Source organism: Saccopteryx bilineata, chromosome 8 (assembly GCF_036850765.1).
Source record: "Saccopteryx bilineata isolate mSacBil1 chromosome 8, mSacBil1_pri_phased_curated, whole genome shotgun sequence".
NCBI lineage: Eukaryota > Metazoa > Chordata > Mammalia > Chiroptera > Emballonuridae > Saccopteryx > Saccopteryx bilineata.
The window spans coordinates 67,100,193-67,164,809 of record NC_089497.1 but is presented as its reverse complement, the minus strand read 5'-3'; the positions used below and the strand labels follow the sequence as shown (position 1 = coordinate 67,164,809).

The following is a 64,617-nucleotide window of genomic DNA, read 5'->3' as shown; positions in this document are numbered from 1 at the left end:
AGATTTCTGTTGTTTAAACCCCAGTTTGTGGTACTTTGTTATGGCAGCCAGAGCAAGCTAATACCGCAGGGAATCTGCGGATATAATGGTTGTCCTCTGCCCGGCAGCTGCTTCTTAGAGTGGAACATGGGCCTTGGCATCTTTTGTTTATGAGCCGTAGGTAAATTCACACTCAGTTACTCTTATCTACCTCCTATAAGAAAAAAAATGATTAATTGGGGTGTTATGTGGAGTTTTAGACCTGTTTCAATCAGGGTCTGGCAAGGAACACAATTTGACTCAGTTCAACTGAAAAGATTTGAACAAAGTGAATGAAGCCTTGTGGGCCAAACTAAAGGAACAAGCAGGGAAGCTGAGGCACCTGGAGAAGAGCCACCATGAGAGTGACTGCTCCAGGCCTGAGAAGGCTGGAGGACGACTGGCCTTACCCAAGCCCAAGGGGAGCAGGAGCTGCTGGCGGAGAGGCCACCTGGCAAGAGCAGCCCCGAAGAGGGATGCAGTCACTGCCGAAACCTAGTGCTGAAGTGGGAAGAGGAGGAGATAAACCTCCTGACCTCTTTTTCCCTCCCTCTGATATCCTCCTCCCATTGGCTCTTTGAACCCAACAGTAAAGAAGCCTGCAGGGAAGCCTGGGTCACTCAATCCACAGGAGTCTGCCTCCCTGGACAGAACCAGACACAGAAAGACAAAGAACGAATCTGGGGGCAAACAGAGGAAAACCAACGCCAGTCCCATTCAGGGAGTTTCTCAAAGGTGTTCTATAATACCTTGTATACCTTTATGTTTTAGTAAAAGAAGCTGTGACCTGACCTGTGGTGATGCAGTGGATAAAGCGACCTGGAAATGCTAAGGTCGCTGGTTCGAAACCCTGGGTTTGCCTGGTCAAGGCACATATGGGAGTTGATGCTTCCAGCTCCTCCCCCCTTCTCTCTCTCTGTCTCTCTTCTCTCTCTCTCCCTCTCTCTCTCCTCTCTAAAAATGAATAAATAAATTTTTAAAAAGCCTTAAAAAAAAAAAGCTGTGGAAGGACCCTGGATTTTGTGTTCCTTATTGGATAGAGAAGGGCACCATCAACAGAGAGGAAGCAGGTGGAAAAGTAAGTTTACTGGAAAGTTGATGAGTTGACTTTTTTTTTTCTGGTGAGAGGAGGGGAGATAGTGAGGCAGACTTCTACATATGACCAATCTGGATTCACCCAGCAACCATATCTGGGGCAGATGCTCAAGCACCAAGCTATTTTTAGTGCCTGAGGCTGATACCATCAGAGCCGTCCTTAGTGCCCAGGTCTACACTCGAAGCAATTGAACTGCAGGAAGGGAACAGAGAGAGAGAAGGGGGAGAGGGAAGGAGGAGAAGCAGATGGTCAATGGTCGCTTCTCCTGTGTGCCCTGGCTGGGAATCAAAACTGGGACATCCATACGCTAGGCTTATGCTTATCTACTGAGCTACCAGCCAGGGGCAGTTAACTTTCTCAAATTCAAAGAAGCATTGTTGCTTACAATTACTTATCCTCTTTCAAGCATCTGACAATGCTGACTTTTGTTCTGTCCTTAAATTTTTTGAAGTAGACTTTGTCCTACATCCTCCAAGTCTTTATCCTAACTTTCTGACAACTTCTTCTAAGGCATTTATGTTCCTCTTTGGCTCATCTCTTTTTTTTTTTTTTTTTTTTTTTTTTGTATTTTTCTGAAGTTGGAAACAAGGAGGCAGTCAGACAGACTCCCGCATGCACCCGACCGGGATCCATCTGGCACGCCCACCAGGGGGCGATGCTCTGCCCATCTGGGGCATTGCTCCGTTGCAACCAGAGCCATTCTAGCACCTGAAGCAGAGGCCACAGAGCCATCCTCAGCACCCAGGCCAACTTTGCTCCAATGGAGCCTTGACTTCGGGAGGGGAAGAGAGAGACAGAGAGGAAGGAGAGGGGGAGGGGTGGAGAAGTAGATGGGTGCTTCTCCTGTGTGCCCTGGCCGGGAATCAAACCCAGGACTCCTGCATGCCAGGCTGACACTCTACCACTGAGCCAACCAGCCAGGGCCTTTTTGGCTTGTCTTTTAAATGACAGTTTCCCTAACCTTTGAATCCTGATCTTTATTATTTTTCCTTACTCTGCAAACTTCATGTAGGTATGCTAACCCAATAGACTTGTCAATAGTCTCCAAATGCAATCATTAAGCATTTGAGGACCTTGTATTCCAATAATCAGTGCTTTGCAAATTGCTAATGTTAATCTTCTATGATGGAACTTCAAGACTGGCATTTCTAGTAATGTGGTAATAAGAGTTTCCTTTGATGAATCTTTAAGAGTAACTTCTTTAACAATAAAAAAAATGAATGAGCCAAATATAAATGAACAAAAGATTTAAACAGTTACCTCACTGAAAAAGAAAAAATGCATAATGACAAATAAATATATAAAAAGATGCTCCAAATCATATGTCATTAGGGAGGCAAAAATTAAAACCATGATGACAGCACCAAATGCTGGCAAGAAACTAAACATACTCTTACCATACTATCTAGAAACTGTGCTCCTTAATATTTATTTACCCAAATGAGTTTAAAACTTACGTACACATAAAAATTTGCACATGAATATTTATAGCAGCTCTACTCATAATTGGCCAAAATTTGGAAGCAATCTGACTACCTTTAAGTAATTGAATGGATAAACTGTGGTACATACAGACAACGGAATATTATTCAGTGCTAAAAAGGAATGAAAAGTTAAGCCATAGCAAGACATGAAGGAAACCTAAAGGCATACCACTAAGTGAAAATTAAATCTGAAAGGGTGACTGACATGTCTTATGATTTCAACTCCATGATATTCTGGAAAAGGCAAAACTACAGAACAGTAAAAAGATTAGTGGGTTGGGGTATGGAGGGGTAAATAGGCAGAGCACAGGATATTTTAGGGCAGTGATATTGTATATAATACTAAAATGGTGGATAAAAGATGTTGCACATTTGTCTGAACCCATAGAATGTATGATACCAAAAGTGAAGCCTAATATTAACTCTGGACTTTGGGTAATAATGATATTTCAATGTAGGTTAATAATAACAAATGTACCACTCTATTGAGAATACTGATAGTGGAGGAGGCTTTCTGGGGAGAGTGATCAGAGTATATGGAAATCTTTTTCTTTTATTACAAAAAATCAGATGTTATAAAATTATGTCAAGTGATCCCCAAATAAATCAGAAACTTATAAGGATGTCCATATTAGTATTAGTTAAAAGAAAAAATAATTGGAAACTACATACATAGCCCAAAATAGGACAATATTAATATATTAGAAGCATGTACAACATATAATATCACATGATCTCTGAAAGTAATCTTTCTTAATAATATTTAATCTGAAATTAACCTGAAGAGAAAACGCAATGTTTAAACTGTATATAACAAGAACTTGTTAAAAGCATTTCTCTTGGAAAAGGATTTGAAGAATAAGGAATGAGAGAGAAAGATTTAATTTTTAAGTCTTTTTTTTTCTTAAGTGAGAAGAGGGGAGGCAGAGAGACAGATTCTTGCATGCACCCCTACCAGATCTACCTGGCAAGCCCCCTACCTGGTGATGCTCTGCCCATCAGGGGCTGTTGCTCTGTTGCTCAGCAACTGAGCTATTTTAGCACCTGAGGCAAGGCCATGGAGCCATCTTCAGTGCCAGGGGACAACTTGTTCCAACTGAGCCATGGCTGCAGGAGAGGTAGAGAGCGAGAGAGAGACAGAAAGAGAAGGGAGAGGGGGAGGTGGAGAAGTGGATGATAACTTCTCCTGTGTGCCCTGACCAGGAATCAAACCCAGGACATTCATATGCCAAGCCAACATCTACCACTGAGCCAAACAGCCAGGGCCAGAAGATTTAACTTTTATTTTACACATTCTGTATCCAAAATCAACTTTTATAAAGCTTATATGGCTTTTAGTAATATCCCTCAAAAATAGAGGTTGTGGGTAAACATTCAACAACAATTCAGATCTTACTCTAAAGCAACAGCCTCTTAATTATTCTATTCTACCTGAACTCAGTTCCTTTGTGGTGTTAACTGTTTAACACCTCCCTTAAGTAATACAGGTGCTTTCTACTAAAGACTTCTAGTGCTATCATCCAAAGATGGGACTGATAGTGGCAATTTCTGTCTGAGACAGGCAGGCAATGGGGGAAAATGACTTCTATCCCTAACCTCCACACCAAAGAGAAAGCACTTATGTTGAAAAACACACTTTGGGTCTGGTACTTACTAGAAATATCCAGATTTGTGCTGATCACAATTTTACCCACTCACCAGAGGCATGTCTCAACTTTCTGTCCCCGGGACCCATTAATCATTTACAGCATGTTGACAGACATTTCAACTAGAGGTCAAGGTGAACATCTCCAATCAGTTACATAACAAAAATGTATAAAAAACTGTTTAATCAATAGTCTGTGTGTGTGTGCATGTGAGTGTGTGTTTAAAAGTCTGTAGAAAATCCTCTGCTGTGGTACACCATAGCAAGGGCTGGTTTTCACATTTTAACACAATGAAGGCATTCGCTGCAGCTCTGCTTCCCATCCTTGTGACCACGCTGCAGTATTCCTGTGCTGTGAGCCCCATAGGCTGCAATGCTACCGAGCCCCTGGCAGGGAAAGCGCTAGACCTGATCAATAAAGGACGTCTGAACGGCTACCTTTTCCAGTTGCTGCGGGTCGTTGATGCCCACTTGGACAAAGCGGTGAGGAACTACCAATGGCAGAGCTGAGTTGGAAAATGGTGCATCGTGGGCGAATGTGACTCTAGCCCCTAAGCCTACTGCTTTGCACAATGGAATGGCTTTGGTCAGGGTTTACTGTTAAATTTCTGCTGCTGCTCTAGATTATTCTTACTCTTTTCAAACTAACGTTTGTTATTTGTACATCCTTACCTATGAATCAGTCTGTGAACACTTATAAGCACTGCTGCTGAGTCCAGTAAAATGCTAAGTACTATAAAAGAAAAGTTAGAATGAACTGAGGGCCTTGCCCTCAAGGAAATAATAATCAGCTCACACACACACATAGACAAATTGTGTAAGGTATATTTAAGTGACCAAGTGAGTGGTATAGATGCTAGAGCAATCTAGTGAAAGAAGATCTATTGTGATTTAATGAAAGAAGGCTCCCCCCCAAATAAGCAGGATTTTAACAGGAAGATGGCCTGGATTAAAATTATTCCAGGAAAATTCCAGGACTGTTGCCTCTATGTGGGTAAGAAATCAGGAATGAGGGTGACAGGGAGTAATTAAACATAAGCAGGGGTATTCCAGAAGTGCTGAGTAAGATTTGGCACAGCCAGCCAGACTGGAAGAGAGAATGTAGGTTTATCTTGATGCAATGCAAGCCTACTGCCTTCACTTAGATCTATGCTTACTTGGAGTAGATTTGAGGACTTGATAGAGATTATGAAGGGAGGCCTCCCTCTCTGACTCCTCTCCCCAGAATAACCTACCCTTTGGGAGAACCACTAAAATCAGGGAGGTCAGATAATGGACACAGGACAAGCAGATAACTTTATACATGTTAAAACATTAGGTGTGGAGGCACTATAAGGTTGCAGAGAACGAGTGCAAGGATTTAGGATTCAACCAACAAGTCTATGACTACTAGTCCCACTCCAGGCTTTCTGCCACATTATAGGACACAGGACAAATTGGCCCAGTGCTACCTCTGAATGGTAGTGTAAAGGTTAGGTAGGGGGTAGGAGGCAGAGTGTGTCTGGGGAGATGGTTGCAGATAATGTGTACATGAACGAGAAAGCTATTTTACATGCTCAGGAATGAGGAAATGAAGATCAGACCCAGATAGTGGGATTTAGGGCAATGAACCATTTCAAAGAAAAGACCATGGGAAGCCTGATGACTGGACAGCAAAAGCATAGGAAAAAAATCAAAGTTGATATCATATTTTTTAAGCCCAAAACTAAGGCAATAAAAAATTAACAGTGTCACTGACAAAAGACAAGATAAGGTGAGAAGGACAGCTGGTTTGTAGAAGAGAGTGGTTAGGTCTGTGGAAGTTGAAATTAAAGCAAGAAGTCTAAGTTCAGAAATAGAGCTGGGTGAGAGGACACAATTGCATAGATCAGAGTTCGTGAAGTTGCTGTCATCACTTATAATTCTAGATTTACCCTTCCACACCTTCACCCAAGCCAATACTGCTGTCTAGTAATTGTTTTTTAAAGCTCATGGGCAGAAGCAATAACATGGCCAATAAAAAGAACATCTGGAAGTAATTTTTTCAAGCTATTTATTTAAATAAATAGATGAAGTGACACAAAGGTAGACATCTGCAATAATTTGGAAAGGAGCAGGAATTCTGTTTAAGAAATCAAGAGATGGCTTCTACTGAAAGCATGGGTTCCCACATGCTACTCACCTGTTGCTTTCTTGGAATTTCTCAGGAATCCACAGCTGTGTATTATTTAGTCTTAGATGTGAAAGAATCTGACTGTCCAGTTCAATCAAGGAAACACTGGGATGATTGTGAGCCAGTTATTTCTAGACGCCCATCTGATATAGTAAGTATACAAGGCACCATTCTCTTCATACCATTCCTGACTTCTGTCTTCTCTGCTTACTCGGGATAGCTATGTGCCTAGGCTACTACAGCAGAAGAGGAACATCAGTTTCTACCTTTTGACTCATGAAGATTATGTTGATCTTGAATAGTATTCTCTGGAGAGCTATACTTAGGAACCCAGTTCAAGATAAGTCAGCAGGGCTTCTGGTCCATTGGGGTAGCATGACCAGCTATGAGACCTTGGGCAAATCACCTTATGTTGCTAGACTTCCATTTCCTCAGCTACAAAGTAACAGGAGTTTGGAGTAGATAGATTCTAAGATCCTTTCTGGCCCTGACAGTCTATGTGTCTAGGAACCTATGAACTTGTATTGTATTCTATGAAGAATAGAATAGACCATGCAATTAGTAAAGGGATTCAAATTCAAGCAAATCTGACCATAGAGCCCATGTTCTCTACAATGATAGAGAACATGGCCTTGTGTAGATTTCTGTTGAATTTCTTCTTAAAAGAAAAGTTCAGCAATAACAGAGGAAAACCCTCTTCTCTTCTCAAGTGGAGAGAAGTCTCATAACCAGAAATGGTCAAGTGGATTAGCTGCAATTACCATGAGGAATGGGGTCTTGTTCAGCACATTGCACATGGGTACTCAGATCCCAGGCTCTCTGCCACAGGAGAAAAACATAGAGATGAAAAAGCACAGATCTAAGATGTCAGTTCCAGAAAATAAGACATTTACATATCTAGAAATTTTAGCATTTTTACCCCTGGAAAGTGTTTGCAATATGGCCATGATCTGTTTAAACAGTTCCTCTCATGATCTGGTTCTCATGGGGGTTTTGGATGTCTATAGAGCATCTAACACAGAGAATCAGAGTAAGAAAATATAGGTTTTGAAAGAGGATTTCTTGAGAGAAATCACACATAAATTTTAAAGTGATAATAGGGTATGTTGTAGCAATTTTTTGTTTCTCCATATTCAACCTGAAAGAAGCAGTAGCAATGACAAACTCCTCTTTCTTACAGGTGATTGGACAGTGTAAGGTAATAGCTACAACATGTTTGAGTGAATTTCAGGATCTCAGAATAAATTACTTCAACTGCACCACCAGCTCTGGTATGGTAATCTGTTAATATGCTACTTAATTCTAGATTAATATAAAATGCAATCATACAGTACTATTTAACATATAACACTATGATGTACATATCAAAAATGGTCCCTACCCTCATGAACTTGATTATTTCTCTCTTGAGAAGAGAAGCAAGAGGGGTTTCCTCTGTTATTTCTGTGCTTTTATTTTAAGAAATTCAATATATAAAAACAGAAATCTACACAAGGCAATATAGTATCATTGTAGAGAACATGGGCTCTAGGGTCAGATTTGCTTGAATTTGAATCCCTTTACTAGTTACATGGTCTTGAGGGCAAGTTACTTAATCTCTTTAAGCATTCTTCATTTGTAAAATAAAGTTAATAATAGTATTAGCTCTTTGGGTCTTTGTTAGAATTACATAAGATGCTCTATGTAGTACACTTCCAAAGTACTTAGCACTCAGTAAGTATTGACTTCAATATCTAAAAGTTATGTGACAATAATACAGTTTACACCTAACTAGGCAATGTTGTGCAGTGAATAGAGCATTGTATTGGATGTTGAAGACCCAGATTCAAAACCCTGAGGTCGCCGACTTGAGCGCGGGCTCATCGGCTTGAGCGTGGGGTTGCTGTCTTGAGCGTGGAATCATAGACATGACCCCAAGGTTGCTGGCTTGAGCCCAAAGTCACTGGCTTGAGCAAGGGGTCACTTGCTCTGCTGTAGCCCCCCCCCCCAGTCAAGGCACATATGAGAAGAGCAATCAATGAACAACTAAGATGCAGCAATGAAGATTTTTTTTTTTTAACAGAGACAGAGAGAGGGATAGATAGGGACAGACAGGAATGGAGAGATGAGAAGCATCAATCATCAGTTTTTCATTGCGACACCTTAGTTGTTCATTGATTGCCTTCTCGTATGTGCCTTGACCACGGGCCTTCAACAAACCAAGTAACCCCTTGGCTTTCAGGGACCTTGGGTCCAAGCTGGTGAGCTTTTGCTCAAACCAGATAAACCCGCGCTCAAGCTGGCGACCTCGAGGTCTTGAACCTGGGTCCTTCCGTATCCCAGTCTGATGCTCTATCCACTGCGCCACTACCTGGTCAGGCAGCAATGAAGAATTGATGCTTCTTGTCTCTCTCCTTTCCTGTCTGTCTGTCCCTATCAGTCTCTCTCTCTCTAACTCTCTCTGTCTTTGTCAAAAAAATAATAACAATACAGTTTATAAAGCAGTTATACAAATGTCATCTTATTTAATCCCAGAACAAAACTATGAAAAGTATGATACTTTCTATTTTAGAGTTAGAATAACTGAGGTTCAATGACTTGGCCTCAGGAACTCAACCACAATGTGGTGAACATAATCCTACTCTACCAGTGTTGACTCTAAATTCCACGTTCTTTTTATTTACTTCTTCAAAAAGAATTGTCACAGAATCCTTTTAAAAATAGCAAATCTTAACATGACTCAATATATAAAAATTCAACAGCCAGGCCACTCCTTCAGGAGGTTGCCTTAAAGAAGATTGAGCTGTATCTTCTCTCTCTGAGCAAAACTTAACCTCAGTGATGTTCTCCATCCTGGCAGAACTAGGAAGAGTTCATTAAAATATTAGCAGTTGATGAATGACGTGAGTGGAGCATCATGAATAAGGTCACAACAGAGACTTGAGCATCAGAAGGATCTAGGTTTAAGTTTAGCTCTGCTGCTGAGTGGCTAATTTGCTGAAAGCAATCTCTTAGCCTCGTCAATTCTCAATTTTCCCATCTGTAAAATAGGAGCTACTGTTATTCTTGCCGCTATGCTTATATGTATTAAGCCCCAGCATTGACACTGCTGTCTTCAACCCAGTAACCATAAAGCCGCCATCTTCTTTCTCCAGTCTTTTCTGCACTGGCCAACATTAAGGACAGCCCCGTACTCTCCGATTTCTTTGAGGATACTGAGCTCTACAGAAAAGAAGCAGAGAAAGCCCTTGAGAAATACAAAGAGAAGAATGATACTTTTGCTTCTTTCAGAGTGGACCAAGTGGAGAGAGTTGCAAGAGTGGTGAGTTCACATATGTCCAGTTAGAGTCTGAGGGCCTAAGTTCCAACCTTGCAGGTACAAATGTACTAGGACTGACTCATTCTACTGGCCTCACTCAGCCAGCCGCTTTCTATTACTATAATTTAAATTTTTTCAGTTATAGTTAACTAAATTCAATATTATATTAGTTGCAGTTGTACACAAATTTAAAAGGATATCTGCATCCTTAAGTTTGTTGCAGCATTATTTATAATAGTCAAGATATGGAAACAACCTAAGTGTCTGACAGAAGATTATAGAAAAAGAAGATGATGTGGTGCATATATACAATGCAATATTACTCACCCTTAAAAAAATAATTAAATCTTATTGTAAGGTCAGCTGAAGGAGGACACCTGAGTTCAGGTTAAGAAAAGTTTATTAGGAGGTCATCTGCTGGGCTGACTCTTAAGGCGGAGGCCAGCAACAGGTTCTCTAACAGGTCGGGTTAAATAGGGAATTCGAGGGTGGGGCTGGTAGTCATTAAGGAAAAATGTAGTTTTCAGTGATTTATGTAAGATGCCAGGGAAAAGGTGATCTGGAATGTCTAGTTTGTCAATGTCCCTTCATCTACTTAAAGGAGGAAGGTGACATGGCCCCTGCCTGCAACTCTATCACTTATCATTTGCAACAACATGAATGGGCCTAACAGGGGTCCCTAAACTTTTTACACAGAGGGCCAGTTCACTGTCCTTCAGACCATTGGAGGGCTGCCACATACAGTGCTCCTCTCACTGACTACCAGTGAAAGAGGTGCCCCTTCCGGAAGTGCGGCGGGAGCCAGATAAATGGCCTCAGGGTGGACGCATGCGGCCAGTGGGCCATAGTTTGGGGACACCTGGAAGGTATTATGCTTAGTGAAATAAGCCAGAGTAAGATAAATACCAACCACTTTTTTGAGGCCCTTGCTACAGCCAAAAGAGACAGGCAGCAGATACCACAGAACTGCCCAACTGCAGTTTCTTATTTTTTAGAGTTGTGAAGAGTGTGATATCTACCAGAAAGGAGGGGAAACCCAAACAAAAAAGAGCAAAAGATAGAAGAGCATATTAGGGCTGTGTGAGTCATGAAAAGCATCTGGTTCTAACCTCCTTGTATTCTGATGGAAAACAGGCTCAGAGCAACTACCTCACCACACCCAGTGGTCTGACTGGAGTTAGACAATTCTTCCTTCCGGTTCAGGGACCCAAGTGCTTCCCACCCAGAGTGGTCTTGTAGAGTGTCTCATTGATATTGTCTTGTATTTTGAAAACACAATGTAAAATAGATTATGGTACATATAAGCAACGGAATGGATACAATGCAATTACGAAAAGGAATGTTTTGGATCTATGTGCATTGGAAAGAATTTCAAGATATATTGCTAAGAGAAAAAGCAAGTTATAGAACAATACTTAGACTATGAGCCACTTTTTATTAAATGATTAGATATTTGTGTGTATTCACAACATATTTAGGAGAAGACTAGAAGGTAAAACACATCAAAGGATGATAGTACCTCTGAGAAGAGGCTAGAGTACAGGAAGGATGACTTTTCATACTATACTTGATTATGTCTATATTGTCTGAACCTTTTCAATGAAATAGTATGCACCTTATCACTTATGTGATAAATTTTTAAAAGGCAGAGACAGTAAGAAAAATGGCACATACAGATGGTCGTGAATCCTCATAGTGCCTTTACGGTATATTAGATAGTAGGTATCTACTGACCTTTTCTTAATGTTCCTGAAACTGCTTTGATCCTATTTGTCTAGAGAGGAGGGGAAAGAACCAACTACTATGTGGACTTCTCTGTGAGGAATTGCTCCAGTAACCATTTTCCCAGGCACCATAATGTGAGTATAATAGATGTCTGTGAAATACTAGGTAATGTTCAGAGACTGCTTACTATGTGCCAGATGCCCTTCTAAAGGCTTTACATATATGTTAACCTATTACCCCCCACCACTACCATATGAACTAGATAACTATTTTTATCCCTGATTTATATATGGGGAAACTGAGGCACAGAGAATTAAGTGAATCGTGAAAATATCATTTTATGAATATACATGATATATACCTAAACTTAAACTGTTTTTTTAAAATACTCATAAGGATTAAAAGCTTAAGCTAAAAATAATAACTAGAATTTATTAAGAATCTACAGTCACGGGCACTTTCATTCACTTCATCTTCTTTACTCCTCATAGTGACCCCATCTGACAAATGGGAGGTAATGGGTTCAGCAAAGTAAGGGTCTTGCCCAATGTTCACAACCAAGCTGAGGTTAGAATCTGTTTTGGTGCTCAGTCCAGTCGGATTTTCCCCTTAATTGCTTATAAATTGATATGCATGTATCTGCAGGAAGATACTATGAATGATACATGGCATTTGCATAGTAACTTTACAAAATAAGTATTTACAAAACACTTCCACATATATTATTGCCTTGTTGGAGCCCTGTGATGATCCCATTGAGGAGAAACAAGTGTCTGTTTCCATTTCCCTGGGAAAGAAGGGCCTAGAAGTTTAAATACTCACCCAATAACACTTGGCTAGAAAGTGTTAGGACACAGGATTTTAATGGTCATCTTCTGATATTCTCTGGGGCCAGAAGAGAGGGAATATTCATTATTTCCTGGCTGCTCAACTTTTCAATCTGAAATAGGTTGAGAATTCTGCTTAGTGGCCACCAGAAAAGACACCCACCTCCCCCACTCCCATCCCCAACAGACCCTTAACTGTCTTGGTGTGGGTAATCCAAACCCAGTGCAAAACCATGGAGGCCGGAGAAGAGGAGCTCAGTGCCAAGTGGGTTTTTTCAGAATTACCTCATTTAATTAAGCCCTCTCATAGCCTGTGGGCAAATAATATTGTACCCATTTTACAAACAAAGTCTGAGTTTCAGAAATTTTACAACTTACCTGAACCTCACACAACTAGTAAATGACGAAGCCAAGATTAACATAGATCTCTCTGACTTCAAAACTGGACTCAGAATTTCAATGATTAACAGTCTCTTTGAAAAAAAAAAAAGAGTTTTCATCTTGGAACTTTGACAGCTGGGTTCAGGGATCTTTGAGGCAGAGGGGTTCCAGTCGGTTGTAGCCTCTGAACTTAGAGTAGGGCCAGCATACGGTCACTTTGACAGGGTTTGTGCAAACCCATTTTATAACTGGCTTCTTCCTATCCAATGCTTTCCACCAAAGAACCCATTCAAGTTGTACAAATCTCTTATCTTCACCACTTTTTATTCTTTCTAGGCACAGGCAATTTAGGTCTTCCATGCAGAAGGGCTGGCCTAAAGTCAAGGCATCAAAGACATAATATTCCTTACAACTCCCATTGGGAAAGCCCCAATGCTAGTGACTAGTCATGGAAGAGAAGTACAGCAATTTGTAATGAAAACCTTTGGAATCTGTACTTTTCCCAGTGTTGACTGGGAGATATTGTTAAATAACTGATGGAGATAATTGATAATATTACCCTGATTCTTCTAGGGCTCTCCTTCCTTTCCAGAATGTCTGAAAGTTCACAATTATAGCTGGGCACCTTCACACCACCTACACACCTAACACACAAATACACACACTAACAGGCTTCTCTCTTATTTATAGGTTTTTGGATTCTGCAGATTAGATTTGTCTTATGATGTAGGAAACTCTGACATGGAAACTCCAAAAGACGTTGTCGTAAACTGTGAAGTCTTCAACCTTAAGGTGGGTTCCCTAAGCAGTCTTTGTTGTGAGCAGTGCCAGAATAAGGTGTAAGATTTGTCATAAAAATAAATTCATGACCAATTTAATCAACCTTTAATTAATTAGGGAATGGCCCTTGTATTTAGGACTCCAGTGCTGAGATTTAGTAATCCAAGTTTTATTATTAGGCACAGAATCTAAGGAGAATAAATTTGCTTCAAATTTATTATATAAAATAAGATACAAAATATATAGTATTTTATGAGACTATCTGCGTGTAGAAACATTTGCTCTACACACAAATAGCCTTCACAATATTTTTTATATCAGCAAAAAATCTTGAAAATAATGAAAATATCCAGGTGCCAAACCTAAAAAGGTGAGCAGGTTTGTCACCATGAACATGGTCGCATAGATTTTTTTTTTGAATCTGAGTAAGAAGGGTGAAGAAGTGCTCATCCATCCTTTACGAGTAAGAGATGTTTATATCATAGAGTCTCAGAACTCTGTTGAGTGCCTAAGTTATAAAGCACTAGGTTTTCAAATGTTGGACTACAGATGAGTATCATTCTATAATATAATTCTACCACTTATGTTGAAATAAGAAAAATAAAGATAAGTTTTTCATGATATAATATTTTATTTAAAGAATCATCCTTTACTTTGAGAATATCTTTCTGAATGTTATCAAAATATTATTCTTATTGTGAAATGATGGTGGTAGATTACAGTTTTAGTTTGTATTTCTTTTTAAGTGAGAGGTGGGGAGATAAACTCCTGTATGTGCCCCGATAGAATCCATCCTGCAATCTCCATTGGGGCCTGAAGCTGACACACTCAGACCAACTGAGTTATCCTCAGTGCCTGGGGCCAACACTCCATCAAGCCACTGGCTGCAGGAGGAGAAGAGTGAGAGAAGGGGGAGAGGGCGAGGGAGATGGAGAGGGAGAAGGAGAGGAAGAAAGAGAGAAACAGATGGTCACCTCTCATGTGTGCCCTGACTAGGGATCAAATCCAGGACATCCATACACTGGGCCAATGCTCTATCCACTGAGCCACTGACCAGGACCTGTTTGTATTTTAAATGCCAACCTGGCTAGATAAAAATTTGAGAACCCTTTTCTAGTATACTACTTTTTTTTTTTTTTTTTTTTGCCAGAGGAGAGAGAGAGAGAGAGACAGGAAGGGCAAGAGATGAGAAGCATCAACTCGTAGTTGCAGCACTTTAGTTGTTCATTGATTGCTTCTCATACATGCCTTGACCAAGGGGCTCTTGCCGAGCCAGTGACCCCTTGCTCAAGCCAGCGACCATGGACTAATGCCAATGATCTCACTCTCAAGCCAGTGACCCTGTGCTCAAGCTGGTGACTTTGGGGTTTTGAACCTGGAACCTCAGCATCCTAGGTTGATGCTCTATCCACTGTGCCACCGTCAGTCAGGCTCCACACATGAATTTTAAAAGTAGGATACCAAGGGCTGGCCAATAGTGGCACAGTGGATGGAGCATCGACCTGAGATGCTGAGGTCCCAGTTTGAAAACCCCAAGGGTGCTGGCTTGAGTGCAGGATCACCAGCTTGAGTGTGAGATCATCAGCATAATCCCACGGTCCCTTACTTGAGCCCAAAGGTCACTGGCTTGTAGCTCAAGGTCACTGGCGTTAGCCAAAGGTTGCTGGCTTGAGCAAGGGGTCACTAGCTTAGCTGAAAGCCCCAGTCAAGGCACATATGAGAAGCCATAGTGAATATCTAAAGTGCCACAACTCTGAGTTGATTCTTCTCCTCTCTTTTTCTTCCTGTCTGTCTCTCTCTCACTCACTAAAAATAAATAAATAAAATTTATTTGTAGAATTCAAAATATGGGAGCCATTCATCTAAATTAAGTTAAACATTTAATTTATTTTTTATTTTATATGATATACTTTTTTGTGTTCTTTACCAGGAACATGAACACATCAATGATGTACAACGCCATCTGGGCCACCTTCTCCACCCTGGTGGGCATGAGCATTCTCCTGCTGGCAAGCCTCCATTTAAGCACAATAGGTCCAGAGATTACCACCATTCCCACAAGCCACATAAACTTGGATGCCCACTTGCTCTAGAAGACAAAAATCACTCAGACCAACCACCACTTCAGGCAGAAGCTCCTCCACTATTACCTTCTTTAAAACGACATCACCTCAGTATTGGCACCAATGAAACCCATTCACCCCCTCATAATCATAGTTCCAGTGAACACCATCACTATGGACAACATCCTCATGGGCACCGTCCTCATAGACACCATCCCCATAGGCACCATCTTCATGGGCACCATTCCCATGGGCACCATCTTCATGGGCACCATTCCCGCGGGCACCATCAACATGGGCATCATCCTCATAGACACCTCCCCCATGGCCATAATTTTTATGACCATGGACCCTGTGACCCACCACCCTATAGCCAAGGTCCCCAAGATCAACATCATTGGGGCCATGGCTCACCACCTAGGCATTCAGAAGATAGAGGTCTAAGTAAAGGACCCTTCAAATGGAAACAAATTGGGCATGTGTACCGATTTCCTCCATTAAAGAAAGGTGAAGTTCTTCCTCTTCCTGAAGCCAATTTCCCAAGCTTCTCATTACCAAATCACAATCCTCAAAAGCCCAAAATTCAGCCCTTCCCTCAAATAGCCTCTGGATCATGTCCAGGGATAATCAAGATTGAGTTTTCACAACTATCAAAGTTTCTTACATATATATTTCCAAAAGAAAATCTGAATTCCTTGAAAAATGAGTAATGTTTTGAATTAAAAGTCTAAATAAAATGTAACCAGTAATAAATGCAAATTTTCAAGTTATTTTAAATGTACTTTCATATTCAGGATAGGACAACGTGAGTGGGGAGGAGATGGCATGATTTGTGTGAGACAAATGGAGAGAAGAGGAAAAATCTGGGTCACAAGTCAGAAGTTAGTTCTCTCGCTGGCTACTATACCACTTAAGACAAATCCTCAGAATTTCTTTATTTCCTGAACCTCACTTTTTTTAATTCTAGCATCATTTCTCCATTAGTACTTATGCTGTAGCTGGTTGTACCAGGAAGTTATGTTTTATCATATAAAGGATTCCTCTTATAAAAGTGATCCGCCCTGGCCAGTTGGCTCAGCGGTAGAGCATCGGCCTAGCGTGCGGAGGACCCGGGTTCGATTCCCGGCCAGGGCACACAGGAGAAGCGCCCATTTGCTTCTCCACCCTCCGCCGCGCTTTCCTCTCTGTCTCTCTCTTCCCCTCCTGCAGCCAAGGCTCCATTGGAGCAAAGATGGCCCGGGCGCTGGGGATGGCTCTGTGGCCTCTGCCTCAGGCGCTAGAGTGGCTCTGGTCGCAACATGGCGACGCCCAGGAGGGGCAGGGCATCGCCCCCTGGTGGGCAGAGCGTGCCCCTGGTGGGCGTGCCGGGTGGATCCCGGTCGGGCGCATGCGGGAGTCTGTCTGACTGTCTCTCCCTGTTTCCAGCTTCAGAAAAATGAAAAAGAAAAAAAAAAAAAAAGTGATCCAAATTCTCTCCTACTTCTTACTTCTAGTCTTCTAAATTTTCTTTTGGAGAAATAAGTTCTAATTTAATTATAAAGCAAACAAAGCTCAGGCTATAATTTGCAAAAAACAAAAAGTTTACAGGTGTGAATCATGAGCATAATAAATTCCTTGATTTTTTTTAAAGTTTATTTATTCATTTTTAGAGAGGAGAGAGAGAGAGGGAGAGAGAGAAACAGAGAGAGAGGAGGGAGGAGGAGCTGGAAGCATCAACTCCCATATGTGCCTTGACCAGGCAAGCCCAGGGTTTCGAACCGGCGACCTCAGCATTTCCAGGTCGATGCTTTATCCACTGCGCCACTACAGGTCAGGCCGAGCATAATAAATTCAAGTGCACCAGAAATATCACTTTATTTTCAGAATATATTAATTTCTATTTTAAGTTGCCATCCTACTGGGCTAGTAGAAAACCTCAGTCTTTCTTGGAGTTCCCTCACTCTGCTGCTCCCCACACAAAGTTTGTGCCACAGTTCAAGACTCACATAGTCCAAGGTAATTGGGTGTTGGACATGAGAAGGTGGTCTGATTCTTCATCATTGGTCCACCAGTGTCCCCTGCTGAGGGATGCTTACTACCCTGTTCACATAACTCTTTGGTCTAGTTTAACTTTTACTTCAGTATCAAACTGGAATTACCAGAGTCTCTGTACCAATGAATAGGACTGCCAAGAGATTCCATGTGTGTCTTCTCTCCCTGAGATCTTGCTGTCCTCAGACTACACATTCAGAAAGCAGGGCAGAGGTGTCCTCTGCTTCCAGACCCCAAGATGCTTCTGTTCTTCTCACACCTTCCACCCAGGCGAGGAGCTTTCTAGTCTCAGAAAGTTTTCTTTATTCATTTCTGGTGCCAAGGGGCTCTTTTTCCACACTTGAATTCTCTTTCTTTTCCCTTCCTCCCAAATCAGGTTCAAACATTTAGACATAAGCTAATAAGACTTTCAGGGGTCGTCAAACTTCTTATAAAAACCGCCCACTTTTGCAGTGCTGGTAGACCTGGTCCCTACCGCCCACTAGTGGGCGTTCCAGCTTTCATGATGGGCCAATCGCGGCGCTGTTTGGTTGCACGGTAGGGACCAGGTTGACCAGCACTGCAAAAGTGGGCGGTTTTTATAAAAAGTTTGACGACCCCTGCTAGTGTTAGGTGTGCGGTGATGGCAGAAAGTAGATTCTAATCGGGGAAGGGAGAGAAAGGAAAGAAAGGAAGGGTGAGACAGACCTGAGTCAGCTCCCAGGCTGGGAGGGAGAGCAACAAGACGGAGAAGCTGAGGCGGGGGCGGAGCGGGAGTGGGTGGCTGACAGCTGGTCCTGCTAGGTCCCAGGACGGGTGGAGAGGAGCACAAGGCTGATTATGGTGCGAGTTTCAAGTGAAGACTCAGACTCGGAAACAAGAGTTGGGGGAGGGTGGTCAAAAGATACAAACTTCCAGCCTTAAGATAAGTCAGGACTAGGAACCTAATTTACAGCATGGTAACTATAGCGCCACTGTAAGGTATACAAGAAAGTGTTGAGTAGATCCTGAGAGTTATCATTACGAGGAGAAACTTTTTTTCTTTTTATTGTATTTATATGAGACAATTAATGTCAACTAACCCTATTGTGGTAATCATTTCAAAATATACCTAAATCAAAGCATCTTGCTGTATACCTCAAACTTACATAATAATGTATGTCAATTATTTCTTAATAAAACTGGAAAGAAAATAGAACTTGGCAGTGTATTCAGGCAGAATGTAACTTTGGAGAAGGACCATCTGGGTTCTAGTCCCAGTCTTACAATTTATTGCCTATAAGATCCTAAGGAAGTTATTAAACCTCTTTGGACCTCCTCTTTCTTCTCTAAACAAACAAACAAACAAAAAACACGATGTTTCCCTTTCCTTCCTAGAGTACAGCTAGACTTCATTTCCTGGAGCCATAGGATGATACCAAAAAATATTGCTCACGAAAATTAGAGGATATTTTCAAAATGAATATGAAGCGATAAAATATCCCTTGATTTTTGTGAACTATATATTTAGTAACCAACATGACATCAGCACTGACCAGCAGCAGATACAACACCAGTTTGTTTTATCAGTATTGTTGTATCTGACCAAATAGCAGTTACGACAACCAGTCAGAACAGCCACCAGCCACCAGCAGCTACGGTGGCACCAGCTGGATGTCTGCTCTGCAGACTCACAGAGGTGGCTGCTTGGAGAGGGAGTAAAGAAAGGTGAAAGCCAGGGAGACCGAAAAATACATCGCTTAATAACTCACAGAAGCATTTGAGTCGTGTTTTATAATTTATAAAGTACTTTCACAAATATTGCTTGTGTTACTGAAAATATAACCTGGAAAACATAGGATTGAGTGTTCTCATTCACTTCAACGAAATGCATCGTAATATGCAAACCCACTTGCTGCAGGTGAATAATGGATTAAGCAACAAACCCTATTCTAGGGAGCTTACATTGTGCTAGAGGTTTTAGACAATATAGTGTTTATTGCTCTTCTTCTAGATTTTTTTGTTGTTGTTACATGGTAACTAAAAAGTATATAAATGTTTAATGCTTGTTATAGTCTGTAAATTGTGGGACTGGGATTAGAACCAAGATCAGCCTCTTCCAAAGTCACATGCTTTCCCATTTATTTTACTGCCTGTATACACTGTCAAGTTCTGTTTCTGAGTCTTCACTTGAAACACTCACCCTGATCAGCCTTGTGCTCCTCTCCAACTCTTCCTGGACCACGCACATCAGTCATCTCCTTACTCCCCCACTTCAGCTTTGCAGGTCCCTCTTTTTTCCCATTACAGGAACTTACCTAAGTCTGTTTCATCTTTAGTTTTATTTCCTACATCCTCTCTGACACACCCCCTTCCTGTCACACACACTAGAATCTACCTTCTGACATCACCACATACCTGAAATTGCTTCAGTAAGTCAGGAATTCTTAACCATCCCACCCTAATCCACCCTAATATTAGAATAATTTATAAGAACTAATTAGAGCCCTGGCTGGTTTGCTCAGTGGTAGAGCATCAGCCCAGTATGTGAATGTCTTAGGTTTGATTCCAATGGTGGCACACAGGAGAAGTGACCACCTGCTTCTCCACCCCTCTTCTCTCTTTCTTTTTTGCTCTCTATCTCTCTCTCCGTCTCCCACAGTCATGGCTCAACTGGCTCGAGTTGGCCTTGAGTGCTGAAGGTGGCTCTGTGGCCTTGGCCTCAGGCATTAAAAATAGCCCAGTTGCAGAGCAATGGAGCAATGGCCCCAGATGGGCAGAGCATCACCTCATAAGGGGCTTGCCAGGTGGATCCCACTCAGGGTGCATGTGGGAGTCTGTCTCTCTGCTTCCCTTGCTCTCAATTTAAAAAAAAAAAAAAAAGCTTGGCTCAGCGGTAGAGCGTTGGCCTAGCGTGCGGAGGACCCAAGTTCAATTCCCGGCCAGGGCACACAGGAGAAGCGCCCATTTGCTTCTCCACCCCTCCGCCACGCTTTCCTCTCTGTCTTTCTCTTCCCCTCCCGCAGCCAAGGCTCCATTGGAGCAAAGATGGCCCGGGCGCTGGGGATGGCTCTGTGGCCTCTGCCTCAGGCGCTAGAGTGGCTCTGGTCGCAACATGGCGACACCCAGGATGGGCAGAGCTTCGCCCCTGGTGGGCGTGCCGGGTGGATCCCGGTCGGGCGCATGCGGGAGTCTGTCTGACTGTCTCTCCCTGTTTCCAGCTTCAGAAAAATGAAAAAAAAAAAAAAAAAAAAAAAAAAAGCCCTGACCCATGGTGTGAAAGTGTCTACCTAGAATGCTGAGGTCACCAGTTTGAAAACCTAGGCTTGCCCAGTCAAGGCACATATGAGAGTTGATGCTTCCTGCTCCTCCCCCTCTTTCTCTCTCTCTCTCTCTCTCTCCCTATTAAAAACAAAAACAAAAAAAACTAATAACCAGGCCCTGCACATATATTATCTCATTTACTCAAGAAACCTTATTAAGATACTGAGATTTTTCACTTTTCCAGATGAGGGAATTGAGTCTCAGAAAGGCTATATGACCCTAACTTCCTCGGGATCACGTAGCAATTAAGTAGAAGAGCTGGAGTGGAATCAAGATTAGACTTACTTTTATTTTATTTTATTTCTATTTCTATTTTATTTAGTGAGAAGAAGGGAGGCAGAGACAGACTCTTGCATGCACCCCAACCAATCCACTGGGAAAGCCCACTAGGGGGTGATGCTCTGCCCATCTGGGTCCCTTGTTCCATTGCAACTGGAGCCATTTTTTAGCACCTAAGTTGGAGGACATGGAGCCATCCTCAGAGCCTAGGGCCAACTCACTCTAATCGAGCCATGGCTGCAGGAGGGAGAGGGAGAGGGAGAGGGAGAGGGAGAGGGAGAGGGAGAGGGAGAGGGAGAGAGAGAGAGAGAGAGAGAGAGAGAGAGAGAGAGAGAGAGAGAAGTAGAGAGGAAGGGGTGAAGAAGCATATTGGTACTTTTCCTATGTGCTCTGACCAGGAATCAAACCTGGGACTTCCACACGCCAGGCTGATGCTCTCTCATTGAGCCAACTGGCCAGGGCCAAGGGTTAAACTTACTGACAAGCTCATGTTCCTGCCACTCAGCTACAAAGCCATCATCCAGCCGCCATTGACCCCTCTTTACCAGGGGCTCTCAGGGAGACTGAATTGCCAACTTAGAGACCATATCAACAACAACAAAAAACTCAAACATTATTTTGGGGAAAAAGAGTGTAAGAATTGAAAGCAAGCATGACCAGACAGTGGCACAGTGGATAGAACACTGGACTGGGACGCAGAGGACCCAGGTTCAAAACCCCGAGGTTGCCGGATTGAGTGTGGGCTCATCCACCTTGAGCGCAGGGTTACTTGCTACAGCATGAGATCATAGACATGACCCATGGTCGTTGGCTTGAGCCCAAAAGGTTGCTGGCTTGAGCGAGGGGATACTCGATCTGCTGTAGCCCCTCTGGTCAAGGCACATATGAGAAAACAATCAACAAACAACTAAGATGCCACAACAAAAAATTGATGTTTCTCATCTCTCTCCCTTCCTGTCTATCTGTCCCTATCTGTTCCTCTGTCTGTCTGTCTCTGTCACAAACATACACACACACACACAAAAGACTTGAAAGCAAATATTTAGGAAGGGCAAGCCCACATCTTATCATACCCTTAGACCTCCCTTCTTTGAATAGTCTAACTTTATCAGAAAGATCACCTAGGCTTGGTGAATGAAAGACTCCCATAATGTCCACCAAACCAGAAACAAGGACTGGGTAAGCAAGCTTCACTCAACCCATCTCTCCTTAGTCTTCTCCCCTGTCTCCTCTGCCCTTTCTACAACTAATCCAAGTGAGTGGAGAGAGGCTGGCTGGGCCAGAGATCAGATAGGATGCTCATTTCTTATTTTTAGTTGTGCCAATGTTCTGGTGTGGGATTCCCTGTATTCACTATGTCCCTGTGCATGGATGGGCTCCTCAGGTGTGCAAAGAAATTTGATTGAAAGGTGTCTGCACATGGTTGCATTATTATCACCTGTAGTGACTTTCATGAATGACTTTGGGAAAGTCATCTGGGGAAGGGAATAACAAGTTGTTGGTGTTTTTTTTCTCCTCCTTTATTAGATACTACTTTGATTTACTGCACAATGTTGTGCAATTTCCTGGAAATGTGCTCTGTGCTCCCACATGCTTCCCAAATGCAAACAAGCAGGTCAACGGCCCCAATGTTGTACCAACCTGAGATGTGCTTGAATAACCCAGCAGACCCTCTGTCCTTTTATAATAAGGCAAATAGAGGATGGCAGCAGGAATCCAAGCAGGGCCCTGAAGTGCTAAAGCAGAGAGAGAAGAGATAGAGAAGATAAGAGGCTGAAGAGAGTTAACATCAGCCTCCACCTTAGCTCCCAATTCTGGGTGAAACTCCCAGAAAGAGACTGTTTAATCATGAAGTTAATTGCCATCCTTCTCCTTTGCTCCAGGCTGCTACCAAGTTTAACCCAGGAGCTCTACTCGCAACAAATCGACTGCAATGATGAGGATGTATTTAAGGCTGTGGACATAGGACTGAAGAGATTTAACAGTAGACTCACAAGTGGCAACCAGTTTGTTTTGTATCGCATAACTGAAGTCAACAAGACGGTGAGTGAGCTGTGTTTAACCTTGAGGTCATTTGGGGTTTGTACTGTAACTCAGAATCTGGGACACACACACACACACACACGCACGCACACACACTAATCACCAAAGAACAAATTATGAAAGGTAGAAGCTTACAACTCTTAGAAAAGACCAACCCCACTCACTGGGCTGGGGGTGTAGGGCAGGGTATGCCTTGTCCTTACTTAGGCCACCAAGGTTGGCTTCCTGGGTGATCTGAGGAGAGGTGTGCTACCGGGAAATGAAAGAAAGGTAGATGGAGTCATTTAAAAGGGATTATGCGGAGTGGGAGAATCCAGAAACTCACTCAGGCTGTAGCAAGAAAATTTACTGGATGAACGGCCCTAAACTAAACTATAAAGACCTCCAGATGTCAAATGGGAGGGCGTGCTTAAGGCACTATATCTAACAAATACTGTGTAATCTCAGTTATATGTGGGATCTAAACTAGTCAAGCTCAATAGAAGCAGGAAGTAGAATGGTGGCTGCCAGGGCCTGCGGGGTGGAGGAAACGGAGGTGCTGGAAGGCTACAGGGCTGCGGGGTGGAGGAAACGGAGGTGCTGGAAGGCTATATACTTTCAGTGACAAGATGAAGAGGTCGTGACGATCTAATGAACAGCGTGGTGATTGGAGCTAATAATACTGTATTGTATATTTGAATGCTAAAAAGTGTTACCACACACACAAAACAGGTAATTATGTGAGGTGATAATGTGTTAATTAGCATATTTGTAGAAACCATTTCACAATGTGTATATATATATATCAAATCACCTTATGGTATATCTTATATACACAATTTGTCAATTATACCTCAATAAAGCTAAGGTGAGTGAATGGCAGTGGGGTGTGTCTAAGAGGAGTCAGAAATGAGATTAACATGGTTCTACTGCATTAGACAAAATATCTGCCATGAAGTCCCTATGGCTAAATGCATCAAGGGGTAACAGCAATGTTCTGGTTGGTTTTGAATACTTTTATCACTGATTAATACTCTCAGGTTGAAATCCTGATAGGATGTGCAAATCCAAGAAATACAAACTTTCAGACCCCAAAGGGGTGGCGTCTATGGGTGGAGTCTGGAAGGACTCTCCGGAGGGGGCCTTGGCAGCGGTCCCTGCAGCCCTCTCCCTGGGGCCCCAGGACCAGTCTCTCCCGGGGTGGCTCCGGGCCGGAGGGGGCCTTGGCAGCGGTCCCTGCAGCCCCCTCCCTGGGGCCCCAGGACCAGTCTCTCCCGGTGTGGCTCCGGGCCGGAGGGGGCCTTGGCAGCGGTCCCTGCAGCCCTCTCCCTGGGGCCCCAGGGCAAGTCTCTCCCGGTGTGGCTCCAGCCGCTCTGGGCTGCCTTCCCTCCGCTGGAGCCCAGATCTGTAGAACTCAGTCCTGCCAGTTCCAGCTCCAGTTCCAGCTCCAGCTTCACACAGTCCCAGACAGGCAACAGGTCCTTTGAGATCTGTAATGAAAGATCTGCATTCAGATGATAATGAGGAGGAATCAGGTAGGGCAGAACATAAAAAGGTGACTCTGAAATGGAGAGGCCTGTAAAGAGCCGGAAGTGGCAGCATTAGCTTAACTGGTAACAATGACAGTGACAGCGGTTCAGCTTCTTCCCCCTAGGAACCCTCGTTACCCTAATTAAAAACCAACAACAGAGAACCCGGGTTCGATTCCCGGCCAGGGCACACAGGAGAAGCGCACATTTACTTCTCCACCCCTCCGCCGCGCCTTCCTCTCTGTCTCTCTCTTCCCCTCCTGCAGCCAAGGCTCCATTGGAGCAAAGATGGCCCGGGCGCTGGGGATGGCTCTGTGGCCTCTGCCTCAGGCGCTACAGTGGCTCTGGTCGCAACATGGCGACGCCCTGGAGGGGCAGAGCATCGCCCCCTGGTGGGCAGAGCGTAGCCCCATGGTGGGCGTGCCGGGTGGATCCCAGTCGGGCGCATGCGGGAGTCTGTCTGACTGTCTCTCCCTGTTTCCAGCTTCAGAAAAATGCAAAAAAAAAAACAAAAAAACCCAACAACAAACAGATTCGTGAAATGAAAAGTCCAACAAATCAGATAAGCACATAAAGAATGGTGACTATGGGCCCTGGCTATTTGGCTCAGGGGCAGAGCATTGGCACAGCATGTGAATGTCCAGGTTCGATCCTGGTCAGGGCACACAGGAGAGGTGATCATCTGATTCTTTCTACCCTTCCCTTCCCCTCCCACTCTTCTCTCTCTTCCCCTCTCCCACAACCATAGCTCTACTGCAGGGGTCGGGAACCTATGGCTCACGAGCCAGATGTGGCTCTTTTGATGACTGCATCTGGCTCACAGACAAATCTTTAATAAAAAAATAATAACGTTAAAAATATAAAACATTCTCATGTATTACAATTCATTCATTTCCTACCGCTCATGTTCATGGTTGCTGGTGGCTAGAGCCAATCACAGCTGTCCTCTGGGACAACACCAAATTTTTATTGGATAATGCATAACGTACATGGGTCGGGTCGTTACATGGCTCTCATGGAATTACATTTTAAAATATGTGGCGTTCATGGCTCTCTCAGCCAAAAAGGTTCCTGACCCCTGCTCTACTGGTTCCAGCAAGTTGGTGCATCCTCAGTGAGGATGGCTCTGTGGCCTCAACCTCAGGAGCTAAAGTTGGAGCAATGCCCCAAATGGGCAGATAATCCCCTTCCTTAGGGGACTTGTGGGTGGATCCCGGTGGGGGCGCATGCAAGAGTAGGACTTTCTGCCACTCCTCTTCTCACTTAATTAAAAAAAAAGAACCAAAGTAAAAAATAAAGAGATAGACTTTCAATAGTTTATTTAAATGAATTTCAATTCTCTGTGATTGTTTACTTTGATAAAAGAAAAAAAATCCCTGGCCTTGGCCGGTTGGCTCAGTGGTAGAGCGTCAGCCTGGTGTGCAGAAGTCCTGGGTTTGATTTCCAGCCAGGGCACACAGGAGAAGCGCCCATCTGCTTCTCCACCCCTCCCCCTCTCCTTCCTCTTTATCTCTCTCTTCCCCTCCCGCAGCCAAGGCTCCACTGGAGCAAAGTTGGCCCGGGCACCGAGGATGGCTATGGCCTCTGCCTCAGGTGCTAGAACGGCTCTGGTTGCAACAGAGTAACACCCCAGATGGGCAGAGCATCTCCCCTTGGTGGGCATGCCGGGTGGATCCCGGTCAGGCGCATGCGGGAGTCTGTCTGACTGCCTCCCTGTTTCCAACTTTGGAAAAATACAAAAAAAAAAATTAAAAAAAAAAAAATCCAGTTATTTGACATGATGAGATTAAAGGAAAAAGACCAGTGAACATTTTTTTTCTTTTTTCCTGAAAGAAAAATTAAGCCATTCTGTTTTACAAACTAGTGAAGTCATGTGAGTTCTAGTGCCCTCAGCAATGTTTTATTGCTGTTGTCTTCACTGGCTAACTTCTGTGGCAAATGTGGGGTTTTTGTCCTAAAATGTCCATACAGGTCTTGGCCAGTGGTGTCAGCCTGGTGTATGTACATCCTAGGTTTGATTCCCAGTCAGGGCTCACAGGAAAACAGATCATCTGCTTCTTTCCCCCTCCCTTTCTCTCTTCTCTCTCTTTTCCACTCCTGCAGCTGGTGGCTCAATGGTTCAAGTGTGGCCCTGGGCATTGAGGATAGCTTGATTAGTCTGAGCATGTCAGCCTCAGGTGCTAAAAATAGCTTGGTACTCGAGCATTGGTCCTAGATGGGGTTGCTGGGTGATCCCTGCCTGGGTGTATGTGGGAGTCTGTCTCTCTACCTCCCCTCCTCTCACTTAAATAAATAAATAAATAAATAATAAAATAAAATGTCTATATTATTACCCTTTGCTTTGCTATGCATATCACCACCACCTACTGCTTTATTAAAAGCTGAGACTTCCCAGATGCAAATATTCTGACACATGCAAGCCATGAGAGAGCTCTGGCCCCAACTCAGGAGACCTGGGACCTGGGCTGGCTTTGCCTTTCCAAAGTGGGAGGCTGCCTGAGCTCTGCTCTATTTACTTGAGCCTCTCTACTCTCACCTGCAAAGCAAGGGACTGGACAATCTCACCTCTCAGGTCCCTTGCTGCTCCAACATGCCAGAATTTTGCATCTGAAAGCTCATCTAACTCAGAACCTTTTAACTTTAAAAGTTTTATTTATTATTTTATGCCACACTAGAAAAAATAGAAAACAAAACAAATAAAAATATTAAAATTACCCATAACTAATCTCACCATCTAAAGATAATTGTTAACATTTTGTCCTCTTGTTTGTTTGCTTTGTAATTGTAAAAGTAATATATGTTAGGTCCTGGCTGGTTGGCTCAGTGGTAGAGCACCAGCCTGGTGTGTGGTAGTTCCAGGGTCGATTCCCGGCCAGAGCACACGGGAGAAGCGCCCATCTGCTTCTCCACCCTTTCCCCTCTCCTTCCTCTCTGTCTCTCTCTTCCCCTCCTGCAGTCAAGGCTCCATTGGAGCAAAGTTGGCCTGGGTGCTGAGGATGGCTCCATGGCCTTCACCTCAGGTGCTAGAATGACTCCGGTTACAATGGAGCAACACCCCTGACGGGCAGAGTATCGCCCCCCCACCCCCAGTGAGTATACCTGGTGGATCCTGGTCGGATGCATGGAGGAGTCTGTCTCTCTGCCTCCCTGCTTCTCACTTCAGAAAAATACAAAAAAAAAAAAAAAGTAATATATGTTTGTTTTAAAAAATACTTAGGCAATTGAAGAATGTTTGTTTAAATAAGAGCATAAAACACACCTATGTACTCACCACTGAGAGACAAACATCTTAACCTTTAACAGCTTTGCTGCATAACTTTCCAGACTTTTAAAATCATGTATCTACATATAAGTTGGTTTCTACAAAAATAGGCTAATACTATGGATACTAACCTTTATAAGCTAAAGAATGTATATTTATAAATTACATTATGAACATTTTTCTAAGTATTTTTAACTTCCAGTATTTTTAATAAATGTTTTGTTCTTGTTGAATTAAATCAGTATCAAATATTCAAATTGCACCAGATCCCACTAAAATGGTTTGCTGTTGCTTCAGTTCAATGAATCCTACATATCTTTGGTTACTGTTTTTTCAGGATGACCTGGGCACATTTTATACCGCCGTGTACGAAGTCAAGGAGGGTGACTGTCCTGCTCAAAGTGACAAAACCTGGCAGGATTGTGACTACAAGGAAGCTGAACATGCCGTAAGTGTGATGTTCTGGAGCTTCCAGTTTGTTCTGTCGCGACTGCAAGATTATTCCACTAGTGCTGGGATGCTGGGTGCTGCTGAGCCTGTTTGTGAGGGGCGCACTAAGCCCTCAAATGTGTAGGAAAGTCAAATGCTTGATGTCTGTGTTCTTGTACTGACAGAAAGGGCATGGAGAGGCCAGTCATTAAATGTGGAGAGAGCCCTCCGATGAGGAGGGCACTCTTACGACCAATCAGGACTTATTGGCCAGGTCCCAGAGAGTCAACAGATGGATATTTGGGCTAAGATCAAGGCTGGTAGGGAAGACCATGGGTGCTTTATTTGCATAGACCTGAGTTTGAATCCTGCTCTGCCTCCAGCTGGCTGACCGCTTTGAACCTTTGGGCTCCCTTGTAAAAGGAAATCAAATTGAGCTCATTTACTTGTTGGAGGATGAAAGGAAACACAGTCAAAGGACCTTGTTTTAATAACAATGACTATCTCAACCAAATGCCTAACAGATGTATGCCAGACCCCAGCTGGTTGTTTGGCCTTAACTGAAGGAGACCGCAGACGGTGTCCTCCAGGAAGCAAGCCACTCTCTCCACAGTACACGGGCTCGCCTCTTCAGTGCCGAACACCAGCGTCCTGTGTGCAGTTAAACACTGACGTTGAACTCCGAGTCCAGAGGGGAGTTTAGCAGCCAGCTCTAGGGCATTGTGTCCATCTTGGTGAAAAAGAGGTATTCCTGGTGCTCCAAACATAAAACTACTTTAAAACCTCACCGTTTTATACTGCCTCTCCTCCCGACGTCTCAGGAATATCAGTGGATTGTAAATAATAATGATTAGGCCAAAGAACATTCATTCTTGTGTCTCAAAACTCTGTTAGAAAACATTTTGCCAAGTTTTAAATAACAGAAAAGCCATATTTAGCAACAGCACTAGGTGTGCGCTCCTCCATCTGAAAGATTAAGATAAATGTCCTCTCTGTTTTCTTCCCTTCTTTTTAGGCCACAGGAGTATGCACAGCCATTGTGAGGAAGAGCGACACCATGAAATTCTACCTGTCTTCCCAGAGCTGCCAAATTACTCCAGGTAGCTGATGTGCCCTGGGGGGCAATGAACCGTTTCCACGTGAGGCCAGTAGCCTAACGTAGACAAAGCCCCTTCCCAGGGGGCACTGGGTGGCTGTAGACATGCCATTTGCAGCCGTAGTAGCTGGAGTGGCACAGAATCCTGAGGTCGGGGCCAGGCTGGGCCAGCCGTCCCCTCCACACTACCCCGGCACTCTTCCTGGAGAGCTGTGCTGTTTTAGGTATGAGCAAAGGCGCAGGGAAAAGACTGCAAAACATGCCACCTGCCTTCAGCTGTAGTCAGCATCCCAGAGTGAGAAAAGCATGGGCTTTGAGATCAGAGCTGGCCTGGAATCTTTCAAAAGTTTTTCACTTTTCCAGTTTCCCTTATCCTTATCTATACAGGGGATCTCACTGCAGAGAATTATTGTAGACTAAAACTAGATGATAGGCCTGAAGGTACAATCAGAATAATGTACTAATGATAATCAGAATAAAAGCAATAATAGCTGCCATTTATTGAGCACTTACTGCCAGCCACAGTTTTAATCACTTTACATATATCAGGGGTCGGGATCCTATGGCTCATGAGCCAGATGTGGCTCTTTTGATGGCTGCATCTGGCTCGCAGACAAATCTTTAATAAAAAAAAATAATGTTAAAAATATAAAACATTCTCATGTATTATAATCCATTCATTTCCTATTGCTCATGTTTATAGTTGCAGGTGACTGGAGCCAATCACAGCTGTCCTCTGGGACAACACCAAATTTTTGTTGGATAATGCGTCACGTACATGGGTCATTGTATGGCTCTCACGGAATTACATTTTAAAATATATAGTGTTCATGGCTCTCTCAGCCAAAAAGGTTCCCAACCCCTGACATATATTAACTTCTTGAATCCTTACCATTCTTTGAAGCAAGTGTTAATATTCTAATTTTACAGATGAAGAAACTGAGGCCAACCTCAGTTAAGTATCTTGCTCAAGATCTCACAGCTAGCAATGAACAGAGTTGGTATAGTAGACCTTGTAAGTACAGAGCAACCTATGAACACTGTTAGCTCCTTCCCTCTGGTAGCAGAGCAGCTGGGAGCAGGAGAATGGGCACATTTAGGTAATGTCAATCACAAAGCCAACCCAGAATTGGCCTTCTGCAAGACATGGTTTTAGTACAGGAGACCCCAGAACAGCATCTTGAGCCACACTCTTGACCATCAGTGTAGGGGCAATTGTTCTAGTCATCCTTATGGAACCCACAAAAACTATACCCCTTGAGTTTTGACTCTAACAAGAAGTGGCATGCAAAGAAAAACAGTCCAAAACAGAAAAGAAATCACAAATAATTTTTTAAAAATTGTACTAGCTTTTATTATTCAGTTTAAGAACTCTAGCTCCATAAGCAAAATTTCCCATGGTCCAGAATACAGCACTTACATCCTATGAAAGACAAAAACTTTACCACACCTTCTAGGTCCACAATTACTACTAAACCCACAATCTCTCTTTTTTTTAAATAAATTTTTATTTTAATGGGGTGACATCAATAAATCAGGGTACATATATTCAAAGAAAACATGTCCAGGTTATCTTGTCATTCAATTCTGTTGCATACCCATCACCCAAAGTCAGATTGTCCTCCGTCACCTTCTATCTAGTTTTCTTTGTTCCCCTACCCCTACCCCTCTCCCTCCTTTTCTCCCCCCACCCCCCGTAACCACCACACTCTTGTCCATGTCTCTTAGTCTCTAAACCCACAATCTCTTATCTGAAACTGCTTTTGGCCAAATATGTCTCAGAATTCAAAATTTAAAATCTTTATTTTAATGTTTTAAAGTCTCCCTAGAAATGTTGGGGCAGGGTGGAAAATCGTTCTGTCACCCAGAAAAACTGAATTTGCATTTTTCCTACTCCCTTACCCTCAAAAGGCTGCTCCACCTCTTCTCTGACCCCAATCAGAGCTGCCGCCCAGGTCAGCAAAGCAGCCTCTAGTCCAGGGGTCCCCAAACTACGGCCCCTGAGGCCATTTATCTGGCCCCTGCTGCACTTCTGGAAGGGGCACCTCTTTCATTGGTGGTCAGTGAGAGGAGCATAGTTCCCATTGAAATACTGGTCAGTTTGTTGATTTAAATTTACTTGTTCTTTATTTTAAATATTGTATTTGTTCCCGTTTTGTTTTTTTACTTTAAAATAAGATATGTGCAGTGTACATAGGGATTTGTTCATAGTTTTTTTTATAGTCCGGCCCTCCAACGGTCTGAGGGACAGTGAACTGGCCCCCTGTGTAAAAAGCTTGGGGATCCCTGCTCTAGTCTCTTCTCCCTCTCCCCATTCTCCAGGGTGCATTAATCTTTTGTTCTCTCATCAGTAATTCTCTCACCTTTCCCATGTAATTCCCGTCCAGTTTTTTTTAACTCTGCCCACTACCCTGATGCAACCTAACTTCTGCAAGGCGAACAGTGAAGAAAGCTATGAATACCCAGTAAATCCTTATTCTGAGACCCATTCTTATGGTATGAAAGCCAAGAAACAGTTGCAAGGGGAGTTGTGTTGACCTGCTCACAACCGAGGGCCTCCTAATTCTGTTTGGATCTTACATACTCAGACAGCAAGAGCCCGGGGCAAAGGGGCCTTAGGAAGCTCACGACTTTCCCTTCTCTACAGTGTGAGCCTCTACTGACGAGCAGGTTAGGACTGTTACAAACATTACTTGGTAGCTTAAAACAAACTCAAAAATATTTTACATCATTTTATTGAAACCCCTTCAGTGGCACCCCATGGTTACTGACGACCACTCTTAATTCACTTTACTGTGTCATTGAACACCCTGAAATTATGTGGACAATGTTGTGAGTACCTGCATTTTCCTGGAGAGGATGCCTTTCATCTGGTTCACCAAGAAGCCCATGACCCTTGGGGAAATAGTCTGTAATCCCTGGCTTCCAGAGTACTATTCACACTCAACAGCAGAGGACTCTGTCTACCAACTGCTTAGACCTCAATCATCACTCCCTGCCTCCTGCTTTTAGTGCTGGTAAAATGTATGCCCCTGGCTGGGGAGCTCGGTTGGAGCATCGTCCTGAAGCACAGAGGTTGCCGGTCTGATGCCCCGTCAGGGCGCATCCTCTCTCCCTCTCTCTCTCCCCACCTCTTCTCTCTTTCTCTCTCGCTAAAATCAACACATTTAAAAAAAAGTAATTTTAAAATAAAGTTTATTTCCACCAATGAACGGTATATATATTTTTTAAATGTGTATGCACCACGCCCCACACGGCTGCCCCTGACTCATCTGCTCTAGAGAGCCATTTGTTCTTTCTCAGGCTTCACCTCATGTTGCCCAGCTGACCTTGACTGCTTTTCACCCTGCTTTTTACCTCTTCTCAGGCGAACAGGCCTCTTTTCAGGAAACGCTTTCCTGAACTCACTCTGGCCTCCTGCCATTCCAAGCTCTTGCCGAATTATATTGGAATATCCATCTGCAGTTCTGTCTCTCCCACTCGACTTTGCCCAGCTCCTTCACTGCCGTGACCATTACTAACAAATTCATATATCCACATGGTCTAGCTCAGCACTTGGCCTATTATAGCAGGTGCAAAATGTGTACGTTTATTGAATTAAATTGATACAGAAAATACTATACCCTGAACCAGGCTTCAAGGAGCTTTAAGTAACACTGAAAAACAAATAATAATACATTTGTAATGTTTTACTTTTTTTATGAGGACAAATTCATGTATTCTATAATTTACAATGACTTTTAAATAAATTTAAAATAATTATGCACAATAGCATGCGTGTAAGATGTTCCTAAGTCAATGACAGGTTTTTTTCTTCTGACTGACTAATACGTGCTAGAATTTATTAGAGAGTTTGTTTACCGGGGCCTTCGAAATTATCTTCCTTATTTAGGGCCATGTATCTGAATGCAGGTTTTGCTTATTAACGCTGCCCTTTCGCCTACTCTTTTTGTCAAGCCGAGGGCCCTGTGGTGACCTCCCAGTACAACTGCCTTGGCTGTGTGCATCCCATATCAACTTCCAGCCCTGACTTGGAGCCTGTGCTGAAACATGCCATTCAACACTTTAACAACCACACTGATCATTCCCACCTCTTTCTTCTTAAAGAAGTAAAAAGGGCCCATAAACAGGTTTGTTCTTTAAGTTTTTATTTTGCATGGTATTGTTAAAATTTGTTAGATCTTTACATCTAAGGTTTCATTACCTAAAATAAACCATTGGTCATAAGAAAACATGATTCCACGACTGGCGGTGAGGGAGCTCTCTATGTTCTCATCCGACTAGCATAGGAGGCAAAGAGCTTTCTCTTTAGTCAAAGTGATTTGGATACTGCAATATGTAAAAAGGGGAAGTGTGGCTAATCAGACCCCCTGCTCTGAGATATCAGTTTTAATGAACGGGGCGTCAGCATTACGTGTTCTTAGAGATGGTGAAATGAAAGAGTCCTGTGCCGCGGACCAGTGCGATTTGTAATTCTGGGTCTTGAGTGAGAACGTTGCGGAATTAAGAAAACAGACTCATTAAGAAAAAAAGGATGGGGCCCTGGCCGGTTGGCTCAGTGGTAGAGCGTCGGCCTGGCATGCGGAAGTCCCAGGTTCGATTCCCGGCCAGGGCACACAGGAGAGGCGCCCATCTGCTTCTTCACCCCTCCCCCTCTCCTTCCTCTCTGTCTCTCTCTTCCCCTCCCGTAGCCGAGGACCCATTGGAGCAGAAGATGGCCGGGGCACTGGGGATGGCTCCATGGCCTCTGCCCCAGGTGCTAGAGTAGCTCTGGTTGCAACAGAGCGACACCCCGGATGGGCAGAGCATCGCCCCCTGGTGGGCGTGCCGGGTGGATCCCGGTTAGGTGCATGCGGGAGTCTGACTGCCTCCCTGTTTCCAGCTTCAGAAAAATACAAAAAAAAAAAAAAAAAAAAAAAAAAAAAAAAAAAAGGATGGGATCGGGGAGACCTCTTCAATGCTGATGGCAGTATAGCCATATGCAAATCAAGGAAGTCCTTGATACAAAGTTACACAGCTGAGGCTAAAACAGGAACTCTCCCAAGGCATGAACAGGAATCCCCCCACCTTGCATAAGCGAAAACAACTAACATCTAAACAAACAAAGAGTAAGAGGAAGGGCATGTAAATTGCTTCCAGCAACTTAAGCAAGCAAGTGAAGTGGGTGCAAATACTCAGCATCACAGCCAATATGGAGGTGGTGGGGGGAGAACTTAGCCTTTTGCTAAGCCTCGAATTTACAAAGGCTTTTTGCCACTTGCAGTCTACAACAGTTCTGGTCTGAAGGTTTTCAGAAATCTATATCATCACCTAGCTACTGTGAGTCAAACATGGCTCCAAAATATTAAATGGTACCCCAAAAGGTTGACACAGCTTTCAGAGTACCTTCTAAATTATAGTTTTCATATCATCAGGAAAAAAAAGTAAATACTTGTAAATCTGGTCTTTTCTTTGACTCAGTTCACTGTCTTTACTGAGTTCCTTGTATTTTAGTAGCTAATTGCTAATTATGAGGGACTCACTTTGGTCTTGCTTTTAAAATTCTTCAAATTTTTGATTGATTGATTTTAGAGAGAGACAGAGAGGAATAGGAAGAGGGAGAGAGAGAAAGAAGCATTCATGTGTAGTTCCACTTAGTTGTGCATTCATTGGTCGCTTTCCATATGTGCCCCAACCGGCTTTGAACCCACAACCTCGGTACCTTGATGTTTTGGGATGATGCTCTAACAGAGCTAACTGGCCAGCACCAGCATTCCCTGCCTTTAACTGACCCTCCAACTGGCCTTCATGCAAGATGTATGTTCAACTCAATGATGCTTATATACAGATATCAGGATTGAACTAGCTCAAGATAAAGCAGAAGAAAACTTATTGTCTGACAGTCTAGGAGCCTGAGAACCTCCCAGTAAAGGCTACCCTAGCTCCAAAGTTTTCTTTAACCATCTAGAAGAACATTATTGATATTTCACAAAATGCAATAGGATGTTATTTTTCTGCTGCCAGGCAGAGGAAATAGTGCTAGGTTTCACTTAAGGAAATATAGTAACTCCACCTATATATTGCTTTTTGTTTTCAGTTGTGTAGGAACGTGTGTGTGTGTGTGTGTGTATGTGTGTGGGTGTGTGTGTGTGTGTGTTTTGAAGAGTGTGAGAGTCATAAAGTGCTCAATATTTATTCAGTCATGATTTTTGCCTAGTCATTTATATTTTTGAGTACTTGTGATATGCCAGCAGTATTCTAAGCTCCTCATAACACTGTGAATAATGATTAAATTGCCCTTTAACTATTTAATTCAAAATTGTTTCAGGTGGTGGCTGGATGGAACTATGAAGTTACTTATTCAATTGAGCAAACTAATTGTTCCAAGAAGAATTTTCTATTCTTAACTCCAGACTGCAAATCCCTTCTTAACGGGGTAAGTAGGCAAAAATCTAATTATAAAGTTATTAGCATTTGGTGTCCAATATTTACAGGTGAGGGAATACTCAGTGATATAGGAAGACATAGTCACAAAAATCTAATTATAAAGTTATTAGCATTTGGTGCCCAATATTTGCAGGTGAGGGAATACTCAGCGATATAGGAAGACATAGTCACTAAAATTTTAGATGATGTTTATGAATTCACAGTCACATTCACCGTGTCACTGGGCAAGCTGCCTTACCTACCCGATCAAAAATTCTGTACATGTAGCAATAAGCAGGGCTAGAGATAAAATGATGACCTGTCAAGTTCGTCTGTTCATGTCTGCTCACTTTCCTGTCTCCCTTTCTTCTCATGTGTTCAGCATCCTTCCAGTGCTCCTGAGCTCTATGCAGGACAGACCCTTACTTCAAACTTGTCTCTGCTTTTTTCTTACCTTCCCTCCCCTTCCTTTATTTTTAATAAACACATCTTGAGCCTCCCTCCACTTAAATGTTTTATTGATTTCAGGGAAACAGGAAGGGAGGGAGGGAGAGAGAGAAAGAGAGAGAGCGAGACAGGAACGTTGATCTGTTCCTGTATGTGCCCTGACCGGGGATCAAACTGGCAATCCTTGAGCTTCCAGATGATGCTCTAACCAACTGAGCTAACCAGCCAGGGCTTCCTCCCCCTACTTTTTCCCTCTCTTTCTCTCTGAAATAAAAAATAATTAAAAATAAAGAATAGACTGACATCTGTCAGAGGGGAGGAAGAATGAGGTGCTAGGTAAAAAAATAAAAAAATTAAGCAACCCCCCCCCCAAAATAAAAACTCATAGACACTGACAGTCACCTCTGGTATAGTGATTACCAGAGGGAAAGGAGGTTGGGGGCAGGTACAAGAGGGTAAAGGGGTGATGAATGGTGACAGAAGGAAACGATGAACACACAATATAATATGCAGATGGTGTATTATAGAATTGTACACTTGAAAGCTATATAATTTTATTAACCAATGCCACCCCAATAAATTCAATAAAATTTTTTTAAAGAAATAAAGAAGAAATTGGTGTTAGAATTTAGCAAATGCTTTAAATATGTATTGAACTAATATGTTATGTATTTCTAATTTAATGTTACATTGTTTGGACAACTCTCCTAATAGTAATCTCTGGCTTCTTAAACTCTATTTGTTTAGTATTAATTATTCTTTAAATGTGTATTTGGTTTTTATTTCTGATTTATTTAAGAATTCTATGCCTATATTTAAAAGTGAAAGTGATTTGATAGTCTTATAGGTGTGTGCATTCTAGTTTTCCAGGTTTTGGTACCCAGATTATAGTTTTCTAGGATGAATCAGGTGTGTGTTACATGCAGTTAAGTTAGCTCTGGCTCCTGGAGACCCTGTGAATGGGTGATGGCCACACTGTCCTGACCTCAGCAGCTCTGCTGAGAGTCTGTAGACTCATTTCTACGACTTCTTTTATGGCGTCATTCCATCTCATATTTGGTCTTCCTCTTTTCCTGTTTCCTTCTATTTTTGAGTTAGGTAGTTTGTCACTATTTTGAATTAGGTAGTTTGCCACTATTTTCTATATTCAGAAAAGTTTATATAGCATGGAAATATGTTTCTTTAATTTTAAACATTATTATTAGTAGTAGTAGTATTTTGTAAGAGAGAGAGTGACAGAAAGGGACAGGCAGACAGGAGGAAAGACAAATGAGAAGCATCAACTTGTTGTGGCACCTTAGTTGTCCATTGATCACTTCTCATATGTTCCTTGACCAGGGGGCTCCAGCAAAGCGAGTGACCCCATGGTCAAGCCAGCAACCTCTGAGCTCAAACCAGCGACCATGGAGTCATGTTGATGATCAAAATTGTTTCAGGTGGTGGCTGGATGGAACTATGAAATTACTTACTCAACTGAGCAAACGAATTGTTCCAAGAAGAATTTTCTATTCTTAACTCCAGGCTGTATATCCCAAAGCTAGTGAGCCCGGGGTTTCAAACCTGGGTCCTCAGCATCCCTGTTCAATGCTTTATTCATTGTGCCATTGCCTGATCAGGCTATAAATTATTAATTTATAAAACATCTATGTTGTTTGGAAGTGAGAAGTGGGATGGAAGGTAAAAGTAATGATAGCATTCTCTAGTCCTTCCATTATTAGTTCATTCAAGCTTTGTTCTTGTTTTTAAATCAGTGTTGGTTATTTATCGTTTTCCAAAAAATTATCTATTTCTTTGGGATTTAAATTAGCATACACTTGTTCATTATTATTCTCTTATATTTTTATACTTTAGTATTCTTTGCAAGGTTACCTTTTTTTTTTTGCTTTTGACTTTTTTCTTACCAGAAGAATGGTCATTTGGTTTGTTATTAATGCTAGTGCTTTCTGGTTTTTTAGTTCATCAGTTTTGCTTTATTGTTTACTCCTTTTTGTTTTGCTTAAGGCTATTTATTATTCTTTTCCTTTTTCTAACTTCTTGAGATAAACACCTAGACTTGAGATTATTTTGTTTGGTTTTTTTTTGCTTCTCTTTTTACTGACTTTTTAAATGTTTTATTGAATTTAGAGAGAGAGTAAAGGAGAAAGAGAGAAACATCAATTTGTTCTTCCACTTATTTATGCATTCATTGGTTGATTCTTGTATGTGCCCTGACCAGGGATTGAGTCCGCATCCGGAGGATGCTCTAAGCACTGAGCTACCTGGCCTGGGCTTGCCTCTCTCTTTTTTAATAATTATGAAAGCATATAAAGCCATGAGTTAAACTCTAAATGATGCTCTGACAACATTATGTAAAATTCTCATTTTTCTTGTTTTGTATTTTATATTATTCTTTTTCCAAGGAAAACCTTAACTATTTAGGTATGTGTGTTTAGATTTCCAAGTAGTTTTTTGTTTATTTGTTTAAACATTGATTTTTAGAGATTTTCTTCTTTCTGATGCTGAGATCAAAGAGCATAACCCTTGTTTTTAATTTGAAAATGTATAGGCCTTTCTGGGCACCCAGTATAAAAGCAATTAAAAATATCTGTATCATACTTATAAAAATATAATTTAAATCATGTGCATCATCTGAAAATATCATTTAAGTAAATTTTTATCATGTTACTCAAGTCTTCTATGACCTTATTAATTTTTATACATTTTGTTTGTCTTAGATTTATAGTTGTATATTAAATTTCCCCACCATCATTATTTCAATCTATTTTTATTCATATATCTAATTTCTGCTTTATGTATTTTGACTCCATGCTTCTAGACTGTACCTTTTATAAAGATATAATTATGTTTTCTTTATCGTAAGTTTTTTGTTACCTTGAATTTTACTTTATCCAATATTAATAATACTCTAGCTCAGGGGTCCCCAAACTTTTTACACAGGGGGCCAGTTCACTGTCCCTCAAGACTGTTGGAGGGCCAGACTATAAAAAAAAACAACTTATGAACAAATCCCTATGCACACTGCATATATCTTATTTTAAAGTAAAAAAACAAAACGGGGACAAATACAATATTTAAAATAAAGAACAAGTAAATTTAAATCAACAAACTGACTAGTATTTCAATGGAAACTATGGGCCTGCTTTTGGCTAATGAGATGGTCAATGTCCGGTTCCATATTTGTCACTGCTAGCCGTAACAAGTGATATGACGTGCTTCTGGAGCCGTGACGCGTGCATCCCGCGTCACCGGAAGTAGTACTGTACGTGAGTGACGCTGCTACATACAGTACTCCAGGAGCACAGGATATGGATGCTGACCACCAATGAAAGAGGTGCCCCTTCCAGAAGTGTGGCAGGGGCCGGATAAATGACCTCAGGGGACCGCATGTGGCCCGCGGGCTGTAGTTTGGGGACCCCTGCTCTAGCTCCTTTTTTGTTTCTATTTGCTTCATATAGCTTTGTTCATCCATTATGTTTAATCTTCTTTATCTTTTATATTACATGATACTATTCTTGAAAATGTGAATACATTAATTTTGTTTTTAACTTAATCTAAATGTCTTTGCTTTTCTAAAAGAAATTTTACTCATTCAGTGTTATGATAATTTTACTCATTCAGTGTTATGATTATTATTCTTATCCTAAGTATTCTTGTCATCTTGTTTCATGTTTCTATGTGTTTGTGTATAGGCATTTATTGTTGATGCTAATATCTAATTGTTTCTTCTTCTCGCTTTTGCAATTAGACTATGCTTTGTTTTCTATGTAAACTCAACATCCTATATTTAATTTTACTAGTCATTTGCTATAAAAGTTCTTAAAAAAATTTTAAACTTATGCACTTATGTACTTTTTTAAAAACTAGGATAACGGTGAATGCACAGATCATGCATACATGAACCTTCAGGAGAAAATTACTTCCTTCTCACAGAAGTGTGATGTTTTTCCAGGTAAAAGATAATACATGTTTATGCTTTAATTGTGCATATTGATCCCAGACAACTGGCTGTAACTCATTTTTAATTACTCAGAATAAAATTCTTTCAATTAAAGATTTTTTTTCTCCTGCATGTTATAATGGAGAGTGGCAGGGAGAAGAAGAAAGGGAGATAGTGTGTTTATAGTTAAGCCAGTATTTCTTATACCAAGAGTTGGCTTTTTGCCTGACCAGGCTGTGGCACAGTGGATAAAGCATCAGATAGAATACAGAGAGAAGACCAGCTTCGAAACCCCGAGGTTGCCAGCTTAAACGTGGGCTCTTCCAGGTTGAGCGCAGGTTCACCAGCTTGAGTATGGGGTTGCTGGCTTGAGCATAGGATCATAGATGTGACCCCATGGTCACTGCCTTAAGCCCAAAGGTCTCTGGCTTGAGCCCAAGGTTGCTGGATAGAGCAAGGGGTCACTCACTCTGCTGTAGCCCCCCCCCCCACCCTGGTCAAGGCACATATGAGAAAGCAGTCAATGAACAACTAAGATGCCACAACAAAGAATTGATGCTTCTCGTCTCTCTTCCTGCCTGTCTGTCTCTGTCTGTCCCTCTCTCTATCTCTCTGTCTCTCTGTCTCTGTATTTCTTGAAAAGTTGGCTTTTCTCATACTTGGAAAATATTTGCATACATTCCACAATAAGAAGCATTACTGAAGTTGCCTACTCACCAGAATCATAAGACTTAAAATTTTCCCATTAGAGAGCCATTCCTTTAAGTTAAACACTGCTTTTTACACATTCTTTCAAAAAATGCAAAAACTGAGGAAAAGTGCAGCATATTGATTGAGTCACTAACACCTTCCAATGGAAAGTTTCCCTAAATACAGTTGATTCAGTAGAGGAAAAGGGGAGAGGCAGTAAAGCGAAGGTCAGATAGTCAACCTCCACCTACTCACTACTGGGCTCTGGCTGCCACATGACTCTATAAATGAATGCTGGACCATGTGCGGGAGAGGTAGGAGGCTAGACTGCTCCTTCAGAGACACACTGACTTAAAACCTGATTCTTTCAGGGGAGGATTTCGTACTACCACCTCCCAGAATGTGCCTGGGCTGCCCCAAAGAGCTACCTGTCGACAGCCCAATGCTGGAGGAGCCTCTGAAACATTCCATCGCAAAGCTTAATGCAGAAAATAATGGATCTTTCTATTTCAAGATTGACACTGTGAACAGAGCAACAACACAGGTCTGTAAATTATGTTACAAAAATAGTGGTAGTATAGTCTATGTGAAAATTGCTTACTAATTTTGCCACTGATCTTGGCTTTGGGTTGAGGAATAGTATACCCGGTGAAAGAAATATGAATTCAAGTCTCAACCTTGCTGTATGCTTGATGTGTGATCTTGAACAAGTCATTTAGAACCTTCTCTCCATTTTCTGTCTGTAAAAAACTGGCGTGAGGATCAAATAAGATAATATATGTCAATGCATTATCTTTTTAAATTCTAAAGTGTTATATAAATTCTAGCAACTATCATATAATTAATAAAATGTAGGGCTAGGGAAAACTGCTTTTTAGACTCATTTCTTATTGTAGCATCACTTAGTGCCTTGGGCTCAGCCACATCGTCAGTCTGTCATCCAGTGGTGGAATTCAAATAGTTTAACAATCAGTTCTCTGCCCTAATGATCGTTTTAAGTATAAAAAAACTATATACTGAAAGGTAGTTTATTAGTTCATGCATTTAATACTTAAATAAGAACTATAAAAGAGGTACACAAAACTAGATTATGAGTTTTAAAATATATATATAAATATTAAATAATACCTGACCAAAAACAATAAAACTTTTATTTAAGATATTTCCATATTGCTTTTTCTTCTTCTTCTCCTTCTCCTTCTCCTTCTCCTTCTCCTTCTCCTTCTCCTTCTTCTTTTTCAGAGGCTAGAAGGCAGAGAGATGCATGTACCCCGACCGGGATCCACCCAGCAAGCCCCCTACAGGATGATGCTCTGCCCATCTCAAGCGGCTGTGCCATTGCTCAGCAAAGCTATACTGCTCACAAAAAATTAGGGGATATTTCAAAATGAATATGAAGCGATAAAAAAAGAAGAATTTGATTCTTTTTATTAAACAAGAACATCAGAAAAGCAAGCAAGTCAAAGAAAGTTATTCGATTATGTAAATGTATGCAAAACCAACTTTTATTTCATTGGTGAAATGCACTATACAAAAGGCTGAAACTACTATCTGCACGTTCATATTCATTTTGAAATATTCCCTAATTTTTATAAGCAGTATATTTTAGTGCCTGAGGCGAGTCCATGGGGTCATCCTCAGTGCCCAGGGTCAACTTGCTCAAACCATTCAAGCCATGACTGCAGGAGGAGAAGGGAGAGAGAGAAAAAAAAAATAATAGGAGAGGAAGGGTGGAGATGCAGATGGTCACTTCTCCTGTGTGCCCTGACTGGAAATCGAACCTGGGACTTCCATAGCCGGGCCTACACTCTACCACTGAGTCAACTGACCAGGGCCTTCATATTGCTTCTTGATTGGCATCCTCACTTGCAATTATTTCACCTATGGATGGAATGAACATTACTATGGATGCTGTTGTACAGATGAAAGTTAAAAAAAGAGTAAGGAATGTAAATTTGTGATTTTCACACTGGGCGGCTGCCCAGGCACCCACCTTAGAGAGAACCCTGATTAAAGTGCCATTTTAACAACCAGTTTGCTGAACTTGACAAAAAATTAGGTATCAGTTCTGTCAAACCGGTGTGAACCAGGTGAAACCCACCATGGCTGTCATCACCCCCACTCTCTTCACATTCTCACTTCTATGTCATTTCCCCCTGCCTGGGTGTCTTTCCAGCCCACAAACCTACCCTCTAGGGATTTGTCTTTTCCTCCATACCCTGAGAGGGAGTGTCCTAGTCTAAGAGGAAACCCAGTTCTAGCACAGTATCAGCCACTCATGTCATTCAGACACACTCAGTCTTTGTGACCGCATTTGTAAAATGAGTGTCTATATGAGGAAAGCCCAAATTTCTTCCAACTCCAACAGCGTATAAATAATCTATTCATGAACAGATTCCTATTCTAAACCTCAAAACTGACCTCCCTAAATAAAACTAAAGAAAAGTAATCCAAATAGAACTAAACTGTTATAGCAAACCAACATGATCTTTACCAATCTGATGAAAAAAGAAAAAAAACTTCACTTAAAACAGTTCCTACTTTTAGTTCAGTAATGAATTTCTAGAAATCTAAAATAGACTCTTTATAGATAATGATATTCACTGCAGCTTTAACTGTATGAGAAAAAATTGTAAACTGTCAAAATGATCAATAATACAGAAATGATTAAATAATGTCTGGCATATCCTTAAAATGAAGTATCAAGTGGTAATTTTAAATCATTTTAGTGAGGAGCTCTTGATGTAGGAAATGCCTTGTTTTAAAATATGCACTGGGGAGAGAAAGAGACCATAAAATTGAATATACATTCTGCTGTCGATTGTGTTATAAAGAAGTACAGAAAACAATTCTGAAGAGAAACAAATGCCTCCAACTACTTATAGTGGTGGCTTTAAGTGATGGCACAGTGGGCTGTTTATTCCCATCTTTTAATTTTCTGTATTAGTTTTACTACTGGGGGGAGAAAACTAAGCAAATGGTATAAAAAATAAGTCAAAACTGCCACTTTGCTCTCTCTTCTACTCAGGCACTTACTTCTGTCCCCAACACCACAACTCTTCTCCCTCATCTCACTGGCACAGGACCCACATTAGGCTTACTCATGGGGTATAAATCCGGGCTACTCTTGTGCTTGTCGGCTTTTCTTCTTATTTTATGTTTCTGCTGACATTCCTTTATTCTTAATGATGCAGGAATAGTCTAGTACTCTGCCCTATATTGCATGTCAGAGGTTTGCTGTCAGGAGAGAATCATTCATTCTCAGGCATGACTAGTCCTATTAGTTCTTATGCTTCTCTATAAATTAACTAATCAACAGCCTAGTACGTGTGTGTGTTTGTTTATGCTAAGGATGCCAGGAGAACAACAGGTAATGCTGTGAATTGAAGGGAACGGACATTCCTTCACTTGCCAAATCAATCAGGAATATTGTGAGACTCTCAAACTTGCTTGTAAGTGATGAATCTTTACTGACTTTTGCATTTAAAGAGAACAATTTGGGCCCTGGCCGGTTGGCTCAGTGGTAGAGCGTCGGCCTGGCGTGCGAGGGACCCAGGTTCGATTTCCGGCCAGGGCACACAGGAGAAGCGCCCATTTGTTTCTCCACCCCACCCCCTCCTTCCTCTCTGTCTCTCTCTTCCCCTCCCGCAGCCGAGGCTCCATTGGAGCAAAGATGGCCCGGGCGCTGGGGATGGCTCCTTGGCCTCTGCCCCAGGCGCTAGAGTGGCTCTGGTCGCGGCAGAGCGATGCCCCGGAGGGGCAGAGCATCGCCCCCTGGTGGGCAGAGCGTAGCCCCTGGTGGGCGTGCCGGGTGGATCCCGGTTGAGCGCATGCGGGAGTCTGTCTGACTGTCTCTTCCCGTTTCCAGTGAACAATTTGGCTGTTTGACATGCTCATTCAGGGAAGCCCTGGTGGAAGCAGCCAAGTTAGTGAAATTCGTTGACTGTGTGATGAATTTGCCAAAAGCCAATCTCCAATGACCATTTGCCAAATTGCTAAAGATTTTACAGATTTAGTTTTTCCTTGGCTTTGCATATTGAGTCCTATTTGGATACATGTCCATTTCAAGTTAGTTTCATATTTCAGATACCAAATATTTCCTAAATGCCCTGTTTGCACATGTGAACGATTGTAATTTCTGTCACAGGCCACACAGCCTCTGTCCCAGCTGTTGCACATATTCCTCCTTGTTTTGCTCAGATGAATATGCTTCAAGGATCTGTGTGCACATTCAGGAATTTTTCTTTTAACAAAGTATTAGAAATGTCAAATCTTCTGAAGCAAACAGCCAAATGACCAGACTACCAGACTACCTGCAAGTATACCAATTTACAGTCACACCACCTGGTTGTATAAGACCATTGATCATCTTTTTTGTATTTTTTATTTTTTTGTATTATTCTGAAGCCAGAAACGGGGAGGCAGTCAGACAGACTCCCGCATGTGCCCGACCGAGATCCACCCGGCATGCCCACCAGGGGGCGATACTCTGCCTATCTGGGACGTCGCTCTGCCGCAATCAGAGCCATTCTAGCGCCTGAGGCAGAGGCCACAGAGCCATCCTCAGCGCCCGGGCCAACTTTGTTCCAATGGAGCCTCTGCTGCGGGAGGGGAAGAGAGAGACAGAGAGGAAGGAGAGGGGGAGGGGTGGAGAAGCAGATGGGCGCTTCTCCTGTGTGCCCTGGCTGGGAATCGAACCCAGGACGCCTGTATGCCAGGCTGACGCTCTACCACTGAGCCAACCGGCCAGGGCCGACCATTGATCATCTTGATTTGAATTCTATCCCTACCAACAGTGACTGAGGCTATATGCTTCCCACACATGGCCAATACCAGGTATCATTACTGGTTTTCATCTTTGCCAACATAAGGAAGATCAAAAGTGCTATTGCATTTGTTTTTGTTTTTTTTAATGTGCATTAACTCTGATTATTAATGAAGGTAAACATTTCTTCAGGTTTCATGACCATTTTAACTGCTTTTCTGAAATACCTATTTATGTCTTTTGTTTATTTTTTAGTGTTGAGTTTTATATGCATAAGAATATTAATCCTGCCTGACTGATGGTGGCACAGTAGATAGAGCATCATCCTGGGATGCTGGCCCAGGTTCAAAACCCTGAGATCACCAGCTTGAGGGAGGGCTCATCCAGCTTGACCACAGGCTCTTTGGCTTGAGCATGGGATCATCAACATAAAACCATGGTTGCTGGCTAAAGCCCAAAGGTCGCTGGCTTGAAGCCCAAGGTTGCTGGCTTGAGCAAAGGGTCACTGGCTCAGCTGGAGCCCCCTGGTTAAGGCGCGTATGAGAAGCAATCAATAAACAACTGAAGTACCTAAACTTGATGCTTCTCATCTCTCTCCCATCCAGTCCCGGTCTTGGTCTCTGTCTGTCTGTCTCTCTCTCCCCCTCACTAAAATATATGTATTAATCCTATACCATAGTTTTCCCACTTGTCTTTTACTTTGTTTGCTGTGATTTTTGAGAATCAGTTTTCATTTTTGTCTGGACAGATTTAGACATTGTAGGTTTCTTTCCTCTGCTTTTCATTTATGAAAGGCTTTCCTCATGCTAAGTAAGATATGATGGATATTTATTTATACCTTTTGAGTTTATTTCTTTAATTTAAATTTTAATATATTTGGAATTTATTTTGCTATGTGGTACTCTCTTCTTTAAAAACAAAACTTGAGCAAGATGGGTTTAGGCAGAAAAGACTTCTGATAAGAACAACACCTTATAATAATGGTAATGCACATACAAGGCTCTCAAATGAAGGATTGGAATCTATTTAATTCCTTCTTCTGGACCTTGAATAGAGTTGGGCCTTCAGTTGTGATTTGTGTCACTTACTGTCAAGTTTCTTAGGCAACATTACCTTAATCAACATTATTGTTAAAAAGTTAGATTAAGATGCTTTCCAAAATGAGCAAGAAACTTATGATTCCCAGAATATAGACTCAAAAACTCTCTTAAAAACCATCCTCCCTGTTTTCACACATACTTGGAGTTTTAAAGTTAATGATGGAAATTTTCTTAAAAACAGAACCATGCTTACTCAGCAGAACAATGCCAGAGAAGCTAGAGGGAGAGTTCAGGTTTTTATGATTCTCTTCTTCTGCTCCTCTCATCTTTCTCCTACTACACTTTCTCCATGCTTTGAAAAAACATGAAATGACAGAGAGACTGTTGCTGTCTGCTTTTCCAAATTAGATCATACTATAACCCTGTGACTTCATTTCTTTTTCTTTTTTTTTTTTGTATTTTTCTGAAGTTGGAAACGGGGAGGCAGTCAGACAGACTCCCGCATGCGCCCGACCGAGATCCACCCAGCATGCCCACCAGGGGGTGATGCTCTGCCCATCTGGGGCATTGCTCTCTTGCAACCAGAGCCATTCTAGCACCTGAGGCAGAGGCCACAGAGCCATCCTCAGCGCCCGGGCCAACGTTGCTCCAATGGAGCCTTGGCTGTGGGAGGGGAAGAGAGAGACAGAGAGGAAGGAGAGGGGGAGGGGTGGAGAAGCAGATGGGCGCTTCTCCTGTGTGCCCTGGCCGAGAATCAAACCCAGGACTCCTGCACGCCAGGCCAACGCTCTACCACTGAGCCAACCAGCCAGGGCCTTCATTTCTTTTAATAATGATCATCTCTCGAGGTCAAGAGGTATACTGATGTATTCTTTTTAAAAAATTTTTATTGATTGACTTTAAAGAGAGAGGAAAAAGATGGGGAAAGAGAGAGAGAGAGAGGCATTCATTTGTTGTTCCACTTTGTTGGTTGCTTCTCATATGTGCCCTGACTGGGCATTGAAACATCAACCTTGGTGTTTTGGGCAATGCTCTACCTGACTGAGTTAACCAGCCAGGGCTAATATATTCCTTTTGAATAGTATATAATATTACACACACACACTTAATTCCTAAGATTAAGTACTGAATGATTTGATTTAGAAATTAAGCCATATCAACCAACTTTTTAATATATAATTTAAAATCATTTTTACCATGCATATTTTTTAAGTGTAAGAGATATAAGATATGACATTTTTAAACAACTTTTTAAAAAATATACTTGCGATTCTGTTGAAGTCAGGGTATTTTTAAAAGCATGAGTTTAATTTTGGTATTTTAAAAAGCATGAGTTTAATTTTTTAAATAAATTTTCTAGAAGTGTGCCTCTTCTAGAAAAAAATTAATTGAGCCACATGTTAATTGTGAAAACAGCATTGTAAATGAGTAAAACTGGAGATTAAAATGGTTTTTAATATAAAGCCCCAGTCAGAGGTGCAGTGAATGAAGCATTGTCCAAGAGCAAGGTCCTCAGCTTGCCAGCTTGATCTAGAAGTCACTGTTTGAGTCTCAGTCAACACACGTATGAAAGGCAATCGATGGGTACGCAACTAGTGGAAAAATGAGTTGATGGCAGAAGACCCAGGTTCGAGACCGCGAGGTCGCCAGCTTGAGTGAGGGCTCATCTGGTTGAGCCCAATGTTGCTGGCTCAAACAAGGGGTTACTTGGTCTGCTGAAGGCCTGTGGTCAAGGCACATAAAAAAAAAATGAGTTGATGCTTCTCTCTCTCTTTCTTTCTCCCCTCCCTCCCTCTCTCTCAAAAAATAAATTTAAAAAATAAATAAATAAATGAGAGAAGCAAACTAGAAAATCCAAATAATTTTCCTAACCACATCATTTAACCCAGATAATTTCTATAGTGGCACTAACTCAGCATTTCCATGATTCAAAACTTGGCAGGACAATAAGACATTCTTCAAGAAAATATTTAAGTTGTTCTTCCTACTCTTTTTAGATTCTATTAGAACTTGAGATTTGATTGACTAATAAATCTTGCAGCTGTTGAACAATAAAACTCAGAAAAGTATGACAATAAAAATTATAGCCTGCTTTCCTTTTTCCATGAAATAAAGGAAGTTAAACCAATCAACAGTCAAATATTTTACACATTCATACAAGCTAAAAGTTTAATTGTCAAATATTTGAACTTTTTTTTGCAAACTCTCATTTGGTCAGTGTGTAATTAAAATTTTAATATTGTTCCCTAAGATCCTTTAGGGTAAAAACATGATTTATTATATAATATTAATTAAGCTTCTCCTTTGTGCTAATTAATTTTCCAGGTGGTGTCTGGAACAAAATACTCTATTGAGTTCACGGCCAAGGAAACCACATGTTCCAAGGACAGTGATAAAGAGTTGATTGACAGTTGCGAGATCAATAAATTTGGAGTGAGTAGTAATGAACTCTCTACTTATTCTTTAGATGTCTACTTGATGTTTTCTACTCGTTTAAGAATTTCATGAATAACACTATTCTCTCTTTTTGCTTTTGTTTTCATGGATAGGAAATTCTAGACTGCAGTGCTGACGTTTACGTGGTACCTTGGGAGAACAAAGTTCATCCTACTGTCAACTGTCAAGCACTAGGAAAGGTATGATTTTAATTACAATCAGCTTGGGTAAATTTTGCTCATTCTGAAAAGTCCAATTTGAGGGTTGGAAAGAACTGTTGTTTAAATGAATTGGGGACTATCCTTTTTAAAATGGGGAGAATGCTCACATTTCTGTGCTGATCCCTCTTTTTTATGGCTAGAAAGGAAGACAGCAATCCTCTTAATCACTTTCCACACATTGTCGTTGTCCCATCCTTCAGTAGGCTCTTTCTTAGTGAAGTGTAGCCCCTGCTGTGGAGAGCTAACACCGGCTATGCAGCTTTAAGGTGTGCCTGAGATGCTCCACTGGCATCTGCTTACATCCAAGGAACTTGGGAGAGATGCAGATCTCAGACCCCACTCCACATCTACTGAATCCAAATATGCATTTTTAACATGATCCCCAGGGGATTCATACCCATGTTCAAGTGTGAGAAGCATTAGTTTATATCATCTTTTCTAATTCTTAAGAGAGCCTTAGGAGGTAAGTAATACTTTTCCCATTGTCAGGGATGAGACACTAAAAATTACAAAGATGCTGAGATGCTAGAGTGAATAATAACTATCAATTGCTTCCTCTGTCCAAGGCACTGTACTGAGGACTTTACACCTGTTTTTTTCCTGACAACTCTGTGAGGCAGGTGCTGTTGTTATTCCTATTTTAGAGATAAGAAAAGTGAAGCTAGTGGTACTCGAATTCAAATATAGGATAATTCAGAGCCCTCCATGTTTATAAAATGCTGATAACTAAGGGTTGGCTTATTTGACTCCAAAGACCATGTTTCTTGCACCACTAAACACTGCCTCCAGCCATCATGTTCTCGCCATTATTGAAAGTGTAGGTAGAAATAATCCATATCTTCAATGCAAGTTGCCTCTTCTCAATTTTTGCTGACTTAGGTTTTTGCCCTGAGTAGGAATATATGTCTACCACAAACATTATCCAAAGGCTATATCAATTAATAAATAACGTGCCATGGCTTTACATAATCATAGGCTAGAGATTATGTACTTCAACTTTCCAATTTTTCCAGATGAAGAAAACACTCTCCCCCTTAGAGGAGTATTATTAAAAACAAAAATCAATATCTACAAATTATAAAGGCAATCAAAAGAAGGAAAAAAGTCATTCTCATTCTTTTGCAATATTAATATAGTGATTAAAATTTGGCAAAGACTTTCTCTACTGTAAACCAAGGTAGCAGTGCCAGGTCTCAGTCCCTTCTTTCTTCACTGATAGTGTGGTTTTCACAGTAATGCATTCATCTTAATATTTCCTGTTTAGACCTCATTGATGAAAAGACCTCCAGGTTTTTCACCTTTCCGATCAGTACAAGTGGAGAAAACAAAAGAAGGAACAACTGTAAGTTCACCCCACACTTCCATGGCACCTGTCCGAGATGAAGAGCAGGATTCAGACAAAGAACCAGGACCTACTCGCGAACATGGCTGGGGCCATGAAAGGCAAATAAAACATGGCCTTGGCCATGGCCATACACATGAGCATGACCAAGGCCATGGACACCAAAGGGGACATGGTCTTGGCCATGGACATCCACAGCGACATGGCCATGGTCATGGACATCAGTGGGAACTTGATTATGATCTTGTACACCAAGAGAGGCATGGACATCGAAGGGAACATGGCCTCGCCCATGGACATGAACATGGACATGGTCATGGCCATGGAAAACATACAGATAAAAGAAAACAGAATGAAAAGCACAATGATTGGAGAACACAGCATTGGGAAAGTTCTTCTGAAGATAGTACTACATCTGCACAGACACAAGAGAAGACAGAAGGGCCAATACTCCTCCCTTCCCTAGCCCAGCCAGGTGTAGCAGATACCTTTCCTGACTTTCAGGACTTAGATCTCATTGCAACTGTGATGACTAATATACCACCAGCTCCCACAGAAAATGATGATGTTCGGATCCCTGAAATCCAGATAGAGCCCGATAGCCTTTCATTTAACCCGATATCTGATTTTCCAGAAACAGCCTCCCCTAAATGCCCCGGACACCCCTGGAAGCCAGTTAATGGAGTGACTCCAACTGTGAAAGTGGAAGAATTTCATGATTTTGATCTTTCTGACGCTTTGTTTTAATGTACGCAGCCATGGGTGTTTCTTTAACACTTTGTCAACCCCTTTTCTCTTTGTCCAAATACTCTGCTATAATGCACCAAAGCCAGGAAGTTTCAGGACAGCCTAGGGAAGTGGTGAGATTCCCACTGGGGATACCGTCAATTTCTACGGACAATATAAAACTGTTTGCAGAATTCTAAATCCTTTCTGAGTCTTCCTCACAACCTTTTTTAACTAGCACAGAAAATGGACAAACAACTATGCCTTGTGGCCTACTGCATTTGCTTTTCTAATAACCAATGTGTACCTTAGAACGGATATCATCAATTTTCATACAGAGACTCTTGCCATTCTGAATAAACTGGCATCTGGTCCCTGAACACATGTGAAAATAAGGAAAGTCAAGAGACTGAATGCTGACCTTCTTAATGGGGGAAAATAATAATAAAAACCACCAGAGATCAAAGAGGGACAAGAAAGACAGATTGGCCAAAAGGAGGATGGGGGAAATAACTAATTGACTTTGTTTCCAAAATGGGTTAGTTGTATCAAATAGTTACTCCCACTTGACAAAGCTATTCTGAAAGTGCTCTTTCTGAATGAGAGTGTTTCTCTTAAGTCAATAATTTCTGTTTACTGTTTATTCTTTGTAACAAGGCTTTCAAATAGGAGTTTTCTGTTTGTATGTTTGTTGCTGAGGCTAGAATGAATATCCTTAGTTTCTAGCAGCTCTGAGTTGAATGATAAGAATGGAAAGCAGAGGTAGTAATATAGAGGCAGGTTTGTGAAGGAAATCCCCATATATATATATATGTAAATATATATTTTTAACTAGCGCAGAAAATGGACAAACAATATGTAAATATATATATGTAAATATATATATATATGTGGGGTTTTTTTTACAGAGACAGAGAGAGAGTCAGAGAGGATAGGTAGGGACAGACAGATAGGAACAGAGAGAAATGAGAAGCATCAATCATCAGTTTTTTGTTGCATCACCTTAGTTGTTCATTGATTGCTTTCTCATATGTGCCTTGACCATGGGCCTTCAGCAGACCGAGTAACCCCTTGCTCAAGCCAGCAACCCTGGGTCCAAGCTGACGAGCTTTTTGCTCAAACCAGATGAGCCCATGATCAAGCTGGCGACCTCGGGGTCTCAAACCTGGGTCCTCACCATCCCAGTCCGACGCTCTATCCACTGCGCTACCACCTGGTCAGGCCCTTTTTTATAATTGACAAGGGAATCTCATGAGATGTGATATAAGATCTGTTCAGAAATTTTATGAGAAAATGCCTCTCTAGCCACACTTCATCATCACATCATCTTTTTGCTATGGCATTGAAGAGCACTGATTTTTGCAAAAAAGAACAGTATGCTTGTCTTTAATTGCTTTTCATGTGAGGGAGGCACACATTTTATAATGCTTGCTGTGTTTTACCTGGGGAAACAAGACAGGGCTTTAAAGAGCTGCAGTCGCCTGTGGACGCGTGTCACTGCAATGTATTGGATGCATTTGAGCCTCTGAGTTTTATTTTACTTTAAATATTATATGTACTTTTCAATAAAGAACCAATGATGTCAGGAACAGTTTCATCTTGTTAACTGGTTGCTTCACTCTTCTCTTATTGAGTGATAACATCAGATTAACAGAATTTTACTATACTTACAGAAGCAACTAACGCCCTGCGAGTACAAGGGCCGACCTCGCGAGGCAGGGGCAGAGCCAGCACCTGAGAGTGAGGTCTCTTGAGCAGTGAGCAGGATTTCCACGCCTGGTACAATAGCCCCAGCAACCTGTCAGCAGCCCCACATGGAAGGACAAGAAGATGGGATAGAATGTAAATAGAGAAGAATGGCAATTTATCACTCTGTCTCTGGGTGAAATAAAGTTTAATCTTGATGTTCTCACTCCCGGTTAACTCGCAGTAGTCTGCGTTCAGCCACATCCATCCTGCAGCAAAGTCCAGTTGCTCAGAGAGCACACTCAGCGTGGAGACTCTGTGAGCACTGGCTGACCGTGGCAGGAACCCTGAGGTGGGCCGGCCCTGCCACCAGGACCTCCCCATGGGCGCTGAGTCAAGGGTATGCAGGTCAGGTTTCCACCAGCAACCTAAAATACCTCTCCATCTGCCTTCTCCCTCTTCCTGATTCCCAGTCCAAAGTTAAAAGTAATTTGTCTTGTTTTATTATTTTTTCTATGAGCTAGATAATTACAAAAAAAAGAAGAAAAAAAGAAAAATAAACCTTTTTGTTAATATCATATCCACCAACTTTTCATTAGCAAAGTGTCTAACCTCTAAAGGGTTTAAAGAAAATTTAGAATTATCTTTCTGGTCCAAGCAAAGGTGAAAACAGAAATCTAATAGAATAAAAAGTGATAGAGACTTTTAATTTTCTGTAATAAAATACATTTACTCAATGGCTATTATAGCCATTTACCCTGCTAGACGATTTGTTTGGTGTGTGACTTAGTCCTCACAGCCACTCTGAGCTCCTGTAATCACTTTACTTTCAGTGAGGAAACTGTAGTTCACAATTACCTGCTCAGGGTCACAGTTAATACATGATAGAGCTGGCATTCAAATTCAGACTTTTTGAACATCATTATACCATGTTATTATGAGGCATTATTATCAATGTTGTCATGACAATAAAACACATTCCTGAACCTGAGATGATCATTAGCTCAAAACAAATACCCATGTTAATATCTCATTGTGGCTGGTGCTGTCCTGAGTGCTGCTAGGGCAAACTATCACTGAGTCAAGCACAGGCACTGGGTATTTACCATATCCTCAGTGCTGCGTACTGGGAAAGGGAGAAATAAGTATTAAAAGACAGAAATCCTTTCCATCAAAACACTTACAACCAAACCACATTGGGAAGTCAGGATGAAAGCAGGTGGAACAGAGGTTTAAGCCATGCTATGATCATCTGTGGAGCAGTAAGCAGACAAATGTGATTGGAAGGTATGGAAGCGGTGGAGGGGAAAGTTGCAAAGATGAAATGAAGTCCAGTTGAGAGTTAGATTTGAAGTAGACAATAGAGAGCCTCTTCTAGTTCTTGAGCTGTGACATGCTACAAGAGTGTATAAACCCACTATTCTGAAGATTCTGGGGAGCACTGATTAGAGTGAGATGAGAGTGGACTCAAAGCAGTAGTCCAGGTACTTGAGAAGAAGAATGACCACTAGGGGATGTTACTCAACAACATGATGTATTTTCACTTTAAACCTTTGTTAGATAAAATAATCATGAGTTTCCTACTCATGATTGGACCCAGGACCAACTTTTCACTCTTTAAATATCTGAACCCGGCCCTGGCCGCTTGGCTCAGTGGTGGAGCGTCAGCCTGGCGTGCGGAAGTCCCGGGTTCGATTCCTGGCCAGGGCACACAGGAGAAGTGCCCATCTGCTTCTCCACCCCTCCCCCTCTCCTTCCTCTCTGTTTCTCTCTTCCCCTCCCGCAGCCGAGGCTCCATTGGAGCAAAAGATGGCCCGGGAGCTGGGGATGGCTCTGTGGCCTCTGCCCCAGGCTCTGGAGTGGCTCTGGTCGCTCTGCCTGGATGGGCAGAGCATCGCCCCCTGGTGGGCATGCCGGGTGGATCCTGGTCGGGCGCATGAGGGAGTCTGTCTGACTGCCTCCCTGTTTCCAGCATCGGAAAAATACAAAAATAAATAAATAAATAAATAAATATCTGAACCCTCCTCTCACTTCTAAGCTAAAGGCACACTCATGTTTCTGACTTTGGCTCTGAAACCACACAGCTTCATCCATTTGTGCTTTTCTTTCTCTCTCTATTTATTTTTTATTTATATTGAGAGAGAGAGGGAGAGGAAGGGAGAGAGAGACAGCAAGGAGAGGGCATGAGAAACATCAATTCACAATTGCTTCACTTTAGTTGTTCATTGATTGTTTCTCATATGTGCTTTGACCGGGAGGCTCTAGTCAAGCCAGTGACCCCTTGCTCAAACAAACAATCTTGAGCTCAAGCCAGAGACCTTAGATTTCAAGCCAATGACCTCTGGGCTCAACCCAGTGACCTTGGGATCATATCAATGATCTTGTGCTTAAGCCTTCAAGCCCCTACTCAAACCGGTGACCTCAGAGTTTCAAACCAGAAACCTCAGCATTCAGGCTGACTCTCTATCTACTGCGCCACCACCCATCAGGCATATGCTCCTCTTTAGTGCAGAATTTAGTGCAAGAATTTCCTCTTGGTCAGCCCAACCTACATTCTTCACATTTTCTAGGCCTAGCACCTAAAGCAGGATGCCCTTACTGGCTTTTTACCCCTTCTTCCATTGCCTGTTCCTAAGCCTCATCCCAGCCTGTCCTACTCTCAGTGCTTCACCCCTGCTGGTGCTCTGTGGGAGAAGCTAAAATGCCCCAGGGCTCCTATGAAAAGACTTGAGAGAATCCAGTAGTTACAATAGAAACCACTCTTGCTGGAGTCCCAGTGTCTGTCTATAATAAGTTAGATGATCAGAAAGCTAAATAGTACCTAAACACTTTTCACAAAATGCTTTTGTTAAATTATTTACCTTCAGCCTTTATTTTATAAAATATTTTTATTTAAATCTCCATTTGACCACTACATTCTGTATTTTGCAAAACTTTAACTGAAGGTATTTCTCAGTATTCACATTAGAGGCAATGTAGGAAAGTAATTAAGAACCAGTGTTCTGTAGTTAGACATCCTAAATCCAAAAGCTGAAAATGTATTTAATTTGTCAAGATCCCAGTTTTCTTATCTGAAATATTAGGTTAATAATATGCTCACATCATAAGGGTGTAGTGAGATTTCAAAGAGAAAATTCCTTTGGCATAATGTGTAGCACATGGCAAGCATTCAATAAAGGGTGACTATTGTTGCATTACTAGAACATAACTAGAATTTAACTCTGGGAAAAAATATTTTTTCAGACAATAGGTGTGTTTAACAGCGCATAGATTCTTTTTCGCCTTTGCAGCCATACACAGCTTCAAAGGTTGTAATCAGCTCATATCAAGTAGCTGGTAATATCCACTCCCTCATTTTCAATTTCATGGTTCTCAACCTTGGCTGCACAGTAGAATCACCTAGGGAGCTCTAGACCATAAAAATATAAATCTTTGTGAGTTGTGCTCAGTATCAGTATTTTTCAAAAGTTCTCCATTAAATCTAATGCATCTGAAGGAGAGAACAATTGATTTAGGCCTGCCTACTCCGTTTTTTTTTAATCTTAGTTATCCAGTGTTACAGTTTTCCACTTTCTCTTTCAAATACTTTGAAAATAAGAGGGTTATGAAACTCACAATGGATGGCTGGACAGACGGACAGATGGATGGATGGATGGATGGATGGATGGATGGATGAACAGACAGATAACTAAGTATTATATGCATGAGGATTGTTGCAATAAAAATGGAGAGTACAAGATGAGTATAAATGGCCTTTCAAAAACTTACAAACAAATTATTTACTGACTATGAGGAATGAAGGACAGTAATAAGTCAAAGATGACGAAAGGTTTTCCAGGTTAGGTGCCTGAGAGAATGATAATGTCATTAACACAAACAGGGGAACTGGGAGCTGGTCTGTGCTTTCTAGTAACTCATAAAAAGCAGACTGACCCAAAATGCACATAGTTTGAGATATTTCAATAGCTGATTAAACATATGAAATCATCATGCAAGTGAGTGAGATCACACTACTATGATCTCAAATTCTTTCATTTACTGCAATACCTGTGGCACCTGCCATAGTAACAGACAGTAATTATTAGATACTTGTGGACTCAGCTTGTGAAAACATGTGGAAAAACTACAATTACAGGACACCTCAGATCAAAAAGAACAGAAAGGAAAAACATTATTCTCTGAAAGTAACCTTAACTTCTATTTTACTGATGAATGAGAAATCTGAATCTAGCAAAAGATCTTTGTTGTGACAGCTTTTGTCTCCTATCTTCTCTATATGGCATTTGGAAATGGTACCATTCTGAGTGTATAGAAATACCACTATTCTATCATCACTATTAAAAATGGATGAAATGGTAGCTCTTGGGGGGAAATGTTAGTTCCAGCTTTTTACATTAAGTAATATTTACCAGTTGAGTGATTTAGTGCTGTGTCAATGTGGCTAAATGGAGATTGTTTCTAAGAAGCCCCTTTCCTATATGTTCTAGGTTAGAGTTGTTCAAAGGAGACATGTGTGTATGATCAAGAAGATGGAATGAAGCAGGGCCACTGCTCTCTGAAAGTCACAGGGTCAGATGCGGGGAGTGATGACGCAGAGGTGTTGAAGGGCTCTGGCTTGGCCTTGTCCTCCCTTATGTCGCATGTAGCTCTCTTCCCAATGCTGGCTATGTTGACATAGAGCTCCATGAGGCCCATAAGGGCTACAGCCTTCTGCAGGTTTCTTCACTGACTCCCCTTCACAGTCCCTCTGGCACCTGGATGAGCTTGTCCAGATTTCCCTAAAATCTCCGACTTGTCCTGTAGCACCAATGCCCGGGGAAGGCTAATTAGTAACTTTTCTTGGATCCTCCAACTTCTTTACCCTGGCTCGCTCTTCCCTAGTTCCTCCCACAATGGTGTAAGGTCTAATTCATAGGATAAATCCTTTCCGCTGTTAAGACTCAGTGTGGTTCTGCTTCCCTGATCAAACCTTGACTGACACACCAGGCTTTTTTGCCCTATCATTTTATTTCAGAGAAACACATTCCATTGCTTTCACATACAGGCCCAGCAATGCAACTGAACAAGAGCATCTCCTAAGAAACCAAGTAAAGGCTGTTCCTGCCCTAAGGAAATTAGGTTAGTGGGGGACACCGACACATAAAAACATATATAAAGATGACAAGGGGAGGTAGAGGTGCACTTATGGGGCACTGAGAGCAGGAAGAAAGAGTCAACGCCCAGCAGCAGTAAGCAAGCTGAGAGAGCAGGGATGGGCCAGCCTCCTACATTTCCCCTATGTTGCCCCAGGGCTGAGGCACAGTGCCTTAACAGGAGGTTGATTTGAATTGAAGTAAACTGACTTTGTGTATGGCACAGCGTAAAGCCCTAAGAATAGGGCACTGAACAAGCCAAACATAGTCATGCCTTCACTTAGCTAACCATCTCGTGCAGTGGTTCACAAACTTTAGCATGTATCAAAATCTCCTGGAAGCCTTGTTAAAACCTGAATGGCTATTTTCAGAATTTCTCATTTAGTACGTCTGTGGTGCGGCTCTGAAATTTGAGTTTCTAACGTGCCCAGAAGATGCTGGTGCTGCTGCTCTGAGGAACATACTTTAGAACTGCCAATGTAACAGTTCCCAGCCTGGCTAGGTATTAGAATCACTTGGACAACTTTTAAAAAATACTCTGCTAGGGGAAGACAAGATGGCGCTGGAGTAGGCAGACGCACCAGCATCTACCTCCCAGAACCAATGTGGATTACAAACTAATTTTATGAACTATCAGCTGGAAAAACCAACTTTGGACTAAACTAAAAGGACTCTTCAACCCAGGAATGCAGAAGAAGCCACCCAGAGACTGGTAGGAAAAGCAGAAACGCGGAGAGGGCTGCCCAGCTTCTCGGAGCGAAGGGCAGCAGGGAGAGACTCGCGTGGCGGGAAGTGAGTTTAGCAGAGGGGAAAGGGTCCTGAGCCCCAGGAACAAAACCCCAGCCTGCCGCCCCAGAGCCCAGAAGCAGCGTAAGGACAGTATTTAGCTGGAAACAAGTCAGGATACTGTTTGTGAGAGAGTCTGATTTCTCAGACCCAGGATCCTTCTTAAAGGGACCACGCAGAACACCTCTCTCACAAACACTCACCTGGGGCTCCTGGGGACGGGAGGAGAGAGGAGAAAACCACAGTAACAGGAAGAGAGTGCAATCTAGGAGGCATAGGGAGAAACATTTTGAGAGATAGCCACCCTAACCCCTGAGACGAGGCACTCCCCAAAGCTGAAGTGAATATTTCCCCCGGAAACAGCAATACCAGCAAAGGGAAGCAGGAGAGCAGCCAAACAAGCTCCCCCGCAGCATTCAGAGCAGAGTCGCATAGAAGGAGGGAGCTTTCGGGTCTACGGTAGTGAGTCTTAGGGTCCGAGCTGCAACACCCCCACCCACGCGGCTGAGGGCGCACTGGAGAGCGGGCGGCAGCTGGAGACAAAAGCGCAGTTCTGCTGGCAGGGGCGGAAGCCAGCTGGCCACCAGTGGGCTCAGGTGTGAGCTCAATCTTGCCCGGCTAGGGAGAAGGGGGCGTGCAAAAGCGGTCAAGCTCAGCTGCCGGCAGCCTGTAATCCAGCCTCCGGGAGAAGGGCGGGAAACCCAGAAAGGGTAGAAACCAGCCCCGGGGCAAGGGCAGAGGAGCACATCCCTGCCCCACCCGTGCAACCCAGGCTTGCGGTCTGACTTGGTAGCCGGCTCCTCCTGCGAGGGTGGAGCCAAAAGCCCAGAAGAGGCGGAGTTGCGCTACGAAGCTGAGCTTGGGCACGCAGCCCTGTCTGGCGGTAGAGCCAAGGCTAGCAGCTGTTCCTTGAGTGGGATCATCCTGCAAAGGCAGGGCGAAAGCTCGGAAACAGGCGGAGACCCGCAGCTGAGCAAAGGTGCTCGCCAGTGCCCTCAGGACCGAGCATAACGTCACACACGGGGGCGGGGCAAAGGCCAAAGCCACCAACCCTTGTGCACCCGAGCACTTGATCACAGCCACTCTCGTGAAGAGAAAATGCGGAGGCAGAGAAATACAACACAAATAAACCAAGAGAAATCCCCAGAAAAGGACCTAAGTGAATCAGATATAACCAAATTACCAGATGCAGAGTTTAAAATAACGATTGTTAGGATGCTCAAAGATATTAGAACCACCATAGATTGCCATTATGAAAACCTAAATAAAGAGATAACAAATATAAAAAAGGACATTGAAATAATAAAAAAGAATCAGACAGAAATGACAAATACAATATCTGAAATAAAGAATACAATGGAAGGAATTAAAAGCAGGATGGATGAAGCAGAGAATCGAATCAGTGAGTTAGAGGACACAATAAATAAAGGCACGGAAGCAGAGCAGAAAAAAGAAAAGAGACTCAAAAAGTCTGAGGAAACTCTAAGAGAGCTCTGTGACAACATGAAGAGAAATAACATCTGCATCATAGGGGTTCCTGAAGAAGAAGAGAAAGAACAAGGGATAGAGACTTTGTTCAAACATATTATAACGGAAAACTCCCCCCAATTAAGGCAGGAAAACATTTCACATGTTCAGGAAGCACAGAGAACTCCATTAAGGAGAAACCCAAAGAAACCAACACCAAGACACATCATAATTAAATTACCAAAGCTAAATGATAAAGAGAAAATATTAAAAGCTGCTAGAGAAAAAAAGACTATCACCTACAAAGGAGCCCCCATAAGGATGACTTCTGACTTCTCAACAGAAACACTTGAGGCCAGAAGGGAATGGCAAGAAATATTCAAAATAATGCAGAACAAGAACCTACAACCAAGACTACTTTATCCAGCAAGGCTATCATTTAAAATTGAAGGAGAAATAAAAAGCTTTACAGACAAAAAAAACCTCAAGGATTTCACTGCAACCAAACCAAGGCTGCAAGAAATGCTAAGGGACCTGTGGTAAACAGATCAAAGGAAAAAAAGAATATAGCAAAAGAGAAAAACAGTTTTAAAGAAAAAAAAATGGCAATAAACAATTACATATCAGTAATAACCTTAAATGTTAATGGATTAAATGATCCGATCAAGAGACATAGGGTAGCTGCGTGGATAAGAAAACAGGACCCATACATATGCTGTCTACAAGAGACACACCTTAAATCAAAAGATGCACACAGACTGAAGATAAAAGGATGGAAAAAAATATTTCACGCAAATGGAAATGAAAAAAAAGCTGGGGTAGCAATACTTATATCAGACAAAATGGACTTTAGAACAAAGACCATAGTTAGAGATAAAGAAGGTCACTACATAATGATAAACGGAGCAATCCAAAAGGAAGATATAACCATTATAAATATCTACGCACCTAATATAGGAGCACCTAAATATATAAAGCAGACTTTGATAGACTTAAAGGGTGAGATCAACAGCAATACTATAATAGTAGGAGATTTCAATACCCCATTAACATCACTAGATAGATCCTCAAGAAAGAAAATTAACAAAGAAACAGCAGACTTAAAGGACATATTAGATGAACTTGATTTAATAGATATCTTCAGAACCTTTCACCCTAAAACAGCAGAATATACATTCCTTTCAAGCGCTCATGGTACATTCTCTAGAATAGACCACATGTTAGGGCACAAAAGCGGGCTCAACAAATTTAAGAAGATTGAAATCATATCGAGCACTTTCTCTGATCACAATGCCATTAAACTAGAAATCAACCACAATAGAAAAATTGAAAAACATTCAAACACTTGGAAACTAAATAGCATGTTATTAAACAATGAATGGGTTAACATTGAGATCAAAGAAGAAATTTAAAAAATTTTAGAAATAAACGATAATGAGCATACATCAACTCAAAATTTATGGGACACAGCAAAAGCAGTCCTGAGAGGGAAGTTTATAGCATTACAGGCATACCTCAAGAAGCTAGAAAAAGCTCAAATAAAAAACTTAACCCTGCATCTAAAAGAACTAGAAAAAGAACAACAAGTAAAGCCCAGAGCTAGTAGAAGGAAGGAAATAATAAAGATCAGAGCAGAAATAAATGACATAGAGGCTAAAGAAACAATACAGAGGATCAATGAAACCAGGAGCTGGTTCTTTGAAAAGGTAAACAAGATCGATGAACCTTTAACAAGACTCACCAAGAAAAAAAGAGAGAGGACTCAAATAAATAAAATTAGAAACGAGAGTGGAGAAATAACAACTGACACAACAGAAATACAAAATATTGTAAGAAAATACTATGAAGAACTGTACGCCAAAAAACTAGACAACCTAGATGAAATGGACAAATTCCTTGAATCATATAATCTTCCAAAAATCAATCTGGAGGAATCCTAAAACCTAACAGACCAATTACAACAAATGAGATTGAAACAGCTATCAAAAAACTCCCAAAAAAGAAAAGTCCTGGGCCTGATGGCTTCACAAGTGAATTCTACCAAATATTCAAAGAAGAACTAACTCCTATCCTTCTCAAGCTATTTCAGAAAATTCAAGAGGAAGGAAGACTTCCAAACTCCTTTTATGAGGCAAGCATAATTCTGATTCCAAAACCAGGCAAAGACAACACAAAAAAAGAAAATTATAGGCCAATATCCCTGATGAACTTAGATACAAAAATCCTCAATAAAATATTAGCAAACCGGATCCAGCAATATATGGAAAAAATCATACACCATGATCAAGTAGGATTTATTCTTGGGAGGCAAGGCTGGTACAATATTCGCAAATCAATCAATGTGATTCATCACATAAACAAAAGAAAGGAGAAAAACCACATGATAATTTCAATAGATGCAGAAAAAGCATTTGATAAAGTCCAGCACCCATTCATGATCAAAACTCTCAGCAAAGTGGGAATACAGGGAACATACCTCAACATAATAAAGGCCATCTATGAAAAACCCACAGCCAACATCATACTCAATGGGCAAAAATTAAAAGCAATCCCCTTAAGATCAGGAACAAGGCAGGGGTGCCCCCTTTCACCACTCTTATTCAACATAGTTCTGGAAGTCCTCGCCACAGCAATCAGACAAGAAAAAGAAATAAAAGGCATCCAAATTGGAAAAGAAGAAGTAAAACTATCATTATTTGTAGATGACATGATATTGTATATAGAAAACCCTAAAGTCTCAGTCAAAAAACTACTAGACTTGATAAAAGAATTTGGCGAAGTGGCAGGATATAAAATCAATACTCAGAAATCAGAGGCATTTTTATACACTAATAATGAACTGTCAGAAAGAGAAATCAGGGAATCTATCCCCTTTACCATTGCAACCAAAAAAATAAAGTATCTAGGAATAAATCTAACCAAGGAGATTAAAGACTTGTACTCGGAAAATTATAAAACATTGATAAAAGAAATCAGGGAAGATACAAATAAGTGGAGGCATATACCGTGCTCATGGTTAGGAAGAATAAACATCATTAAAATGTCTATATTACCCAAAGCAATTTATAAATTCAATGCAATACCAATGAAAATACCAATGACTTACTTCAAAGATATAGAACACATATTCCATAAATTTATATGGAACCAAAAAAGAACACGAATAGCCTCAGCAATCCTGAAAAGGAAGAAAAAAGCGGGAGGTATCACACTTCCAGATATCAAGTTATATTATAAGGCCATTGTACTCAAAACAGCATGGTACTGGCATAAGAACAGGCACATAGATCAATGGAACAGAACAGAGAACTCAGAAATAAACCCACAGCTCTATGGACAACTGATATTTGACAAAGGAGGTAAGACAATACAATGGAGTAAAGACAGCCTCTTCAACAAATGGTGTTGGGAAAACTGGACAGCTACCTGCAAAAAAATGAAACTAGACCACCAACTTACACCACTGACAAAAATAAACTCAAAATGGATAAAAGACTTGAATGTAAGCCGTGAAACCATAAGCATCTTAGAAGAAAACATAGGCAGTAAGCTCTCTGACATCTCTCGCAGCAACATATTTGCTGATTTGTCTCCACAGGCAAGTGAAATAAAAGACAGAATAAACAAATGGGACTTTATCAAACTAAAAAGCTTCTGCACAGCTAAAGACAATAAGAACAGAATAAAAAGACAAACTACACAATGGGAGAATATATTTGACATAGCGTCTGATAAGGGGCTAATAACTAAAATTTATAAAGAACTTGTAAAACTTAATACCAGGAAGACAAACAATCCAATCCAAAAATGGGCAAAAGAAATGAATAGACACTTCTCCAAAGAGGACACACAGATGGCCAATAGGCATATGAAAAAATGTTCAACATCACTAATGATTAGAGAAATGCAAATTAAAACCACAATGAGATATCACCTCACACCAGTCAGAATGGCTCTCATCAATAAAACAACACAGAATAAGTGCTGGCGAGGATGTGGAGAAAAGGGAACCCTCCTGCACTGCTGGTGGGAATGCAGACTGGTGCAGCCACTGTGGAAAACAGTATGGAGATTCCTCAAGAAATTAAAAATCGAACTGCCTTTTGACTCAGCTATACCACTGTTAGGAATATACCCC

The 64,617-nt window shown here is 41.7% G+C and overlaps 2 protein-coding genes across 4 annotated transcripts; both read left to right on the top strand.

Moving 5' to 3' along the window:
- Nucleotides 1-4,441: 4,441 nt before the first annotated feature.
- On the top strand, nt 4,442-16,242 carry HRG (histidine rich glycoprotein). Its single transcript, XM_066241082.1, has 7 exons — nt 4,442-4,726; nt 6,430-6,546; nt 7,576-7,666; nt 9,530-9,696; nt 11,472-11,552; nt 13,317-13,418; nt 15,337-16,242. Exons 1-7 carry the CDS (start codon nt 4,535-4,537, stop codon nt 16,177-16,179), a joined length of 1,593 nt encoding a protein of 530 aa, XP_066097179.1. The 5' UTR covers nt 4,442-4,534; the 3' UTR covers nt 16,180-16,242.
- A 6,488-nt stretch (nt 16,243-22,730) lies between these two features.
- On the top strand, nt 22,731-53,320 carry KNG1 (kininogen 1). 3 transcript variants are annotated; one of them, XM_066241729.1, is made up of 11 exons: nt 22,734-23,104; nt 28,212-28,322; nt 29,319-29,403; nt 33,357-33,529; nt 35,707-35,814; nt 40,116-40,200; nt 41,250-41,422; nt 49,009-49,116; nt 49,233-49,319; nt 50,605-50,682; nt 53,082-53,320. In XM_066241729.1, exons 1-11 carry the CDS (start codon nt 22,910-22,912, stop codon nt 53,160-53,162), a joined length of 1,284 nt encoding a protein of 427 aa, XP_066097826.1. In that variant the 5' UTR covers nt 22,734-22,909; the 3' UTR covers nt 53,163-53,320. The 3 variants fall into 3 exon arrangements, with proteins under 3 accessions (XP_066097825.1, XP_066097826.1, XP_066097827.1); XM_066241728.1 differs by lacking the exon at nt 53,082-53,320 and having other exon boundaries at nt 22,731-23,104; nt 50,605-52,997; XM_066241730.1 differs by lacking the exon at nt 50,605-50,682.
- The last annotated feature ends 11,297 nt before the right edge of the window (nt 53,321-64,617 follow it).

Coding starts and splice junctions, on each gene's coding strand:
- HRG (XM_066241082.1), top strand. CDS start 4,535: ATGAAGGCATTCGCTGCAGCTCTGCTTCCCATCCTTGTGACCACGCTG. Junction 7,667..9,529: donor CAACTGCACCACCAGCTCTG/GTATGGTAATCT, acceptor TTCTTTCTCCAG/TCTTTTCTGCACTGGCCAAC. Junction 13,419..15,336: donor GTGAAGTCTTCAACCTTAAG/GTGGGTTCCCTA, acceptor GTTCTTTACCAG/GAACATGAACACATCAATGA.
- KNG1 (XM_066241728.1), top strand. CDS start 22,910: ATGAAGTTAATTGCCATCCTTCTCCTTTGCTCCAGGCTGCTACCAAGT. Junction 28,323..29,318: donor ACAAGGAAGCTGAACATGCC/GTAAGTGTGATG, acceptor CCTTCTTTTTAG/GCCACAGGAGTATGCACAGC. Junction 35,815..40,115: donor GCAAATCCCTTCTTAACGGG/GTAAGTAGGCAA, acceptor TTTAAAAACTAG/GATAACGGTGAATGCACAGA.